Here is a 71,372-nt window from a genome sequence, read left to right as displayed (position 1 = left end):
GGAGAGGCACTTTTCGGGAGACAGCTGCTCAACTGTTTGACTGCTGGAACATACTGTCTCCTTCCTCTGCATTTTCAGGAGTGTCTCTAGCCTCCCAATCCTCCCCAGTAATGCGTTGTACTGCTCCCGCTGCTGCCGAAAAGTCTCCACACAGGTGCTGCTTCTACAGGTTGGCACCCTGGCCAGTGGCCGAGAGCAGAGACCCACGGCCTTTGGCAAAATAACATAATTCATGTAAGAAATAGTCACACAGTAGTATTCATCAGTCGCGGAACAGACATCAAAATAAACTTTTCTTTTTTTCCGTCTTACCGCTTTCTTTTTTACTGTCCTGGTGGTAGATTTCGAAGATCGTTTCGCCCGTGCGGTGTTTTCTTGAAGAACAGGCTACGAAGAAATAATTATAATTGAATTTAAAATTCAAAACGGCAATAATACCTTGTAATATGCACTGTAATCGCGTATTTCAGATGAAGTCTGCTGTATTTGCTTACCCTTCATTCTTTGGAAGCAGGGGCGGCAGAAGCACCCTGTCTCTTCCCGTAAAAGGTCTTGGTCTCCATACTGTACTGTGTTCGCTGTAGTGCAGGTTCGCAGTTTTTTTTGTGATGGGAGCTCACCCAATCCCTTGGTGTATTTATGCTATATTCACATGTACGGCTAGAATGTTCATTGTCTTCCAATGAAAGGCGGGTGCCTTTTGCCGAAGTCGGGAGACATTAGAGGCTTGCCACACCCGGACTGTTAAACCAACGCATTAGCACGTCAAAGCCCATTGAGGACCCGGAGGCAATAGTTGTTTTGTCCCTTGATTTACTGATCTGCATTAATTATGGAAATCGAGTTCCTGCTCTGTGCGGACGACCTGGTCCTGCTGTCGCCCACAGAACAGAGGCTGCGCCAGAACCTGGCACTGCTGGAGCAGCACTGTCAGACCTGGGCGCCGACAGTCAAACTGAACAAAACCAGAGTTATGGTTTTCCAGAAAAAAAGCCAGACCTCAGGGACACAGGTACAAATTCACACTTAACAACACATTAACACCTAACAACGGGAGCAGGGATGAATTAGGCCAGTACCCACTATTGTTAAACATACAGAAAAGGATATTAAAGTATTGAATATTAGTATTGGCTTTAGTATTAGCCATACAGAACATTAAAGTGCCCCTTTTCCATTCAGCGGGTGCCTGAGCCGCTGTGTCCTATCTTCTGACAGTCGCCGTTGTGAATGTCTGTAGAGTGTATCTTATTTTTAGTACTATATTTTTGTATTATATTCCCTATTAATCAAACTCTAAGAGTATGTATCGGCTTGTCAGTCGGGTCTTTTTTCTCTATTTGTATTGTCGTTTACACCTCGCACGACTTTAAAAGCTAGCAAGACAGGTTTCGATTCACATTAGCTGGCGAGCCTTGTTAACAAAAAAACTAATAATAGTGTAACATGCCACTGTTTGTTCATGAACAACATTATACTGAGATTTCCTTAGATACGCGATTAAAAAATAAATAAATAAAACTTTGAATCCCCGGCGGAACACATTCCATAAGAATCAGCGCTTTTACAGTATATATCGCCTTTAAAGGTGGCTTCTCGAAACGCTTTACAGGATAAAGACAACAAGAACAGCAACAACAACAATATTGTATTTCATTGCACTTTGAAAACCAAGTAATAACTTAACTATATGTGCAAACGTTTCATATGTTGCTGTTGTGAATGCCTGTGGAGTGTACAGTATCTTATTTGCCTTGTGTCCTGGTTATCTCGCGCGCCCCCCCTCAATTCAATTCAATTCAAGGTGTTTTATTAGCATGACAGATGGGTTCGATCAGTGTCGGGTATTTACTTTGCTTTGAGATTCCACCTTTAGAGGTGATATATAAATTTTTGACTAAAATAAATTGATATCTTTGTCTTCTAAGCTCTCTGTGTACAGTAGAGCCTCCTGTCCAGCCAGCACATGTCCACAGACATTCACAACAGCGACATATCATAAAACGTTTGCACATATAGTTAAATTATTAGTTGTTTTTCAGGAAGTTAAAAAAAACACTTGAACAACTTATCCAGTCTCTCGAAATAAAAAAACTAATAATAATGTAACATGCCACTGTTTGTTCATGAACAAAGTTATACTGAGATTTCCTTAGATACGCGATTAAAAAATAAATAAATAAAAATTTGAATCCCCGGCGGAACACATTCCATAAGAATCAGCGCTTTTACAGTATATATCGCCTTTAAAGGTGGCTTCTCAAAACGCTTTACAGGATAAAGACAACAAGAACAGCAACAACAACAATATTGTATTTCATTGCACTTTGAAAACCAAGTAATAATTAACTATATGTGCAAACGTTTCATATGTTGCTGTTCACAACTCTCCCCTCTCTCCCTCAATTCAATTCAATTCAAGGTGTTTTATTTGCATGACAGATGGGCACAATTAGTGTTGGGAATGTATATTTCGATATTTACACCCGGCGCGGCACCGAGGGAGCGTCTGCATTTATAACTTAGTTTTTAAAATTAGTCAAGCAATATGAAGCATCTCCTTTTACTTTTAAGTCCCTTAAATACATTGAGCACAGCTTTCTCACCACTTAAGATTACTTTTTTGGTATCATCCTTACACAAAGCAGAAACTTTCCGATGACATACGGTACAAGTGGAAAGATTACAGATTTTAATCGTCTTTAATTTTGTTACGTTATACGTTTTAGGAACGTTTCATCTAAACAAACACCACAAAACTATTCTCTATTGTATTTCTGAATGTTATGTTACACCTGCAGTAGTTCACTGTTTTAAATACATCGAATTAAGAAAGTTATGTGTAGCACTTTAGATCTTTTTTTCTGAACCAGGGAAAATCTGATCATGTTTCTCTATAACAATAATAAAAACCTTTATTTTACATATCACCTTTAAAAGTGGTAGTACCTTTTTTAGTACTATATTTTTGTATTATATTCCCTATTAATCAAACTCTAAGAGTATGTATCGGCTTGTCAGTCAGGTCTTTTTTCTCTATTTGAAATACTGAGATTTCCTTAGATACGCGATTAAAAAATAAACGTTTCATATGTTGCTGTTGTGAATGCCTGTGGAGTGTCTCCTATTAAGCTCTAAATTGCATTTTGAGCGCGGTTTTTGACTTTTTTTAAATTGCATTTTGGGCGCGGACAGCACATACAAGGGTTAATGAACTGCGCCAAGAAATTTAAAATAGTATTCTTTAGGTGTGAGGGTAGGAGTGGACCGCAGCAGGCATAATCAGCAAACCAGGAAAACAAAGAACAGGACAGGTGAGATGTGTATCCAGAAAGCGAGTGATCAGAAAAAGGAAATGGTGTTACGCCCAGGTTTTCGACCCAATTGTTTTAACTTGCTAATGCATCAGACACATTTCCTGGCGTATTGTGTTTTAAATAAAATAGGAGTGTCTTTCCCTGGCATTAGCTCATCGGTATGGTGTAAGGTTTATCTGTACCATACCATACAGTATATAGGTACAGAATTCAAGCTGCACCACTGTATCGCTTTGGTAAGGAGACGGACAATGGCCAAAATCACGAAGACTCTCTCACACCAAATAATGAAGATGAAAAGAAATGGGAAGTCAACACGGGACATTGTACAGCAGTTGGCTTCGATGGACATCTTCGTTTCTGAAAGCACAGTGAGACAGCATTATAAAGGGGAGAGGAGGCAAAGAGAATCTAAACCGAGGACGATTCAAAGGTAAATAAATTTCTAAAAATACCTTTCTTGCATGTAAATACAACTACGCAAATTATTTTTAAAACTAACTGTTGATCTCTTTTTTTCAAGTCCTATTGTGCGAGCTATCGACAAACTGACTGATGAAAATGATGAGCTACCGGCGATGCAAGTCCAAAGACGGCTATGGGCTGACCTCGGTGCGAATATTAGCCCGACATCGATAAGAAGAGTACACAGGAGGCTTGGATGGAGATACAGAAAAACCAACACATGCCCCATGATAAGGCTAAAAAACAAAGAGGAAAGACTCAAGCAAGCTCTCCAATGGATTGAACAGGGGGAGGCATTTCAGGATGTACTTTTTACCGACGAAACAACAGTGGCTCTGGAACAGTTTTCAACAATGGCATTTTGTAAAAAGGGGAGATATGTGGACAAGCCAAAGCCCAAACATCCACTGAAGGTTCACGTCTGGGGGGGTATATCTAGAAGAGGCCCGGGACCACTTCTTATTTTTGAAGGAATTATGGACCGTGTATTCTTCGAGGACGTCGTGGTCACACAGCATGCTGCACCATATATCAGGGAGCTGTTTGGATCTAGGCACCGTCTCTTTCAAGACAACGATCCGAAACACACAGCAGCAAGGGCGAGGCTTATAGCAGAAGGAGTGAACTGGGTGAAAACTCCAGCCGAATCCCCAGATCTAAATCCGATAGAGATGGTTTGGCATTCGTTGAAAGACTACGTTCGGAAAACCGCTAAGCCCACCACAAAGCAGGAACTGATTGATGCGATCTATGAATTCTGGGAGGAAGAACTGACCGAACAAAATTGTAACAATTTTATTAACAGGCTGTTTCGTGTTCTTCCTGGGATTGTTGACCGGGGCGGGGGACATTCGGGAATGTAAGTCTGAGAAAGACAGTCTCACATTTGTGGACAGTCTGTCCACAAACAAAACATGTAAAAAAAACAATTACTTTTTGTCAATGGAAACCGGTGTATGTGTCTCTCTCTGCTGGATGTCCCTCTCACTCCCTGCTGAATGAATAAAAGCATTTTATTAAAAACACGTTTGCGTTTGTCTGGTATTTACTTTGGTCCCTTTTAACTGTTTTTCGATCTACTGTATTGCTTTGAGATGCCACTTTTAAAGGTGATATGTAAAATAAAGGTTTTTATTATTGTTATAGAGGAACATGATCAGATTTTCACTGGTTCAGAAAAAAAGATCTAAAGTGCTACACCTAACATTCTTAATTCGATGTATTTAAAGCAGTGAACTACTGTAGGTGTAACATAACATTCAGAAATACAATAGAGAATAGTTTTGTGGTGTTTGTTTAGATGAAACGTTCCTAAAACGTATAACGTAACAAAATTAAAGACGATTAAAATCTGTAATCTTTCCACTTGTACCGTATGTCATCGGAAAGTTTCTGCTTTGTGTAAGGATGATACCAAAAAAGTAATCTTAAGTGGTGAGAAAGCTGTGCTCAATGTATTTAAGGGACTTAAAAGTAAAAGGAGATGCTTCATATTGCTTGACTAATTTTAAAAACTAAGTTATAAATGCAGACGCTCCCTCGGTGCCGCGCCGGGTGTAAATATCAAAATATACATTCGTCCCGGGCACAGGCCGAAGAGCGCCCGGCTGGGGTGTGCGGGGAAGGGCAGGACACTAGTTTAGGAAGGTGTACAGTCTGGGCAGGTATAGATTACACTTTTCTAAAACGTATTACAATCTAATCCTTCCACGTTTGATCCCAAAATCCCAAGAAATATAAATCTAAACGGGTAGAAGGCTATGCTGAAAGTTTATTAAGATACCTAGAAGACAAAGATACTGTATCAACTTATGTTGCATTAGCCTGATTATGATTAAAAAACACATATAATTAAACACGCGTTTGCGATTTAAATCAGAACACGATTTAAATCAATATAAATGTTTATATTGTAACGCATACTGTCCAGCCTCCATTTCTCCTATAAAAATTTACTCTGTTGCACACACACACACACAATAGAAGCAGGAAACAGAAGCAGGGACCGTTGTAAGAAGGGAAGAAGGTGACTATTCATTGTTATCAAAAATGACTTAGAATCGATCATGTTGCGATATTTTGAAATATAAAAGTCAGATGATTGTCCATGATATCGCTATTCTATTTTTTCGAAGAAATGTTTGTTAAAAGAAAAGTCTAGCACCAGCTGGATTTGAACACACAACCTGCGAGTTGTTAGTCAGGCACGTAGACCAGTAGGCTACAGGACAACTCGCATGAACAGGGAGGCGAAACAGCCCTACACAGCCCTGTCGCAGTACACGAATATAATCATATCGTTATTAAATTCTTTAGATACGCGATTCCATATTATATTAGCAGAAAAGCTTAAAACTACCACTTTTTCACACGCTATTTTACATGCTAGTTAAATTAAATGTATTTATATATTATATATTTATATCTCTGACCAAGGGAAACGTCTCATTTTTTCAAAGAAATGTTTGTTTGTTTGTTGACTGTTATCAAAAATGACTTAGAATCGATCATGTTGCGATATTTTGAAATATAAAAGTCAGTTGATTGTCCATGATATCGCTATTCTATTTTTTCGAAGAAATGTTTGTTAAAAGAAAAGTCCAGCACCAGCTGGATTTGAACACACAATCTACGAGTTGTTAGCCAGGTACGTAGACCAGTAGGCTACAAGACAACTCGCATGAACAGGGAGGCAAAACAGCCCTACACAGCCCTGTCGCAGTACACGAATATAATCATACCGTTATTAAATTCTTTAGATACGCGATTCCATATTCTATTCCCTATTAATCAAATTCTAAAAGTATGCTTGTTGACTCCGGTATCACGTTAGTTAAAGACTTCGAAGCTTAAAATGTTTAGGGAGAAATGGAATACTGGTGTGTATTTTTTTCTTTAAAGTACCAAGACCAGCTACTGTATATACTGTATGTTTATGTTCCAAAATTAATATCGTTTATGGCCTTCACACGCGTTACAGTATGCTCCTATTCTTTTTATGCTCAGCTACTAAGATTTCCCTTCAGTGGTAAAATTCAATATCTACAACGGGCACAGCAAAGACGTTTACTGTAAGTCTTTCTACGACAGACCAACGGACCACGAGTGCCCCTGTCGGTCAACCAATCACGTACTGCGGTGCCACGCGTCATCTTGCGTCACGCTGCGCGATGCCACCTGCGGTACGTGTCTGTAACGCGCACTTTGAATAGCTGCATCTGTATACACTCACAGACTCACAGATACACAAATAGACACTATATACGGACATAGGCACCGCATACACTCTTAGGTACAGATACACTATAACTAACACTAATGCAGGTACTGCTAATATTACAACAGTAACACTATCACCAAAACTTACACTATCATTGTTACTAACACTGACAAAAACTACTACTAGACTAATAATACTTATAATAACAGTAATACTCTCATGAAAACTAACATGATGATGAGTGTTAATACTCTGACCCTAACACTGTAAGTATCACTAATATTACATAAATACTAGCATTATGGTAATTGGTCGATACAGTCTTTATTAACTGTTTTCTAGATACTTAAACAGGGTCAAGAAATGAATCAGTACTCACCAATCGGTGAAGTTAATCGATTTTTCTACGGTTCTTCAGTTTAAATAATTGGTTGTCGATAGATAGCTCTTCTCTGTGCGCTCCGTGCGCCTCCCGCGGTCTCTCTCTCTGATCCCGGCGCTCTGGCTGGTGTCTGTGACGTCACAGCGCTTATTCTGACAGAGCAGAGCGCGTCTCTGCCGCTTTTGAGTGTCTTTTTCATGAATGCCAGAGGTACTCGAAATGTTGCAAAAAGAAAAGTGTTTACTTCACAGATTAATGTGTTACAAAGTGTACCCGTGTGGAGCAATAGAGAACGAGCACGAGTCCCTGAAAGAAGCGTTTTCAAGGGTTTTACACGAATCATCAGAGTATAGAAGCCAGGAGGATTAGACTCATGTTCCTGGAGGTTAAAACGTGTATCCTGGTTTTATTTCAACCCAGCTCTCAGCTCTATAGGTAGTCTGATGATTTAAATTAACTGTATAACTGTTACAAGACTTCATCTAATTGTACATTTATAAGACTGTCTGTGAGACACTTGTGAGAGCAGCTGAATCCCAGGGCTGGTGTAGAATCACACACAGACAGGTCTTCTTCTGTGTGATCTGAGTCCCACTGCTCAGAGCTACAGACTGGTCAACTGGTCACTATTTTAGTCACGACCATCGGCCTTTGGCTACTAATAATCAATATACTGATCAGAGTGTCCATACTGGTGTTTATTACATAAATACAAAGATAATTCCACACTCACTTGTGTTATAAAACACTTAAAAAACATGTTTGGAGCCTGATATACAGTAAAGAAAGTAATACTGAAGGGCTGGAAGACCTGGAAAGGGTTAATAGAACCTTCTTGCTTCCGACCTGGAACAGAGCCCACAACTGCCAGATCAGTGACCCCTGAGCCCAGGAGAACCAGGAGCTCTTTTATGTCTCTAAGCGGCTGTGAGGAAGGAGAAAAGGGGGAGATGTGACCTGAGTCCAGGCTGTTCTGTCTGATATTATTTATGTAGCAGCACTGATTGCCTGAATGCCCTCTGGTTTAGGTTTTTCAGGATATAGATCACTATGGAGTTGAGCTTCAGTCTGAGTGTGAGTCTAAGCTGTGAATCTGACTGAGAAGAGAATAATGATTTTTTATTCTGCCTCTGAGAATTTTTCTTCTTTGCCAAGTGGTGTTACATCCCCTTCAGATACTCTGCACAGACTGCCAGAGTGAGAGAAGAGGAGAGAGAGATGGACAGATAAGAGCACACACAGCGAGAGAGACATACGTCTTGATTTACTTTGAAGCAAGTGTTCATTTCTTTTCTGTAACAAGTTGTTTCTGAACTTCAAGAAATTCATACAACTTCTGAAAGATAAAATACAAATCTTGCTTATCAGGACAGAAGAAATGCTGCAAAAAAATGCCAGTGATTTTTTCTCCTTTTAACGAAAAGTGGAGAAAAACAACAGCAGTGCATCTCCGTCGGCTTGATTTAGCTTAATACTGTACATGTATTCACTCCCTTTTCTGTAGATTACAGCCTGCGAAAGATTAAATGAAGTTCTTGGTTACTCTTGGTCAGTGCAGAAGAAATACTGCCAGCTGGCAGGAAAATGACAGTATTTTATTTTCTTTAACTACAAACATGTGAGTTGTGAAAAGCAACAGGAATGTGTCCCTGTGCAGCTGTTATACAAAGGGCTGGTGGGTCAAACGCACTCAGGGACGCGCTTCAGATTGTGATGATGTAAACATAATCTCTGGTAAAAATTGAAGGGATTTCTTTGCAAACCCTCTTGAATGTTGCAGGAAATCTTCGTGTTTTACTCGTGTGGAACTACAACAAGTAAACAATTAAGTACCTAAGTCAATGTCCAAGAAAACCATCTTCACGTGTGGAATTTTTCTTTAACTGCTGTTGGGAGAATTCATTTATACACCCGTTGTATCCTTAGCAAAAATATTTTAAAATTAGAACACAGATTTGTTGGAGAACTTGACAATCCTTGACAATCATTATTAAATGAGCATTATACAAATGTGCGTTGATATTTTTAAGATGTACCTTAATTGTAATATATATATGTACATAATTGCTTTGATATGGATGTTCATTTGAAGGAATTGAGGAAACTATGAAAGATCGCAGAACAACCAAAGATACATTTGGGCATCTGCTATTGGTAAAGATGAAAGAGTACCGTAAGTGTGAAGCTTGCATACGCACGAGAGAAAAAATCAGTTTTAATGCACTTCATTAAACTGATGGTGTGCTTATCAATCGTGCATAAAATGTACATAGCAGAGGATGGTTTCGATCCATCGACCTCTGGGTTATGGGCCCAGCACGCTTCTGCTGCGCCACTCTGCTGACAGCGGCTGCAGAGTGATTCAACAAAACTGCTCTATCTTTGCTTTCTAAAAGTGCGCCCGAGATGAAAAGTCTGAACGGTAATCGCAGACGTCACTTTGAGCACTTGGTCTTTTATAGTACAAATCATCACACGCTGCTCTACATGGGCGTGTCTTCAATATCGTTGAGAAGCAAACCTTTTGCTTTCCGAGGCAACTGATTCTTTCGTCGTTAATTCCCAAATCTTCAATGAGAATCAGTGAAACGAAAATCAAACACATGTACACACTCGCGTCCTAGCGTGAAAGAATAATCTACACCCACTTTTTAACACTGAAAATGATTCAGGAAGTACAGCAAAGTTCTAAAATCAGCGAATGCATCTGCATAAATAAAATGTCAATTTTTCAAAAGTAAAATCTTCAGCTTTGAAAGATTGTCATCCATATATTTTCGTTTTTCTCTTTTTTTACATAACACTCTTTCGAGAAACAAACTGTCTTGTAATTAAGGCTGCATTAGAAAATGTGTATCTTGGTTTGCTAAGTTAAAATCGGCACATCCCAGTGGGCAAAAGATGTAGAATATACGACTATCAAACGCATACCTTAGACGTGTAAATGTGCTCCGTAACTGGTCTAGAATGAAATTCTAATATACGTATATCGTTATACGTCAATTATAACTGGAAGTTTATACAGTAGAATCCTGGTTCGTGGCTTAAATTCAAGGTAAACAATACTAAGGAAACAAGTTGGAAACTTGATGTCGAAGTGGGATTTAAATCACCCGGAACATTTCACAACATTGGGCAGTATGTGCCAGAAAGCAATGTTTGACATTCCTTCGATAGCTCAGTTGGTAGAGCGGAGGACTGTAGAGAAATCAACGGGGAATCCTTAGGTCGCTGGTTCGATTCCGGCTCGAAGGAAGGTGCTTTTTGTGTACTTTAATCAAAGAGTTAAAAAAGCGAATCTGTTTCAATCAGACATTGATCAAAAGCTCAATAAACGACGAAGTAGAGGTTCCTGTTCCGAATTCAGCCCACGTCTGATTGTCTTGTTTTGGCCAAGATCTGATCTTTGAATTAAGGGACTACACTGTCTGCTTTGTAAGTCAAAAATACATACAAATGTCAAGTTTTTTTGTAGATATAAAGGTGTTCTCTGTTTTCAAAGGATAGGTACTTAATTGGCATAATGATTTGGTATTGATTTTGTATCGTTGTATTATAAAGTTTGCGCTTTCTGTGTTTTTATCGTATTGTGAACTTATTTTTTAAACAAATGCTTACAAAGGCAAACACGGCACACATCTGTTTATACCAGTGGTGAATTGTACATTTTTATTAAGTACAAGCTACTGTGCACTTCTGGGAGTATAACAGGTTCGATATAAAGTGGCAAAAATATAAAAGGGGAAAATACCCCACACTGCGTGTAAAGCCCTCGTTGTGACTGTTTTAGATTAAAATGGCGTACTGTGCACGAAATGTTGCAGAAACACAGTCTGATATTTTGATAATTATCATTTTAATAATTTGATCAAATTGAGGCCCAGGATCCAAATCTTCAGTTCTGATTTTTTTAAGTGATACCTTTCCTTCCTGTCGTGGAAGTCACACGATGTGAGCAATTGTTTTTTTTTACGTTACGATCCAAAGAGCCTCAGACGCACTTTAACCAAACCAGGATGGATTGTGCTGGGAGCTGGACTGAGCTCATTCTCACTCCCTGTGCTAAAAACAGAATTAGCTCTTCCCCGAACATCGTCTTCAGCTGCTGGATGGTGCTCTGCGTCTTACTGCTCCGGCAAGTACTCTGATGAAAGACAGATCACTTGGGCGCTTTTAACCTTCTCGCAGCTACGGGCGAGACTGACGCTCGCGATATGAAGGCACCCGCTGGGACACATTCTCTAACTTTCACAATCGCGACAGACTTCGCTTTTTAAAACAAAAGTGGATATAGCCCTGAAAAAAGCATTAGCTTTATCAGTTTTTACATTGATCTATTTTGAATCAAAGTTTGATATATTTTTTTTATTTTTTATTGCATTTTACATTATAATAATAATAATCATTATTGCTTACACTTATATAGCGCTGTTCTGGATATTCCACTCAATGCGCTTTACAGGTAATGGGGACTCCCCTCCACCACCACCATTCTCCTGAATGATCACAGAGAGTCAGGACCTCGGTTTTACGTCTCAGCCGAAGGACGGCACCTGTTTACAGTTTAATGTTCCGTCATTGTACTGGGGTATTAGGACCCACATGGACCGCAGGGTGTGCGCCTAGCGACAAAAACCAGACGTGTGTCGGGCTCGGCTGCGAGCAGGACAATGACGTCACGGGGACAAAGTAGAGGAAATCAAAACGGTTCTATAAAAGACCTGTGTCAGCTGTTGGTTTGCAGTCTGGACTCTAAATCCTCCGATCCGATTTTAAATCTCTCTAATACCTGAGCTGCGGCTTCTTCCGAGTATTTATTCGTATACTTATTATGTGTAAGTGTATAGATGAAACCTTTCATATATTGTTCAGTTTAAACCAAAATGCTTTACTAATACAAGAGAGAAGTATAGTATGAAGGATGTGACAAATTTATGATTTCTTGGAACAAAACGGTTTTTATTTGCATTCGAAATGAAGCGGAATTTTAGCGCGACACACAAACCCTTTGTCTTTTTTAGAGAGTGATTTTTAAACAGACATAAATGTAGAAAACGTGTTTTTTTAGCACTACAATAGCAGGGTCAGTGGCGTAATGAATAACGCGTCAGGCCTCGCGTCAGAAAATTATCAGAACTGTCCTTGTTGTAATTAGCACGAACTGCACAGGCTCTGAATCAGACCATTTCAATTAGTCTGATCATTGTAGGACACGTTAATGTAGAATTATTAATAGGTTTATTAGTTAGTTAGTTCAGGTTTACCCACCTGAACTAATGTAAAATTATTACTTGGTCTGTCTCGTTTGTATATAAATGAATGTCTCTGACAACTTAATGTTAGTTTTATGATGTAGGTCAGGCGTTGACATATGCACGAGTATACAAAATGTCTCACTCCTGATTCAACTCATGTTCTATAGGAGATTGGCGATTCCTCCTGTTTCTCATACAACCATATCAGAACAGAAGCCCGTGTCACCTAGCTGTGATTCAAGATCGACTCGCATCTTTATCCCTTTTTTGTTCGTGATCATTATTTTCTTTAGTTATGATCAATATTGAACTTTTTCTAAATGAAATGACAATAATCAAACATGCAGGCAGATTTTTGAAAAGTATTCGGAATTGACAGGGTGCCCCTTTGGAACAGTCGTCAGAAAATGTGAGAAAATGAAAGTTATGTAAGCTCTCACACAAAGCATTGAAGATTGGAATCTGAGTGTAAAAAAGCTACCCGTCTCCCAATGATAGGCAAGGATACACACCATGACTCGAATAGACTCAGCGAACATTAACACCTATGATATTAAGAGTGCTTTGCACGTGTCGAACTTCAAGAAGGAACTACTACAACAGTTGTGGACATAATTCAATACCACCAGCAAAGTCCAATGCCGGCAACGTCTGAGAAAATAATGTTCACTCATGGAATTTGGTCTTTGAATGGCTGGCGAGAAAATTCATTTATACTCCTGTTGCACCCTCAGCTGAAACATGTTAAAATAACAACGCAGATTTGTTGGAGAACCTGACAAGAATTATTGGGTTAGCACTGTATGTTATTTGGTATCTTTACTTTATTTTATTTATATATTTTTAATATAAATGTTAACATGCATGCTGTATAATCTATTGTCATTTTAAAATATGTTAGCTGTGGATGCGAGGGGGGCTATTATACCTTGTGAAACACGCAAGGAACTGTAAAAAAGGCTGGTATTTGAATAAGATTGGCGATCACAAGAAAACCACAATTTATGTGGTATTATCATCAATATCCTTCAAAATCGACGTTCAAATGAAGGATTTGAAGAAACTATGAAAAAAGCAACAGTAGTAGCAGAGGATTTTGATTTTTGCTCTTCAAGTCAGTAGATCGCCATAGAGTTGCACCCCTACAAATAGCACAAAGGATGAATCCCACCATCTTCATTATTGCTATGTTTGTGCCGGTGAAAGTAGCGTTTGTGCTATTGAAAGCATCTCGGAAGATGAAGGTGCAGTCACTTCCACATGTCATGATATCATTAGATCCAACGACAAGAGCTGAAGCCCCCCAGTCCAAGCCAGCAATGTGAGGAAGAGGGGTATGGAGGAAGGTAGTGTGGCCGAGCAGTCTAAGGTGCTGGATTTAGGCTCCAGTTTCTCTGGGGGTGTGGGTTCAAGTCCCACTGCTGCCAAATGTTAGTATTTTAAGACCTGCAATACGATCAGTAAAAGCGCTTTTTGTTAGGCTGCGGGAAGTGTTTAGAGATAGACTTTCTAAAAGACAGGCTGTCAGCTTAACATCAAGGCAGAAAAAATATTTTGTTTTCTCAACAGAAATTCTCTTTGGCACGTTCAGCTTTATGTAGGGAACAACATCTGCCGAGATCACTTTTGAGGCAGTGCACATGATAGTGTTCCGGCAAGTACATTTAATATTGGCTGTGGTGGTGAGCTGCTTTTGTCTGTGAAACTTTTAATTCTTCACGCCGAATCGTTGGCAGGGGTAAAGCTTATTAAATCTTTGAACATAGCGCTCCATCAGAAATACTTTGTTCGTGATCAAAAGAGATCAGAGGATTAACTTCATGAATTCACATAGCATACCTTACAGGAAAGATTTAAAAGGGGAATTGATTGTGCTTCCTGATGTTGTTCCTGTGGTTTCTTTGGATACAAAGGTGAATGTTCTTTGACGTTCTGCTAGAGTATCCACTGGGTGGGCTTTATCAATTAGCTCGGATAGGTCATCAGTGCTCCGTCTCCGGAAAATAATCAGCACTGTCGTTTTTTCCTGTGCTGTCTTTTAAAACATATAAGATCACGAGTTTACAGATTTCTCAAAATAACAACTATACATTTTAACCCAGCGGTTAGCATTCCTTCAATCCAATAGTTTTACTCTGGGTAAAAAGCAGCGCAATATACAGAGAGATGATATTCAAATATTTCAACGTTCTTATTGGATTACCTGTATGGAGATATCGCTCAGAATTCCTAATATGATTTTGAGTTCAGTTTTGCTTTACTACTTTCAGAGTCTTTCATTGACCTTGCTGAAGCAGAGAAGTGACATAATCACAAATGCGACCTACCTGTGCTGCTGTTTCTGGTTAATAATGATTATTGCGAGGAAAAAAAAACAGCTCCTTGCATTAAGAGCAAGAGCAACCAACGCGCTCTCTTGTTGAGTTGGTTTTTTTCCGTGGTACTCTTCCTCAGATGCAAAGTTATTTGGCGAGCAAGGACCTCTGAGAAGGAGCCTGAATCCGTCAAGAACTCTGAAATTCTAATATCACATTACCGTCTTGTGTAGCTCAGTGGTAGAGTGCATGCTTTTCATGTATGAAATCCCTGGCATCTTGAGATATCTTATATTGTTGTGCTCACATCGCAATCTTCTGTTGAGTGAGAACTCTTTGCTCGTGTTCATAGAGAGCCAGGTTTACACAATTAAATTCAGTCACACACAAAGTGCTACAGTGTTGCTCTGCTGTTTTAAATGTACCTCCAAAGCATTTCGTTCTGTTAACTACCAAATGATTTGAACTAATTTTACGTCATATTCAGGAAATCCAGAGAAGGTCATCAGACTTTTAGTGGCTGTTGAAGAAAACACCTGTTGAATCTCACCAGGGATTTCTTGAGAGATCATTCAGCGAGCGAGTCCTCCCTCTGGACTCCAAACATTTTGGGTTAAACTGTTATCCACATACTCTAACGAAGAGAAATGTTAGTGTCTTCCGGTGTGTGAGCCCATTTCTAAAAAAAAAGTTATATAAATTGAATTGTTCTACTTTTTAGGCTTGCATAGTCTTATTAATATTTCAGTTAAATCTTTTTTTTCTGTAGTAACATCAGTTGATATTAATATTAGTCCTGATTTATAATTTTTTGTCATGGTTGATCTTAAGTAATTTTGTAATTAGTTTCAGTTTTGAAAAATGGTGCAGAGAAGCTACCAAAACTGGTAATGTTCATATAATGTGTAATGCAATAGCAGCATTTTGGGTTGAAAACAAAAAGTATATCTTGGTATGAATCCTAACACTTCATAGGCAGCGTTCTAGGACTTCTCGCTTCAGATAAAGTTGTCAATACATCATAGATTTCTACTCAATCAATATCAGCAGTGTTATCGCTACCGAACGCTAAATATAGATCCTGGCAATACTTCGTGAGATCTTCGTAAGAAAATCCAAAATACTACGGAAGGAATCAAATTTATATGTTTCTTTGGATCGAGAATATGATCATTATGAGATTCAAAACATGCCTGTCTTTTCTTTTTTCGAGGACAAATGGATTATTGAGGTGTAAAGATGGGTTCAAAACCAAAATCACCTGCTATGGCTGCTGTTTCTTCAAATCCTTCAACTGATCATCGATATCGAGGAATAATATATAGTTTCTTCAAATCCTTCAACTGATCATCGACATAGAGAAATAAAATTATACAAATTGTGGTTTTCTGTTAATTGCCAATTTGACTGTAATTACATCTTCGTTTACAGATGTCTTGCATGTATCACAAGGTATAATAGTCGCCGTGCGTCCTCAGTTAAAATGTACGACAAAAGTACAACATTTATGGTTACATCCATATTAAAATGAAGGTAAATATACCAAGATATTAAAATACAATTGTACAGTCCTAACTTAATAATGCCTGTGAAGTTTTCCAACAAATCCGAACTGTAATTTTGAAATATTATAGCTGAGAATGAAAAGAGAGTACAAAGATCAAATTCAATGAGTGAAAATGCACCAGTAGTTCTCTAAACTCAGTTTCTTCCCTGAAATGACTTGCTTGTGAAGCACCAAGCAGCCTTGAACGGATCGCAGAAATCAAATATACAGTACAGATGGATTCAGAGTGTGCTTTCCAACTTTTGTGCAACATTTTCCTTTGATAGGGCGGAGTTGTCTTCACAATCTGGGTTAAATAAAAAGGAGTGATGTCAGTGTTAAACAGCTTTCCTTCTTGGGGAACAACGGTTGTGTTCCATATTTCTAATTATTTTGGTTTCAAGATCGCAATTTAGTGTGAAACATAAAAGCCAGCTGGATAAGCTTTATTAATTTCCCTCACGGGATCAATAAAGTATCTACAGTATCTATAAATCTCTTACACGTCATTTACAATGGCCTTTCAACTAATAGCCCGTGCAGGGATCAAACCCTAGCTGTTGGTACAGTACGAGTTGCGTAAGGCTCTGTAACGCGCAGATGAGAAACTAACCTCTGCTTCTTCATTATATACACAGTGAGCTATATATGCAATATATATGCCTAAAGAACTGGACAATCAACTGAAGGACCTCAACTGGATGGCCGTACACAAGAGACTGGCCACCAGAGAGGTCCTCTACAGACACTCGCTTACCAGGAACCCGCATTGCCCCCGGGACACGTGTTTCATCGAGGAGACTCAGAAGCACGTGTTCTGGATCTGCCCCTTCGCCAAGGCGGTGTGGGGCAGAATGGACAACACCATGCAACTCCTGGGGACGGGTGCGGTGCTCAGTTACCAGTACATTCTGCTGGGGCTGGCACCTACCGGATTGGACAAGGGGACGCAGTTCCTGATGTGGCTGCTGCTGTCCCTCACTAAAAAAGGCCTGTGGGACTCCGTAAAATTTCCAGAGATTCATTTATTTTTAAAGGAAAATCACCAACAGCGGCCGAGATCTACTGGAGTTTTTTCATTCTATACTGCGATTTCTGAAGGGTACCCTGTGAAAATACAAGTTTTGACGAGAAGGGATGGACATATAATGTCAAAAGGCTTGGGGAATTGAACTTTAAGGTGAAGACTGCAGGTTCAGTAGCAGCAGAACCTGATCAGTATCAGTTGACTCCGATATACTTTGAAAATGAACTTGGGGATTTAGAGACAGACGTGCTACCGTTGCACTATGGGGTACTTAATTTAAAAAAAATAGGAAAAAAAATCAGTGTTCCTGGATCTGTAATTGAGAACAACATCTACACAAGAGCTGCGCAGGAAGAATAAAATGTGGTCTGGGATGAAGAGACTCTCTTCGGAAGAGCGGCGCTCTTCACAGGAGATTTTTTTTTTGTGAAGCTGATTTGTGTCCTTTGGGGAATTCAAAGGCGCTGATTGTTGTGACCTCGTGGCGCAACGGTAGCGCGTCTGACTCCAGATCAGAAGGCTGCGTGTTCAAATCACGTCGAGGTCAGCTGTTAATTTTTCAGGTTCTGCTGGTCCTGAACACGGAATTCACACCATGCAGTTGAGTTCTATCTGTACACCACATAGATAATCTAAACAAAACAGAGCAGTACAGGACACGCAGTGTGGAGCTCACACAGGCTTACAGTCTCCAGCATTGGAGTGGAGGGGAAAAAAAGAACTTTGTTTTTTTTTTGAAGAGAAAAGGCACAGTTCACATCTGCTTAACATCACGTCCAACTTTAGAGACAGCTACATCAGAAAATGGAATCCCGGAAGTTTCAGATAACTTTTTTTAGTACAGGTTCAAGCAAACCTGAAAGTTAATGAGTTTCCGGACACTTTTGTTTTATTAAAAAGTGTCTGAAGCCTGAAAATGTAATTTGGAAAAAAAACCCGCTATTGGACATTAGCAGGTGCTTTTTGTAACGATTTGCTACTTCATGCTGGAAAACAAAGGAAACAGACCCAACGTTTACTTTCAGGTGCGGTTCATCACATAATATAGATGTATTACTGAGGAGTTTGAATAAAATTTACACGAGCCAGGTAGAAGTCGAACCTACAATCTTATGATCCGAAATCAGACGCGTTGTTTATTAAACCGCTGGCATTTCACATGACCTGAATTCCCCCATAGTGTGCTCAGCGCCGCTACTAGTAACGCACCGCTCCGTCTCAAATTTCAAAGTGAGAAACGTGTTTTCTGATTTTTTATGAGTTTTAAAATATAACCTCTTTAAATCAGACAAGGGGTTTATATTTCGCATTGAAATTCCGATTGATTGAGAATTCAAAGAAAGACTGTTTTCTTCCACAGCACCGTATAATTATCACATCCAACAGACTCTCCAACCTCAGTGGGTGAGCAATTGCTCCGATTAATTAGGTCACGTATCATGTTAAATCACTTCTTCTCAACACAACATTTCCTGGTGCACGTTTTCTCTATGAAAAAAAGACATTTTTCCCTTGCACGATTTCTCGTTTTTTATCAAAGCGTACAGAAATAAAAAAAGAAGAAATAGTGTCGCAAAAGAACTCTGTCGCCCTTGGGAGATGTCAAACGCATTGGACATGAAAAATGCCAGATAAAAGCCAGTTCTCTTCGTTTCTCAGTGTCGGGGCTGCTATGTAAAAGAGGCAATTTGCTCTGAGCGCAGGTTCAGCGCTTACTGAACGCAGATGTCTTAGAGCGGTGTGTCCAAGTGGCTGTAAAAGGTGACGGCTGTCCTGTCACCGTCGCTTAGTTGGTTAAAGCGCTTCTCTGTTAAACAAAAGAACCGAGATTCAAATCCCAGCCGTGTCTTTCTTCCTATCTTGTAGTACAGAACGTACCATTTTGGGCACTCACAAAGGGCTTGATTTCGTTAAATGCATGTGTTCATCTCCTTTCTGGAAAACTTGTTTTTGATGAAATTCACACAGCTTGCGAAAAATGAAATTCAATTCTTGGTTATCAGTGCAGAAGAAATATTACCGGTTGGCAAAATAAACGGTAAGAGATTTTTTTTAACCAAAAACGTGTGATTCGAGAGAAGAACCTGTCAGTCAGTCTCTGTGGCGCAATCGGTTAGCGCGTTCGGCTGTTAACTGAAAGGTTGGTGGTTCGAGTCCACCCAGGGACGGGATTCTTTTGCGATGTAAACGTTGTCTTCAGTCGATTGGATTTCTCAGCGAAGCCATAACCATTTTAATATTTGCAGGAACTGCGAGTGTTTAACACGTGTCAGGGTAACCGGGAAATGTCCAATAATGCCCAACATCGCAACTCCCCAGAAAACCATATTCACCCAAGAAAAATTATCGTCGAATCGTCATTTATACTCCAGTTGAATCCTCTGCTGAAATATTTTAAAAATACAATGCAGGTTTGTTTGAGAACTTGACAAGCATTGTTACGATAGCACTGTGCAGTTGGATTTTGATATTTTGACATATTTACCTTAATTTTAAACATAAATACTATACAGTCTATTGTAATTTTAAAATATGTTAGCTGAGGATGCAAAGGGGTGAAAGGGAAAGGTCAGAGGGTATAGTAACAACAAGGTTAGGATTGGTGGAGGTGGTAGGGGTGTTGATGGTTTTTCTCTGTAGAGGATGATTGAGTTTTTTATCCTTCTCTGAAGTGAGAAATTGGAAGAGTTAGGAGTTGAGGGATCTGATGAGGTTAATTATAAAAGGAAGTTGATGTGGAGCTGTTAGCCGTAAAACTTCCTAACGTCTTTGGTTGTCATCAAAGATAAACTGCAGTAAGTAAAGATAAAGAAAATTATCTTTGCTTACTGCCCTGTCTTTCTCACACCTGAAGAAGGCTCCACGGCCAACACGTTATGTTTCCTTTCTTCTCTTTTCAGCATGGAATAATCCTTTAATTTTTCCTTTGCAGCCTACGCATGCTGACGCAGCTACTCACCTGATATTTAACATTCCTATAATCACAACTATGAATGTCCACTGTGGGTATTTTTTCCATTATTATTTATTTTGGCATTGAAGCATATTTGATGTAATACCGAAGTGTCATAATCACTGAAAAACATATTTTATCATTTAGAAAGGATTAAAAAAATATAAATCACTTTGAATTGCATTTAGCCTGTTCTGATCTAGGTTTTCTATATACTTTAACATGCCATGTTCAGAATGTCACAACGCAGAAATGCAACAGTGAAGTGTCGTAATTACAAATGTTCATGATGAGTGATTTTGTCTCTCTTACCTTAGTGTCGGAATACTAAGATGTTTTGGTAACGAGGAAGGAGGGAAAAAGTAAATCAGCAGAAGGGGTGCTATTTTGTTGACTATAAATCCTCACATGCCATGTTCAGAGGGTCATATTTTAAAAAATGGTACAGTAAATTTTCTTATACTTCATGATTTTCATAATTTGTTACATTGTGTCTCAGACCTTTTGTCAGAATTCTGAGATTTTTTTTTCTAAACTGGGGCCATCGCAATACAACAGAAAGAGCAATTAGCTTTTCACAATGAATTCTCTCATGCCATGTTCAGAGGGTCATATTTTAAAAATGGTACAGCAACATTTCCTGAAGTTCAGGATTTTGACAGTCTGTTACATTGTGTCTCACACCTCAGTGGCAGAATTGTGAGACGATTTTATAATCAGGAGGGAGGGTCATAGCAATAAGCAGAAAGTGTCATCACCCTTTGCTCATCCTCAGTTAACCATATATTCTCATATGCCATGTTCTAAATGTCCAATTGAAAACTGCTATAATAACATTTCTTGCAAAATGCAAGATTTTGCGACTTTGAGAATTCACGTTTTGCCTTTGTGTTATTTACTTGTTGTCTAACATGCCAGTTTGTGTTATTGTGAGTTTTGAAAATTGGTTTTCGATTTTCTGAAATGTGTTTCATACAAAAATGCAATTTGGATAATCATTACTTACATATTCCCCTTTACTGAGGATATGTGCAGTAATCCACTCGGATTAGTATTTTTAAAAATGACTATAGAGAGCCATCTACAGGCGAAAGGCGGCATAACATCACAGCAGCAGCATTTAAGGTGGAACAAAAAACGCGAATAAGAAGCTGGCGAATAAGCAGCCAACTTCAGCCTCGTTAATGCAATAGGATTGGGTGAGGTAGAAAAATATTTCTTCCTCTGAATCCTAACATTTATGTAGGTGTTCTAGGACTTCTCGCCTCAGATAAAGCTGCCAATACATCACTTATTTCTACTCCATCAATATCAGCAGTGTTATCGGTACTGAGCCCTAAGTGTAGGTCCTGTCATCATATAAAAACTTGAACTTATGGACTGCATTCACCTGATAAAATCTGATAAAATTAAAAAAAATAGGAAACAAATTTGCATGTTTTTCTCAGATCCAGAATAGCATCATCATGAGACTCAAAACAGACCTGTTTTTAATTCTTTCCAGGAGGAAAGATTATTCAGATGCAAGCATGGGTCCAAAATCAATGTACTCACCTATCGCTGTTGCTTCTTCAAATCCATCAACTGAACGTCGATATTGAGGGATGATATCATACAACTTTTGGTTTTCTTTTAAAGCAAATTTTATTAAAATATGAGCCTCTATTATAGTTGTCTTGGATGTTTCGCAAGGTATAATAAACCCCCTTGTGCCCTCCGCTAAAATATTATTAAATACAACAATCTTTATATATATATAGAACAGCATTTATGGTTACATGTATATTAAAATTAATATAAATATACAAAAGTATTAAAATAGAAATGTACAGTCCTAACATAATCATGCTGTCCAACTGTCTTTTTTGCTTTTTAAGTTCTCCAACAAATCTGTGTTGTAATTTTAAATATTTTAACTAAGGGTGCAACGAGAGTATAAATGAATTCTCCCGCCAGCCATTTGAAGGTCAAAGTCCATGGCTGAATACGATTCCCTTGAATGTTGGCCATGACTGGTCATTCCCAGTGATAATGACTAATGTACTCAATTGTTTACTTGTTGTAGTTCGCCACACAAAACAACTGCATTTCCTGCAAATATCAAGTGGGTTAAGGTTTTACTAAGAAATCCAATTATCTCCAATAATGAGAAATGGGCTCGAACCACTAACCTTTCAATTAACAGCTCCCAGAGACTCACGTGCATCCCTTTTCTCTATTTGCAAGCTTTTGGTAAAAAAAAAGACTTTATTCTTGCCAGCCTGTGATATTTGTTTTGCACTGCTAAGCAAGATCTGTGTTTCATCTTTCGCAAGCTGTATGAATTTCTTGAAAAGCAAGTTGTTCTAGAAAGAAAATGAAAACTTGCATTTAACAAAATCAAGCCACACGTGATCATCCATAGTGATACATTCTATAAGACAAGACGGGAAGAAAGGCAACACTGGGATTTGAACTCAAGATCTCCTGTTTAATAGGAAAACGCATTAAACAAATCAGCCAAAGTGCTGTCAGAGTATTAACATCATGTCTGATGTCAGTGATTGCAACTGACGAGGAGGATCGCTGGAGGACAGTTCACTGTGAACAAGTCAGCCTGCATAATGAGGGGAAGAGACCAGCCTCTGTGATGCACTATAGAGTTACACTAACCTTCTGCCCTACTGTTCTCTGCTGCATTCTACCCTAGCAGATAAATATTGGTTTCCATGCGTGTAAGGTTTCTTTTTTTTGTCAAATATTTTCAAGCATATTTTTGCTGTTGAAAATAAGTGGTTTGTGGTTTTGAGTGTTGTGTTCCTCTTCCCTTAGTGTCACCCAAAATGATACATTGTGCTTTGGCAATTCTTCAGGCTATAGTGTTTAGAGGAGCTCAGTTGAATTAGTTTGTATAGATAAAGTATTTATTTTCCTTTTAATCCTTTAAAGCATATTACATTGTCAATACATTGTATCTTTCTTCCTACTAATTGTCATCATTTTTTTTCTGGCTTGATCTCGTAATCAGATATTTCAGAATCTTCCTTAAAAACTAGTAAAAGAAGTGGGACACATTCATGCACACTAAAAAATACGAAAGGGTAGCAGGACACAGTAACCACCAAACATCTTGTAGATTGAATGAATGTGCCTAAAATATTTCAGTACTTTAGAGGGTTCTGCCATTTTAGATGTTGTACTGTGCCTGTCTGATTTATCAAACGTGTCATTTAAATCTCACATCATTTCTATATCAGTCTGAAGGCCTTGCAGTAAAGATTGCAATTCATCCCAAAATGCCAAGTTTCCCACTGATGATACGTACAAAGAAATTAATGTACATTTTCCCCCAAAATCAACCAATTTAAAAATCAAATGCATCCCTCCTCATCTGCAGTTGGAGAGAATAATGTCAGAATAAATACAGGTTTAAAAGTCAGGAGCATTGATAGTCCTATTTAAAAATTTTGCTAAAATGCTCACAATATATTAAAAAAGTTCTATAAAATGCAAATATAATTAAAACATATTAAAACAAGGTAAAAAGAAATGATACACAGTTATAAAGATCAGGAATTATCAATTTGAAGTTACAATCCACTTACAATATGCCAAAAATGGCAAGAATATGTAAAACAGGTGTATAATTTTCTTTTTAAATAAAACAAGTTAAAAATAAATACTAAATACTTTTAAAATTCAGGAATGTGATTGGTCAGATGCTTACGATGAGTGTTGTTGGTGTTTCGTGTGATTTAGCGAATTGAAAAAATATTAAATTTAAAAACGGCAATAGCTCGTATGAAAAAATAGTTCGTAAGTATCTTTGTTGTAACAGCTGCGCCAGAACTAGTGTATTCATATTCAGCAGAAAATTACCTGAACTTGACTGGTTTATATTCAGTTATGTGCATTGGGAACAAAAGGGAGACTTACTGTACGTGGATTTTATTAGGTTTTATGAATCAGAAAATGCATTTTTACACGTTTATGCCTACGAGCAGAAATAACTTCCTGCTTTCAGCGCTTTTATTGTTTCTGCTTGTAACCTCGAACAGAGAAACCCAGTACTGACTCACAGAAACGCCCCGGAGTTTCTGTGTTTCTGGGATTTAAGAGGGATGTATGAAGACAGTAGAGGGGAGTTTGTTTGTTTTTTTTCCCCGCTGTAGAAGGCGGTGTGACGAGTCTGGAGGGAGGAGACGCACATTCCGCACTGGGAGTGCAGAGCAATGAGTTTCACCTGCAGCTCGCCGAGTCCTGTTCTATATAACCGCTGAGCCCGGATACACAGAGTCTCCAGCCAGTGTTGGAGACGCACAATGTCAATAGTTTTTTTTTAAGCAAAAGCCGGGGTTCTTTCGCTATTATTATTAGTGGATTATTTGAGTTAGTGGTTACTGAGCTAGACCGGCGCGAATAGCGCTTCTATTTCTTTTCTCTGCTCAAACACTGCTGGGCAAAGCTTAAATTAAAACCCTTTTTCTGAAACATTGAGTGTGAGGGGTAACAGGTGGAGGTAGTCCGTATCAAGGTCACCGGGGGGGTACTCCTGTCTCCCCAGATGACACTTTTTATTTTTAAGATAAACGCGAGATAAACAACGTTTGTTTGAAACCGCTCCACAAATTTTCTCACATGCACGTATTCTCCAATATCACCACAACAAAACCATAAAGTTTGTTTCCACAGACATGACACTATTATGCAATAAACCAATAAATTAATGAACTAGCAGAATCCCAATAAAAACACCCGGCCACCTGGCCAGCCCAGCATGTCAATATCATACATTTTACCAACAAAACCGCAAAAGCAAAAAACAGCAAATATATATATATATATCCCATGTTTTTACCTTATTCTGGAGCATGATATATATCCAAAATAACCCAGACTAGTTTATCTCAAGAGCTAGAGACTAGTAAACGTTATTGATTACTAATAAATGTTTGAAGAACGAGCGCCAGAAATAAGGCGATTTGATTGGTAAAAACCGCTGTAATTCATTGTATTTTAAGCCATTCAGAGGCCTTAGGGGGTGAGACTTCCTCTGGAAGCTTCAGGCTGCATTTTTAGCTGTCAATCATTGACTCAGAAGGGATAATCAATCAGTTTTTTATCAGTTTCTTATCAGTGCTCCTTTTTTTCCACACCAGAAGGCAACTCTGAGGTTTTGTTTTCATTGCATAACAGCAGATAAAGGCTCTCTAGCAGTGTCTAAAGGTTTTTATAGCAATTGCAATGGTTTTTATTCTTATTTTCAATATTTTATTAATTTATTAATGTCATTCCAGGTCCAGTCTTCACAAAACATGATGTAGAATTTTTTCTAATTGATCAATTTGTCCCAGATTTTTATCCAAGCTAGTAGTTACCTAGAGGTTTTCAAATCATTCCCAGGCCCTTGACATGCATATAGTTGATAAATCTGACCTCTGAAGACCAAAAATACATGTTCGCCAGCTGTTTTTTTGGGTTTTTTTCATATGTTTGTCTGCTGAGTGGACACATTAAGAAATATAAGAAATTAAACTATTCACACTCAAAGCCAAGAGGGCTAGCTTCAATTTAAGACCTGAACCAGGCTCCTGCTATGTTCTGCTGCAGAGATATAACATATGTTTAAGGGGGAGGAAATTCCAGGCAGACATTGTCTAAATATGTCAATGTTGTTAAGTGGTTAAAGCCCAAATGAAGGGCTGTTTTGGATGAAAGCAGTAGATTTGGGTCTGATCAAGCTCGTTACTGACCTCACTCATGCAAACTCCATACGCAGTATTCGGGACTACGTGCGATAAAGAGAAGAGTGCCCCCTTCTGATATATCAAGAATACACATAACTATGGAAGCCCATCTCGCCAGGGAGTGAAAAAAACCGCGCTATGGTATCTCATATTTGCAACTTCGAAATTATCCCCATTTAACTGTCTGTTCAAGTTCAAGTTCAAGTTTATTGTCATTACACTCATATACATGGTATATGGTATAACGAAATGCTATTTAGCTAGCTCTCGGACATAAGTAGTACAAAGAGAAAAAAACAACAACAACAACAGTACAATTGTGTAGCAAAAGAAAGACAGAGACAACAGGCAGTGTGCAAAAAACAACAACAGACGATGTGCAAAACAACAAAAACTAACAGGTTACGTGCAAAAATATGCATCAACAGAATAAAATAAAGGGATAGAAATTATGGGGAGTGAGCTTTTGACATGTATGGTAGAGGTAGATTTTCAATGTGTGTCTGGGTTTTTGGTAAGAAAGAAAGGAATCAGGCACTGTGAGGTTCAGATCATAGGTGAGAGGTGAGGTGAGAGTGAGAGTGAGAGAGGCTGGGAATTTAACAGTTTGATAGTGCAGGGGTAAAAACTGTCTCTGTCTGGTAGTCCGGGCCCGAATGCTCCGGTACCGTTTTCCAGATGGTAGCAGATCATAAAGTCTGTAGCTGGGGTGTGTGGGGTCTTTGATAATGCTTAGAGCTTTCCTCAAGCACCGTCTGTCATAAATGTCCTGGATAGATGGGAGGGTAACCCCAGTGATGGACTGGGCAGTTTTCACCACCCGCTGTAGGGCTTTGCAGTCAGCAGCACTGCAGTTGCCATACCACACTGTGATGCAGCCTGTCAGTGTGCTTTCTGTAGTGCATCTGTAAAAGGTAGTGAGGATCTGGGGACATGTCTTAACCTTCTTCAACCGTCTTAGGAAGTACAGGCGCTGTTGTGCTTTCTTGATCAGACAGGTGGCATTGAGAGACCATGTGAGGTCCTCGGTGATATGGACGCCAAGGAATTTAAAGTTACTGATCCTTTCCACTTCAGTCCCATTGATGTGGATAGGGGCATGTCTGGTTTGCAGTTTCCTGAAATCAACGATCAGCTCCTTGGTTTTGCTGACGTTGAGGGTGAGGTTGTTGTCATCACACCACGTTGTGATATTGGTGGAGATTGACCTCCTCCCTGTAGGCCCTCTCATCATTGTCTGTGATCAGACCTACAACTGTGGTGTCATCGGCAATTTTGATGATGAAGTTGGTGTTATGTTTGGCCTTACAGTCGTGGGTGTAGAGGGAGTAGAGCAATGGACTAAGCACACACCCCTGGGGGACCCCAGTGTTCAGAGTTAGTGTGCCGGAGGTGTGGTTTCCAAGCCTGCCAGCCTGAGGTCTGCCTGTCAGAAAGTCCTGAATCCAGTTGCAGAGGGTGGTGTTGAGACCCAGTGCACTGAGTTTCTTGACTAGTTTCTCTGGGATGATAGTGTTAAAAGCTGAGCTGAAGTCGATGAATAGTAGTCTTGTGTATGTGTTCTTTTTGTCCAGATGGGATAGGGCAGTGTGTATGGCAATGGAGATTGTGTCATCTGTGGATCTGTTGGACCGGTAGGAAAACTGGTACGGGTCCACTGTGTTTGGAATGGTGTCCTTAATGTGCTTCATGACCAACCTCTCGAAGCACTTCATGATGACAGGTGTTAGTGCCACTGGTCGGTAGTCATTAAGACATGTCACTGTGGTTTTCTTTGGTATTGGGATGATGGTGGTTGTCTTGAAGCAGGTGGGGACTACGGCTTGGGCCAGAGACATGTTGAAAATGTCTGTGAATAGACATTTGATTGGCGCAGGCTTTGAGAAAGCGACTGGGTATGCCGTCGGGTCCTGCAGCCTTGCTTGTGTTCACTTTTAGCAGAGATCTCCTCACTTCATCTGCAGACAGTGAGAGCAGCTGGTCAGCTGTGGAGGGTGCAGTTCTGATGACTGGTTCTGTGTTGTTGGCTTCAGACTGAGCATAGAAGGTGTTGGAGATGAGACTAGATGGGTCTTGTATCGGCCGAGAGATAACCCGGAGCCCACACATCCATCGTGACTTCCAGAGCACATCCGACCCAACCCTGAAGTTGAGAAGAGCTGGGGAAGGAATGATGAATCTTCAGGACAGCCCCCAGGTCTGGCTTTTGACACCCAAATCTTTCAAATAAACAATCCAGGAGATTTCAGCTCCTTCAACTGCTTTCCTGTCTTATAGTTACCTTATCTTATCTTCTGGCTCTGTCCTCCTGTATTTAAATGGGCCGGGTGTTTGCTCAGTCTTGAACTGTATCTAACTGGTTTTCGAACTTCTTGATACCGTTTATGGGCCAGTGGGAGTGTCGGTTGCAGTGTGCATATTGATTTCACTCTGTGCTCAGGACCTCGCTCCAAAATCCGAGAACAATGAGCAGTTGTTTGACACCGGGGTTACACCCCTACTCTTTCCGAGAAACGCCCTGGGATTGTTAATGAGCACAGAGAGTCAGGACCTCGGTTTTACGTCTCATCCGAAGGACAGCACCTGTTTACAGTCCAGTGTCCCCCGTCACTATACTGGGGCATCAGGACCCACACAGACCACAGGGTGAGCGCACCCTGCTGGCCCCACTAACACCAGTCCATCACAATCAGACTCACACAAGAGCCCAGTTTTCCCAGAAGTCAATTAACTCCACCAGCCTGGCTTTGGACTGTGGGAGGAAACCGAACCGCCTGGAGGAAACTCATGCCAACACAGGGAGAACATGCAAACTCCACACAGACAGCCCTCTGAGTCAGGACCTCGGTTTTAAGTCTCAGCCGAAGGATGGCACCTGTTTAGTGTCCCCCGTCACTATACTGGGGCATTAGGACCCACACAGACCGCAGGGTGAGCACCCCCTGCTGGCCCCACTAACACCTCTCTCAGCAGCAGCCTCAGCCTTCCCAGGCAGGAACAGAGGCAGGAAGAGGAAACAAAAGGCTGGAAAGGCGAATCGTTACACCTGAATGAGGCAACAGGCCGAAACCAGAAACATTTGCTTTGGGGAGTGGAGAGACAGAGTATCTGTGAGGTTTTTTAGGTTGGACATGCTTAATTTTCTGGATTTAGCTGGGATCTTTGTTGGGCAAGATGACGAGCCAAAAGGAATTCAGGGTTACAAGCACAGCGGGTCATCTGTCTGGCTCTTGGTCGGATGAGAGGGACAGCGATAGAAAGCACTCCCGCTTCTGACTGGGGAGAAATATCAAGGTTAGCTGCGAAAAGAGATCATTGCAGGACACGTATGCAAAATCCACTAACAGCGGATAACAAGCCTTGACGTTCTAAATGCATGAAACAGGCACTAATGCGGGCAGTATTTCTAAGGTGGGGGGAAAAAAGCTGTCTTAATCAAATCTTTCACATGGGGCTCAAAAGACAGGAGAGGATCGAGTGCGAGACTGGCTACAGATATTGTCTGGGGGCCTTTTACTTCTTAACGATCAACTTCGCTGCGCTTCAAGTGATATTAAACATCTTGGAGATGTTTTAAACCTTGCTCCTGATCTGTGGCTTTAGAAAACTAGCTCCTTCATTTTCATTATTGAATCTTTGCTTGAAATTCACTACTACAATTTATTCTGAAATCATGAGAACCCCTAGTATTGCACCCAGACCAGAGGCCACTTCCATTGTGTGGCTCGTGAAGATAGTTTTGTGCACATAACTGAGGTATGCCAAAACAAAGAGTTAGAATCATGTTTCTTTCATACAGTATGCTCAATTTATTTTTTGGGTTTTTACTTTGAATGCATGGAGTGGGTTGTGGCCACTACCTAAATATGAATTGCCGGTTCAAAGGCTTGTGGCTACAAGTAATGAAATGTGAAGAGTACTGTACGCATTGTTGTAACAGAAGGAATAAGGTTCTTGATCCCGAGATGAAGTAAAACAGATTAGTTTATTGCATGCAAGGAACAATAAAGCCAAAGTCTTGTTTCCCGCAAGAAACAACAAAACCAAAGTATTGTTCCCCGTACTGGTACAAACTTTTGGGTTATATAGTGTCTTCTTCTCCGTTTCTGATGTCACTCGGTCTGATGGTAAAGAGGGGGGTTCATGGTATTTGGCCAGTTTACGATGTCCTGGCCAAATGGTCAGTTTAAGATTACACCCAGGGGGGTTCCTTGCTCGCATCTGCAATCCTTATCAGTTAACCCCCTTTCCTGCCATAAACCCCAGCTTGTGACTTAGAAGTCTAAACCACATACAGAAAGGATTAAATTCAAACCCCCGTCTTCACATCTTTCTTCATTCCCCACTTATAAAATACAGCATACGTCAGTGTAGCCTATTTTATACATACAATGTCAGGGCAGATCTTTCCTTTCTAGGTGAACAGGTATGTATTGCCATGACATTTTACGTTCCACGGTTATAGCAAGATGTGATACATGTTTTTGTGCACGTGATGATTACAATTACACATATAAGCAAAACTATTCCTACAAATAAACACTGTAAAAAGGTTCCACCCCAGGCCCCAAACACAGACTTTACCCAAGACCCAATTCCCCAATTTTCAGTATAATAGTCCTGATATTTCTGTCCCTCATTGTAAATGTGTTGGGCCAGATCTGAGATGTGCTCAGAATTATCAGGAATATATGTGCAGCATTCAGTGCCAATTACTGCACAAGTTCCTCCTTGGGCCGCCAGTACATAATCTTAAGCTAGTCGGTTCTGCATGGCCACTGTTCTGAGGGCTACCATCTCATCATTAACAGCCTTCAGACTAGATGAGGTAGAATTTGCTAATTCCTCTAAAGTCGAGGCCATTTGAATTAACTCTTGACTCAGAAAGTTCATGCCAGCTTGTGGAAATATTATACCTAAATAATATTCCCAATCAGCCAATTTTCTTTGTGGTCTGTGGTTAGGTCCGAAGGGGCTGTGGGTTTGAACACGGATATGAGGAACCACATATCCTAAATAACATGAGCCAGACCACTGGGCTGGCAACCATGGGTAGGCTCGTTTTCCACAAATGAAATATGTTCCGTTTGGCGTTCCCCATGCCTCTGAAAATAAGAAGCTTATACCGAATTGTGGGGTGTGCCGATCCCATCCTGGAATTTGGAAGGTAGAGGTGGATATATCTGCAGCGATGGTAAGGTTGCAACGACTCCATCCAACCAAGTGCAGACCATTAGTGTGCTGAAAACATATGTTTCCCTCACCTTCCTTATTTAGAGTCAGGTATGGTGGTGTATGGCTTCTGTTATACTTAGGAGCGTAAGAGCCTGTGAAACTCGTGGGCTCTAAGCCTCGCTCCTGTAGATATTGTAATGTTGTGCAGGTTAAAGTCGTGTTATGGCAACCCCCATAGTTTGTCATATTAAAATCTCCTATATTATCTCTCCAAATGATCATTCCTATGACTTCCTCGAGACGCCAAGGAATGGCCCTCATAGGAAGTCCTCCCTGTACATATTTGGGTAATGCGGCACACACCCAGCAGGCACTTTGGTTGGTTTTCTTAGCTGTCAGATAGGAGAGGCCTAAAAAGGAATTAATTCCATGTTCTCCTTTGTGGGAGAGATGATCATTAATCCCTGTGGAACATAGTCCTACAGCAACAATTATCGTTATTAACAGAAATGATTTCATTCTGAGTCTGTAACTGGGGATGAGGCTCGTCGGCAGTGTGACGCGTGGATCCAGCGATCTTTTCCTTCCACTCGAACCGCAGACTCGGTTGTCAACAGGATCTGGTAGGGTCCGTCCCACCTGGGCTGGAGAATCTTTGAGGGAAATTTCCTGATCCACACCCACTCTCCTGGGATGAGGTCGTGCCCTCCTTCAGGTGGTGGTCCCCACGCCTCCAGGACCTGCTCGCGGGCTCCTTGGGTGGCCTCTGTCAGCAACTTGCAATACTGTAACAGAGAATCAGTTAGTATACTCAAGCCTACTCTGTCATGTCCTGGAGAGTCACTCAGTCTCATGGGACGCCCCGTGATCACCTCAAACGGGCTCAGCCCCACTATTCGATTTGTCCCAGCCCGGATGCTGCACAGTACGGCGGGCAATGCATCCACCCAGGGGATCCCTCCCAGGTGGTACTTTGTCAATTTAGCTTTCAAAGTTCGGTTCACCCGTTCCACCATGCCGGACGACTGCGGGTGATGAGGGCAATGCAGGTCCCATTTGATCCCTAGTAGGTCTGCCACCACCTGACACACTTTTCCAGTAAAATGTGTGCCCTGGTCTGAGTCTATGCGACACGGGAGTCCCCATCGGGGAATTACTTCTGTCACAAGATATTTGGCAGTTGTCTGCGCAGTCTCTCGTTTGACAGGGACAGGCTCCACCCATCTAGAAAACTGGTCCACCATCACTAGGAGGCCTGTTTTCCCTTTACAGGGTGGCAGTGAACAATAGTCTATTTGCCAGTGTCTAAAGGGCCCCTCGGGTGCAGGACGTCGAAGATTAGGAGCCCGAACCGGCGGTGCTCCAGAGGCTTTTTGGCACTCTCCACAGCGTTGTACCACATCAGCTGTGAAGGGTGTGAAGCCTGTGCCCACCCAGCTCTGAGCAAAGCGTCGAGTCATTTGGCTAACACCTGGGTGCCCTGTGGAGTGTATTTGCTGTGCCAGGTAGGGCATTAGTTGCTTGGGGCAGGCGGGTCTGCCTGTACGCTGGCACCTCCAGGTCCCATCCTTCTGCAGCCCCACATTGCGTTCCATCCAGGTCCATTTCTCAATCCTTGGGGCCTGGGCCTGGAGCTCGCTGAGCTGTTACGTCCGGAGTGCCTGTATGTTCACTGTGCAAACTGAAATAATCTGAAGAGGTTTTTCTATAGACCACTCTTCCCATTGCCCCAGGGCAGCTTGACGTGCTGTCCAGTCTGCCAGCTTATTGCCCCTGGCCTCGGGAGTGTCCTCTCTGCTGTGGCCCTTACATTTGACTACAGCTACCTGCTTTGGGAGTTGGAGAGCCGCAAGCAGCTCAGACACCAGATCCGCATTCTTTACCGGAGTGCCAGCAGAGGTTAAAAAATCCCTATTACTCCATAATCTTCCAAAGTCATGGCATACTCCAAATGCGTATCGTGAGTCTGTGTATATTGTGGTGGTCTTGCCTTTTGCTAATTTACAGGCTTCCACCAAAGCTTTCAGTTCAGCTCGCTGTGCTGATGTGGGTACCTCAAATCTTCCCCCACATTGGATATCATGTTCTGTAGTCACAGCCCAACCCGCTTTCCTCTCCCCACTAGAATTTATGAATGAAGTTCCATCAGTGAAGAGGATGAGGTCTTCATTCCTTAGTGGTTGCTCGGCTATTTTGATGCCCTCATCTTCTCCCATTGCCCAAACATCACAGCTGTGTTCTAACATATAGGCTTCTGATGGGTCAGGTAACAATGTGGCTGGATTTAGAGCTCCTTCACATTCAATGGTAATATTTGGAGCCTCTAACAAGACCTGCCACTTGCTCCATCGTATCGCATTAACCTGACTGACCCGATTCAGGGACATGAGGGTGTGTACCGCATGTGGGCATCGAACAATCAGTTGTTGATCTAGCACTATGTTATTGACTGCCTGTACTGCTAGACAGACGGCCTGAACGGCTCGTAGACATGGTCCCCAGCCCCTGGCTACCTCGTCCAAGGATCCAGAGTAATACCCTACCGGGCGGTACCTACCCCCATGTTCCTGTGTTAGTACAGCTGTCCAAAATCCATTCTTTTCACTTACATAGAGGTAGAATGGTTGATCTGTCTGAGGAAACCCCAATGCAGGAGCCTGTAACAGAGCTTGTTTTAAATCATTAAAAGCGTGTTCAGCTTCAGGACTCCAAGCAATAGGATCAAGGGACCTCCCTCCCCCCTTTAATAGGTCTGTAAGTGGTTTGGCCCTTTCAGAAAAAGCATCAACCCAATTTCTATTGAAATTGCACAGACCCAGAAATGATCGGAGCTCTCTCACCGTATTGGGACTAGGGTGTGTTCAGATTGCCTGGGCCCAATCTTCTGTCAATTCCCTTTTTCCCTGACTAATCTTCTGTCCCAAGTAAATTACGGTGTCTAGGCATAACTGTGCTTTGCTATAACTAGCCTTGTGTCCTTTTTTAACCAAATGGTCGAGAATAATTTGGAGGTCCTTCTTGTGGGTTTCCTCGTCAGGAGACGCGATTAAAATATCATCCACATATTGGATAACGACGGAGGACACTTGAGGCAACTTCCGGAGATGCCTCCGAAGTGCCATGTGATACACGGTGGGGCTGTTATGAAACCCCTGTGGTAACCTGGTCCAAGTATATTGTTCTCCATCTACAACAAAAGCGAACCAATCTTGTACCTCTGGATGTAGAGGAACAGACCAGAACCCATTAGCCATGTCAATTACTGAAAACACCTGGTGCTCAGGGGTCAGTAGTTGAAAAATAGCAGAGGGGTCTGCTACCAAGGGGGTGAGACGGTTGAGTTTTGAGTAATCAACTGTGAATCGCCATGCTCCGCTGGCTTTCTTTACAGGCCATATTGGACTGTTGCTTGTACTATGTGTTTTTCGTACAATGCCTTGAGCCAATAGTTTTTGTATTACTGGTCGAACCCCTTCCTCCGCCTCTTTGTTGATTTTATATGGCTTTGTGTATGGCGGGGATTTCCCAGTAAATGTGGCGGGTTCCATATCCAGAAGCCCGCATTTGTCCTTATCCATAGTCCAGATTGAATGCCCTTCAGGCAGAATCAGGGCGATTCTCGGGTCTCAACGTCCTTTAAATCCTGCTACTTAATGCTTTGCTCTTTTATTATGAGGTGTGTTTATGTTAGTGTCGTGCGTGTGTATATGTATTTCACAAACAAGGAAAACACCAAAAAACATATATATATATATCTCTTCTACTTCTGTTTCCTTTAAAACAAAAAACCACGCCACGCCAATATGGCACGATCAAGGCGTAGCTAATCTCAGGACCCCGGGCGCAATTAAGGCCCACACCAATCCTGGATTATACGTGCATTTAATGCACCACTCAGCTCCAGAACCCCGGGCGCAACTAAGGCCCACACCGATCCTGAGCCTCAGAACTCCGGGCGCAATTAAGGCCCACACCAGTCCTGACCTTCAGAACTCCGGGCGCAATTAAGGCCCACACCAGTCCTGAACTATGTGCATTTAATGCACCACTTGCTCCAGAACCCCGGGCGCAATTAAGGCCCACACCGATCCTGAGCCTCAGAACTCCGGGCGCAATTAAGGCCCACACCAGTCCTGAACTTCGTGGTAAAGGTCCAAAACCCGTTCGAAAACTCCACGCGCAATTAAGGCATACACCAGCTTCGAACGCCTGTACACAATACCGTGGACCGCCTGCCAGACCAAATTCTGGGCTTACAGCAAACAACCCATTACATACACCGGTGTCTTCCCCGGGCCAGAGGAATTCAGGAACTCACGTGTACTCTGTCATCTCGGGCAATTCTTGCAGGGAGCTGAGACTTCCCAATCGGTCAGAGAGAGTCGGGACTTTTAAATAAAAGAGCAGTCCTTACCTCTTAGTAATGTGCGCGCTGACCGTCTCTCCTGTCGATGGGAAGTTCTGCGCCTTCTGGAGCATCCGCCGACTACGCCAAATTTGTTGTAACAGAAGAAATAAGGTTTTTGATCCCGAGATGAAGTAAAACAGATGAGTTTATTGCATGCAAGGAACAATAAAGCCAAAGTCTTGTTTCCCGCAAGAAACAACAAAACCGAAGTATTGTTCCCCGTACTGGTACAAACTTTTGGGTTATATAGTGTCTTCTTCTCCGTTTCTGACGTCACTCGGTCTGATGGTAAAGAGGGGGGTTCATGGTATTTGGCCAGTTTACGATGTCTGGCCAAATGGTCAGTTTAAGATTACACCCAGGGGGGTTCCTAGCTTGCATCTGCAATCCTTATTAGTTAACCCCCTTTCCTGCCATAAACCCCAGCTTGTGACTTAGAAGTCTAAACCGTATACAGAAAGGATTAAATTCAAACACCCGTCTTCACATCTTTCTTCAGTATTAACATGGATTTTAATTGGCTTCTATGAAAATTGGCCATGGTGTGAGTGAGTCCTGTGATGGACTGGTGTCACATTATGGGTGATACAGTACTTTGCATCCACTGCTTGCCAGGATGGTTCCAGTTCTACCACAACCCTGAATTGAGTGGATGGGTATATCAATGTAGCCATCAACTTGCATGTTCCTCTTCTTCACTCAATGCAAAGGAAGCCAGCTGTTGTTTGAGGTTTTGTGCTCTTTAACAGGAATTATGACCATTTTCATGCCCACTTGTTGAAACAACACTTTCTTTGCACCCATTCCTCAACCTGTAATAGCGAGAAAATAAAAATGAATACACCAAACTGTAAAAATCCTATATATGTAATTTCTTACTTTTGTTGTATGAAAGTATTCTTACTGTCATGTTCTTTACCACCCCTGGGTGCTACAGGTGCTTCAGCTGGAGAAAGGCCTGCAGGAAATACAGTACAAGAAGCTGCTCAGGCAAGGTGATGTCTTGCCCAGTCTGTGCAACACATCTCTCTTTGCTACCATCAACACCTTCCAGCATTCCTTCGTACTTGGTTCTGGACTCTGCAACTGTCTATATCTGTGGGAGAAATTAATACTCATCAACTTTTTTTTGTATTCAAATTAAAAGTACAACTGAAAGAAGTTTTAAAATGAAAATGACCTATTTTAAGTAATCTCTTGGCAACATTCTTACTGTTCTTCTTCTGAATATCCTTTAGGATACTTTGGAAGATGATGATGAGGTTAGCCAGGCTGGGATCCTCTACTTTCACACTGATATCATTTAGGATGTAGCCCGGAAAATGGTTTATGTTCTTAATATAATTAGCAATGATTTGGTGAGACAGTCCAGTGGTCTTCATTTGGTTACAATAATTGTTGTTTTGGATAGGCCCTTTACAAAGTTTAAGGAAGATGCAGATGGATCCATAAAAAGAGGAATCTGGAAATATTTTCTACCTGACAAATGTAGAGTCACTATGTTTATGGCTGAGATTTCACATGGGTGAATTTTAAGCTAAGGAGAAAAACATGTGCTATGGAAATATCACTGCTCAATTTTAAATGCCTTTAAAAATAAATACCTCCTGAGAGCAATCTGCCACTCCAAGATCCTTGGTAAGGTCCTGTTTAAACCCAGCCAGGTGAGGAGCATCCAGGGAGTGAATTCTGTCCAGTCCAGCCTGGGTCACCGTCTTCCTGAGAGCCTGCTGATGGCTTTATAAGAACTGGGGGGACAGTAGGAATACAAAATACACATTTAAACATTTTTACTTCTAAGACAAACTACAAGTATAAAACAAAAGATACATTTGGAAAAAATAGAAAGTTCTCCAGAACTCACATCTTCCCCTTCCTCTTCCACTTCAGTCTCTGGCATCTCTTCCTCCTCGACAGCAGCCTCTTGCTCAGGGCATCTGGACCACTGGTATATCATTTTAACATACCCTTACATAAAGGTAAAGGTTAGAAATGAAACAGAAGAACCCTTATAAATTATAAATATCTTACCTTGCTGATGTGTCCTCAGGATTCCACATAAAACAGTCCATGGACTCCGCCAGTCTCACATTCTCACCACACATGAGCCCTATGCTCTTGCAATCCCCGACCTGCCCATTCCTCAGGTGATTCAACAAGTCCTTCCTGGCCTGGAGAAGGACCTTGCTGATGTCCTCTGCTGAGGCTCATTTCATAAACACCCTCTTTAGGTGAAAAGGAAACTGGTCAAATGTCTTCAGGCAGGTCTTGCACACCAGAGGAATCCTCATGGGTCTCTTTTGAAAATAAATAACTTTTGTGTAAAGGAACAAGTCAAGACTGTTTCAGTTTCTTAACCGAGCCTTAATTTTCTCTCCAATAGCTTCACCATATTGTTTATTGTATTTTTATCAGAATTATACCTTGCTCTAAAATAATGACTTTATAAAACAACTTAACTCTTACTTGGTCTTGTTCGCAGTCTTTCCAGTAGAAGTCGTTGTAGAATTTAAAAACTGCTGTGATAATTTGGTCTGCCCGAGTGTCCTTCCCTAACCCAGTATTGATAGCTTGTGTACTGTAGGGTCCAAAGGTGGTGTTCTGCAATTTCCTCCCATAATGTTTCTTTGATCAGTTGGAAGCAAGTGTGAAAGCTTCCTCCCAGTGGGGAAGCTCAAGATCCTCTAGTTGTATGACAGATTTTGCTCTTCGAGGATCTGCAGTGTGGTGTGAAGCCAATTTTTGGCATTGCTTACCAGCTTCAAATATGTGAGTTTGGGTGGCTTGGCAGGTTTTATGAGTTCCTCGGTCTTCCGTCGTAGGCTGGCGGGTGCTCGGTTCTCCCGTCCAATAAAACTGCTGTGTTTTGTAAATGGTGGACTGTTTGGATCATTTTATAGATGATCCTGGTTCCTTGTTGGAAGGTATCCTGTCTGTTTGACATGTTTGTTGTGTAGGCAGTGTGGAGGGTGACCGTACGGTTGCGTGCGTTGTCAACTCTGGATTGATCCATACTTACCATTTAAATGCCTAAAGCTTCGTTGACACCATTAGGTTTCCACTGTTAGGCAGCTTTACCTCTGTAGAATCTGTGGCTCCATAGGAAGACAATCTTGCCTTTCTGTGTGTCGCTATGTTTCTGCCTGGGTCTTCTTCAGGCATTGTTCTGGAACACTGTGTCCATGCTGGCCTGTTTTTATCCTGTTTTGTAAGGGGCAGTGTGTTGTAGTTCCTCCTAGGGGGCTAGTTTGTATCCTATGGTCTGTGTTCCTTCTGTACGTTTCTGTATGAGTAGGTGCAGTTTCAGTTGGTGAATGGGTTTCTGCTTTCCCTGGTGGGGATTATGCATGGACCATTAACATCTCAATAGGCAATCAGGGTCTTTTGTTTTCCTCCCTAGTAGGACTGTGCAAGCTGTGCGAGTTTCCATAGCTGATTGGTTTCAGTTATTCTTCTGTTTGTTGCGTGTTAGTATGGTGAAGAGTTCCAGTCCCTGTAGGATCTGGCTAGTTAGGAGAGGGGAACAAAGCTCCTTCTCCCAGATTTTATCCGAGAGGGGACCATCTGGGACAAGGAGAGCACTCTCCTTCCAACGACTAAAACCCTCCCGGTTTTTCTGATGTTCAGGTCTTGTGTAAAGATAGTAATAAGTCTTTTGATCCACTCCCTTTCCTTTTTCTTTCTTTCAATCTCTGTCCAGTTGGGGTTGCTTTCCAGTCCCGTGGTTCCTGATGTACCTGTGTTGTGTCAGCTGGGTTCGGATGGAGTTACCCGTTCCCCCCACATAGGTCACCCCGCACTTTTTGCACTGGATGCTGTAGATGGCGTTATTGATGTTTTCTGAGAGTGCCCTTTGCAACTGGAAGATTTCTTTAGTTTCTTTGTTTTGGATCATTGTTTTCTGTTATGAAATGTTTGGCTCTTGGTGTATATGATCTGTTTTGTACAGGTTTTAGCTTGCTTTGGACTAATTAATGCTGAAGGTTTTTGTTTTTTTCTGTGTGCAGATATGATTTTGTGCTCCCTTAGTATGTTTGTGTTTTCTAATATCATGGTTTTTGGTTGTTTTTTATGCTGAGTTGAGAATATGATGTGTTGAGGGGTATTTTTCTGTCATCTGGAGTTTTTCTATTTAGAAATGTTTGTACCACATTTTTGAGGAAACTTTGTGTGTATCTTCTCTGGCATAAAGCTTGGAAGAGTGTGTATTTGGCTTCCTCAAAGTCTTGTTGTGTACAGATTTTGTGGAAGTGTAGGAGTTGTGATTTTACCAGTCCTTTTAAAGTATGTTTTGGGTGGAAGCTATCCTTGTGCAGTAAGCCGTGTGAATGTGTCTTTGAAAAATACCTTGATGTCCAGTTTGTCTGTGTTGTTGAAGGAAGAAACCTTGTATGTGGTGGTGTCTAGGAAGTCTATCAGGCTACCATGCTTGGTGTATTTGAGTTTAATGGACCTGTGGTGTGTGTTGAGGGTGTTAATGATTTCTTGTAAGGCTTGATATGTGCTGCCTATATGTTTATTTTTTATATCTTTGCCCTGGGATGGACTGGTGTCCTTTCCAGAGTGTAGCCTGCCATGTGTCTATTTCTTGCCACGTTTTAAAGTGGAGTTACAATCTTACTATTTTTACAGTTTTAAATTGACATTTACAAATGTATATTGAAGCAGCTACCCACCTGAACTAAACTATGTCAGCATGTGTAGTCTGCAAAGGAACAAGTAATAGGTTTATTCCATACTGAAAAGAGAAGAGAGAAAACTCAATGTTTCGGCTGTGAAGCCTTCTTCAGGTGTGAGAAAGACAAGGCAGATTACAAAGATTAAATAGCACAGAAGAACAAAAGCTGGGAGAGGGGAGGAGGCAGGAGCAGCAGAGGGCCACACAGGAAGTGCAAAATGGAGAGAGGTGAAGAAAGGTGTGAAGTCAAAACCTGCAAGAGAATAGAGAAGATTACATTAAAATAAGTCAGTCATTGAGAGATCCTGGCTATTTGAGGTGAAAAGAAAAACTATGGGCTTGGAGAAATCTTTAACCTTCCCAGCCCTAATATGTTCTCTGAAGCATTCCCCTAGTCTCCTTTCGGTTTCCCAAATGTAGATAGCTGGGCATTTTTTGCAAGAGATACAGTAAATGAGATACAGGATGTTGTCAGGGTTATCTGGAATTGTCCTGTGATGCCCTGAATGTCGTTAGATATGTATTTGCCAGTGATGCAGCGAGTGCTATTGCAGGGGAAGGTGCTGAGTGTGAGGGAGCTGTGAACAAGAAGCTTATGTGGTGGTCAGCGATAAGAGATGATTGGGCGGTCGGAAAAAAGAGTACCAATGGAGGGATCGTCCTGTAAAATGTAGTCATTGTTAATGATGGTCCTGGGGATAGAAATTGGGTTAGGGTGGTAGGGAAGCACCGAGGGAATGCAGTTGTGAGACTGGGAGTTCCTGATTGAGTTGATGATCCGAGGGCTGTTTTTGGCCCGGGAGTAGAATAAAGCGACACCTTTCATCAAACATTTTGACAGGTACCACGCCCCCTTTTTCAGCAAATGGGAGGCCGCCATGGGCAGATGTCCTGCCCCCTTATCGGCCAATGGTGCAATGTTATGGGCGGATGTCCCGCTCCCTCGAGAGCCAATGGTGTGTCATAATGAGTGTTGTTGTCCCGCCTTCCACCCCTAGCAGCCCCAGGCCTCAGGGTCCAAATGCCCACCACCGCATCCCCTTCGATTTATAAATAAGTGTGTGAAAGTGCGTATTAGCGATGAGGGATGGAAGGTGATAATGTCTGCTGCAGGTTTGAATGCAATCTATTATAACCCTAGGGAATCGGCGGTGTGGGAAGTCTGGTGAGGGCCGCGAGTTTCCGGGATGTGAGCACACACGCACACACGCACACACTGACTGAGTGACTGACTGAGTAAAGTGTCACAGAAAGAACTCGCAGGACAAATAGCATGTGAAATGTGAACCACTCAACCATTTCATCAGTAGGTTTTAAATTACAGAAACATCCCAGTATACACTTTTAAACTTTTCACACACATTACAGACTACTGCTTGCAATCGCCAATTAAATGTTGGTGCAGAAAATTAGTTGTAGCTATCGCCCCAACATTGTTCAGAAACTCAGCAGCATCTGAAAAAGCATTCATAACGCCCTTTCTCTCGCCATTTCTATAGCCGTGAACACCGAACTGGGCGACCCTAACAGAGAAAATAAATTAGCCTGAGTGATCAGAGGGACGGTGTTACCACAGGTTCTATGTAAAATACGTTGTATTTTGGAATACACACCGCTGAATCCGCCAGGCTTCAGTTTCTGATCTGAAAACATCAGAATCGCAGTAATTTCACTCATGTTCTTTACATGCACATCTATCTCTTTAACAAATTCAAGGACATTAGTATTCAGTTAATTGATTTTCATTTCAAGCTTTGCAGAAAGAAGAGTGTAAAGCACTTTTTGTAAGAATTCTTACGTATACATTCGAAATTTTTCATTCTTCTCACGATGGCACACCTGTGTCTGTAAAACAGAGTGAAAGCTCTATTCACATTGCGAGTATTTCACAGCCCTGGTTTTACATAGATCTTTTTTCTTTTCTGTAAAAATATGTATAAATAAGTATAAAATAAGTTTTGCAACGCACCAAAAGTCACGTGTAGTATTTTTCCATCTACCTTTACAAGTAAGGACCGTACATACTCATATGGCGAGCGGTCGTCAATTATTTTTCTCAGCAAGTGCTTTATACTCCGCTCAGTATCATCTGTAAAAGTATAGGCACCCAGGCCACTGGCGATGTACAGAACAGCCGATAAAATTCGGGCTAAACTGAGACACTTATAAATTTCTAATGCGGCAAACAACACATCTTTGTACTGTAACATGACCAGGGGAAGGGTCATTCATAACAGGTATTTTCGGAATGACCTACTTAAAATACTAGATATGGACCTTAGCAAAATGGCTGCCAAAAAGAATCAGCTGACCGGTACATGGAAAGGGTCTACCCTGAGAAACAATGAGACACAGCTGAGCCGCATCAGGAACCAAAATATAAGTGCCCCGGAGGCAGTGAACAGGGCGGAAGCCGATAAGGTGAATGCGGTTTGGAGGAAAAGAGAGGAAAGAGGTGTATGTTAAAGATCGGGCTAAAGAATAACGGACTACTGAAAGGAGAAAAGGTTTATGGTTTTTGGATTACGGACACTGGATAAGGATACATCGCAGATTGGCTTTATTACGGACTTTTGGAACTCGGATCGGATCAGGATTAAGGGAACGGATTACGGACTGTATTTGGAAGATAGTTGGAGGAAGAAAAGCCACGAAACTCAGGAAAGAAAAGTGTGGTGTGAGTACTACTTTCATTTACATAAACTTTCCCCCGGAGACACCACAGTACCCATCCGCGCACCCGACAACTAGGCATGTGTGACCCTGTTGACCTGGATGATTAATCAAACGGGCCGCGCATTCATCAACCACAACCCCCTTTAAACAATGGTTGAAGGTGCAACATACCACCGACTTTACAATCTGATCCATAGCATCGGGCTCATTAGAGCCATCGTTAGCTAAACTAGGTTGAACATCATCATTAATCACATTTTGGCGAACACACATGAACAGACACGAAACATTCAAGCTTGATGGTAGTTTGAAGATTGATGCGTCGACCTCTTCGTTATTCTATTAAAGGAAAAAAGAAAAGGAAGGCTTAACAAAATAAATAGGCATGCTTTTTACCTAAAATATTTACAATTGTAATGCCTCTTTTGTGTTAGAGTTTTTCGTTTGCTTCGAACTTGCTGTGGTTTAATATTTACCATTTGTAGCAACTCTTCATCAGTCGTTGACGGACCCCCAACACCTGAATCACCGTCAGAGTTCACATGACAGCCACTGTCACACACCACTGAGTGCTGGGTCAGCTTTTGCTAAAAAGAAGACAAAGTGTTGAAAACGAAATACGCTAAACGCAGATTGAAAATACAATTCCACTATCAGAAAAAATATTTTAGCAACCTACTTCTTCAGTTTGCATAGCAGAGGAATCCGATGATTCACTACTCAAAGAAGCCATCTTCACAGCAGTCAATATCGGGGCCTGACAGCTCAGGTGTCACACTTCAAAACCGGCAAGTCGGCTAATTTAAGCATAAACTTCAAATTTGTAACCATGCCTACATAGCTCAAGACATTTTTCAAATGGTTGTGATGTTTTAGAACGCCCCACAATATCCCCCACCCCAAAATCACACGTGTTTTATCGAAAGTGAAAAGTAATCACGTTGAATTAAAATATGTAAGCTTATTTCAATGACAAATTCTCAACAACTTTTCAAAAGTTTGAAATGATTTTCCACGTACCGTGAACGTAAAGTCTTTAAACCTTAAAAATATTAACATGCAACCCAAGCCTCAAATGATGTGTGTTTCTCTAGAAAAGAAATTACATTGAATCAAAAAATGTAAAACTTATTTTATCTTTTGAGAAGAGCGTTGTAGGGCAGGTCTTTATATTTTAGTGGATAGGTCATAAAAGTGTTAAAATAATTGAATAAGACACATTTAGCAGCGATAAATTATACGCACGAGCAAAAATTGATATTTATAACGCTTATAGATTTTAACAATATAACAGACTTTACTAAAATGTTTACTTTTAAATTAAATATTACATCACAACATGTCCACACCCAGGCACCTGCCGTTAAAGGTTATGGGATGTAGAGATACAGTATATAAGGTTCATGATGAGAATAAAAAACGCTCATGCTAATACACAAGCACATGTGTCTCACCAAAGCTGACAAATAAAAAGCCAAAAAGCCACACTGCACGTGTTAACAGGAGAATGAGCGAAGATAGGGTGCCTCCTGCAATTAAAGGCTTACAACACCTGGTATTCCCAGGCGGTCTCCCATCCAAGTACTAACCAGGCCCATCCCTGTTTAGCTTCCAAGATCAGACGAGATCAGGCGTGCTCAAGGGGGTGTGGCCGTAAGCAAGAACAAGGCTCGCTGGCACCCTTCTTATAGAGAGGACAGCTCCGTCACCTCTTTTACGACGCTGCTTTTTTTCCCTTGCGTTTTTCTCTTCTTCCCACATTCTCTCTCTTCACTGCCTTCGTCCCCGCTCTATTTCACTTCAGCCTTTCACTCTTGCTTCTTTCCAATGAGGATGGAGCTGCGGGAGAAAGGGCGCTATAGAGGATCGCTGTGGAGAGCTGCTGCTGTGCTTTGACATCTGAGCTCTGTGGAAAACGATCTCAATACAATTCTGAAAAACGCGACTCCCCGAACGCCAGCCGAACAAGTCTCCACAGCCGAAGCGCTGTGTCTCTTTTCAGCTGGCGATAAACCTTTCCTCGATCCTTTGAGGACTTGTAAAACTGTTCATGATCAGAATAAAAAACGCTCACGCTAATACACAAGCACCCGTGTCTCGCCAAAGCTGACAAATAAACAGACGGACAAGCCGCACTGCACGTGTGAACAGGGGAATGAGCGAGCGAGCGGGGATAGGGCGCCTCCTGCGCTTAAAAGCTTACAGCACCTGGTATTCCCAGGCGGTCTCCCATCCAAGTACTAACCAGGCCCATTCCTGTTTAGCTTCCGAGATCAGACGAGATCAGGCGTGCTCAAGGGGGTGTGGCCGTAAGCAAGAGCAAGGCTCGCTGGCACCCTTCTTATAGAGAGGACAGCTCCGTCACCTCTTTTACGACACTGCTTTTTTTCCCTTGCATTTTTCTCTTCTTCCCACGTTCTCTCTCTTCACTGCCTTCGTCCCCGCTCTATTTCACTTCAGCCTTTCACTCTTGCTTCCTTCCAATGAGGACGGAGCTGCGGGAGAAAGGGCGCTATAGAGGATCGCTGTGGAGAGCTGCTGCTGTGCTTTGACATCTGAGCTCTGTGGAAAACGATCTCGATACAATTCTGAAAAACGCGACTCCCCGAACGCCAGCCGAACAAGTCTCCACAGCCGAAGCGCTGTGTCTCTTTTCAGCTGGCGATAAACCTTTCCTCGATCCTTTGCGGACTTGTAAAACTGTTCATGATCAGAATAAAAAACGCTCACGCTAATACACAAGCACCCGTGTCTCGCCAAAGCTGACAAGTAAACAGACGGACAAGCCGCACTGCACGTGTGAACAGGGGAATGAGCGAGCGAGCGGGGATAGGGCGCCTCCTGCGCTTAGAAGCTTACAGCACCTGGTATTCCCAGGCGGTCTCCCATCCAAGTACTAACCAGACCCATCCCTGTTTAGTTTCCGAGATCAGACGAGATCAGGCGTGCTCAAGGGGATGTGGTCATAAGCGAGAGCAAGCTTCGCTGGCACCCTTCTAATAGAGAGGACAGCTCCATCACCTCTTTTACGACGCTGCTTTTTTTCCCTTGCGTTTTCCTCTTCTTCCCACGTTCTCTCTCTTCACTGCCTTCGTCCCCGCTCTGTTTCACTTCAGCCTTTCACTCTTGCTTCCTTCCAATGAGGACGGAGCTGTGGGAGAAAGGGCGCTATAGAGGATCGCTGTGGAGAGCTGCTGCTGTGCTTTGACATCTGAGCTCTGTGGAAAACGATCTCAATACAATTCTGAAAAACGCGACTCCCCGAACGCCAGCCGAACAAGTCTCCACAGCCGAAGCGCTGTGTCTCTTTTCAGCTGGCGATAAACCTTTCCTCGATCCTTTGCGGACTTGTAAAACTGTTCATGATCAAAATAAAAAAAGCTCACGCTAATACACAAGCACCCGTGTCTCGCCAAAGCTGACAAATAAACAGATGGACAAGCCGCACTGCACGTGTGAACAGGGGAATGAGCGAGCGAGCGGGGATAGGGCGCCTCCTGCGCTTAAAAGCTTACAGCACCTGGTATTCCCAGGCGGTCTCCCACCCAAGTACTAACCAGGCCCATCCCTGTTTAGCTTCCGAAATCAGACGAGATCAGGCGTGCTCAAGGGGGTGTGGCCGTAAGCAAGAGCAAAGCTCGCTGGCACCCTTCTTATACAGAGGACAGCTCCGTCACCTCTTTTACGACGCTGCTTTTTTTCCCTTGCGTTTTTCTCTTCTTCCCACGTTCTCTCTCTTCACTGCCTTCGTCCCCGCCCTATTTCACTTCAGCCTTTCACTCTTGCTTCCTTCCAATGAGGACGGACATGCGGGAGAAAGGGCGCTATAGAGGATCGCTGTGGAGAGCTGCTGCTGTGCTTTGACATCTGAGCTCTGTGGAAAACGATCTCAATACAATTCTGAAAAACGCGACTCCCCGAACGCCAGCCGAACAAGTCTCCACAGCCGAAGCGCTGTGTCTCTTTTCAGCTGTTGATAAACCTTTCCTCGATCCTTTGCGGACTTGTAAAACTGTTCATGATCAGAATAAAAAACGCTCACGCTAATACACAAGCACCCGTGTCTCGCCAAAGCTGACAAATAAACAGACGGACAAGCCGCACTGCACGTGTGAACAGGGGAATGAGCGAGCGAGCGGGGATAGGGCGCCTCCTGCGCTTAAAAGCTTACAGCACCTGGTATTCCCAGGCGGTCTCCCATCCAAGTACTAACCAGGCCCATCCCTGTTTAGCTTCCAAGATCAGGCATGCTCAAAGGGGTGTGGCCATAAGCGATAGCAAGGCTCGCTGGCACCCTTCTTATAGAGAGGACAGCTCCGTCACCTCTTTTACGACGCTGCTTTTTTTCCCTTGCATTTTTCTCTTCTTCCCACGTTCTCTCTCTTCACTGCCTTCGTCCCCGCTCTATTTCACTTCAGCCTTTCACTCTTGCTTCCTTCCAATGAGGACGGAGCTGTGGGAGAAAGGGCGCTGTAGAGGATCGCTGTGGAGAACTGCTGCTGTGCTTTGACATCTGAGCTCTGTGGAAAACGATCTCAATACAATTCTGAAAAACGCGACTCCCCGAACGCCAGCCGAACAAGTCTCCACAGCCGAAGGGCTGTGTCTCTTTTCAGCTGGCGATAAACCTTTCCTCGATCCTTTGCGGACTTGTAAAACTGTTCATGACAGAATAGAAAACGCTAACGCTAATACACAAGCACCCGTGTCTCGCCAAAGCTGACAAATAAACAGACGGACAAGCCACACTGCAAGTGTGAACAGGGGAATGAGCGAGCGAGCGGGGATAGGGCGCCTCCTGCGCTTAAAAGCTTACAGCACCTGGTATTCCCTGGCGGTCTCCCATCCAAGTACTAACCAGGCCCATCCCTGTTTAGCTTCCGAGATCAGACGAGATCAGGCGTTCTCAAGGGGGTGTGGCCGTAAGCAAGAGCAAGGCTCACTGGCACCCTTATTACTGAGAGGACAGCTCCGTCACCTCTTTTACGACGCTGCTTTTTTTCCCTTGCGTTTTTCTCTTCTTCCCACGTTCTCTCTCTTCACTGCCTTCGTCCCCGCTCTATTTCACTTCAGCCTTTCACTCTTGCTTCCTTCCAATGAGGACGGAGCTGCGGGAGAAAGGGCGCTATAGAGGATCGCTGTGGAGAGCTGCTGCTGTGCTTTGACATCTGAGCTCTGTGGAAAACGATCTCAATACAATTCTGAAAAACGCGACTCCCCGAACGCCAGCCGAACAAGTCTCCACAGCCGAAGCGCTGTGTCTCTTTTCAGCTGGCGATAAACCTTTCCTCGATCCTTTGCGGACTTGTAAAACTGTTCATGATCAGAATAAAAAACGCTCACGCTAATACACAAGCACCTGTGTCTCGCCAAAGCTGACAAATAAACAGATGGACAAGCCGCACTGCACCTGTGAACAGGGGAATGAGCGAGCGAGCGGGGATAGGGCGCCTCCTGCGCTTAAAAGCTTACAGCACCTGGTATTCCCAGGCGGTCTCCCATCCAAGTACTAACCAGGCCCATCCCTGTTTAGCTTCCGAGATCAGACGAGATCAGGCATGCTCAAGGGGGTGTGGCCGTAAGCAAGAGCAAGGTTCGCTGGCACCCTTCTTATAGAGAGGACAGCTCCGTCACCTCTTTTACGACACTGCTTTTTTTCCCTTGCGTTTTTGTCTTCTTCCCACGTTCTCTCTCTTCACTGCCTTCGTCCCCGCTCTATTTCACTTCAGCCTTTCACTCTTGCTTCCTTCCAATGAGGACGGAGCTGCGGGAGAAAGGGCGCTGTAGAGGATCGCTGTGGAGAACTGCTGCTGTGCTTTGACATCTGAGCTCTGTGGAAAACGATCTCAATACAATTCTGAACAACGCGACTCCCCGAACGCCAGCCGAACAAGTCTCCACAGCCGAAGCGCTGTGTCTCTTTTCAGCTGGCGATAAACCTTTCCTCGATCCTTTGCGGACTTGTAAAACTGTTCATGATCAGAATAAAAAACGCTCACGCTAATACACAAGCACCCGTGTCTCGCCAAAGCTCACAAATAAACAGACGGACAGGCCGCACTGCACGTGTGAACAGGGGAATGAGCGAGCGAGCGGGGATAGGGCGCCTCCTGCGCTTAAAAGCTTACAGCACCTGGTATTCCCAGGCGGTCTCCCATCCAAGTACTAACCAGGCCCATCCCTGTTTAGCTTCCGAGATCAGACGAGATCAGGCGTTCTCAAGGGGGTGTGGCCGTAAGCAAGAGCAAGGTTCGCTGGCACCCTTCTTATAGAGAGGACAGCTCCGTCACCTCTTTTACGACGCTGCTTTTTTTCCCTTGCGTTTTTGTCTTCTTCCCACGTTCTCTGTCTTCACTGCCTTCGTCCCCACTCTATTTCACTTCAGCCTTTCACTCTTGCTTCCTTCCAATGAGGACGGAGCTGCGGGAGAAAGGGCGCTATAGAGGATCGCTGTAGAGAGCTGCTGCTGTGCTTTGACATCTGAGCTCTGTGGAAAACGATCTCAATACAATTCTGAAAAACGCGACTCCCCGAACGCCAGCCGAACAAGTCTCCACAGCCGAAGCGCTGTGTCTCTTTTCAGCTGGCGATAAACCTTTCCTCGATCCTTTGCGGACTTGTAAAACTGTTCATGATCAAAATAAAAAAAGCTCACGCTAATACACAAGCACCCGTGTCTCGCCAAAGCTGACAAATAAACAGATGGACAAGCCGCACTGCACGTGTGAACAGGGGAATGAGCGAGCGAGCGGGGATAGGGCGCCTCCTGCGCTTAAAAGCTTACAGCACCTGGTATTCCCAGGCGGTCTCCCACCCAAGTACTAACCAGGCCCATCCCTGTTTAGCTTCCGAAATCAGACGAGATCAGGCGTGCTCAAGGGGGTGTGGCCGTAAGCAAGAGCAAAGCTCGCTGGCACCCTTCTTATACAGAGGACAGCTCCGTCACCTCTTTTACGACGCTGCTTTTTTTCCCTTGCGTTTTTCTCTTCTTCCCACGTTCTCTCTCTTCACTGCCTTCGTCCCCGCCCTATTTCACTTCAGCCTTTCACTCTTGCTTCCTTCCAATGAGGACGGACATGCGGGAGAAAGGGCGCTATAGAGGATCGCTGTGGAGAGCTGCTGCTGTGCTTTGACATCTGAGCTCTGTGGAAAACGATCTCAATACAATTCTGAAAAACGCGACTCCCCGAACGCCAGCCGAACAAGTCTCCACAGCCGAAGCGCTGTGTCTCTTTTCAGCTGTTGATAAACCTTTCCTCGATCCTTTGCGGACTTGTAAAACTGTTCATGATCAGAATAAAAAACGCTCACGCTAATACACAAGCACCCGTGTCTCGCCAAAGCTGACAAATAAACAGACGGACAAGCCGCACTGCACGTGTGAACAGGGGAATGAGCGAGCGAGCGGGGATAGGGCGCCTCCTGCGCTTAAAAGCTTACAGCACCTGGTATTCCCAGGCGGTCTCCCATCCAAGTACTAACCAGGCCCATCCCTGTTTAGCTTCCAAGATCAGGCATGCTCAAAGGGGTGTGGCCATAAGCGATAGCAAGGCTCGCTGGCACCCTTCTTATAGAGAGGACAGCTCCGTCACCTCTTTTACGACGCTGCTTTTTTTCCCTTGCATTTTTCTCTTCTTCCCACGTTCTCTCTCTTCACTGCCTTCGTCCCCGCTCTATTTCACTTCAGCCTTTCACTCTTGCTTCCTTCCAATGAGGACGGAGCTGTGGGAGAAAGGGCGCTGTAGAGGATCGCTGTGGAGAACTGCTGCTGTGCTTTGACATCTGAGCTCTGTGGAAAACGATCTCAATACAATTCTGAAAAACGCGACTCCCCGAACGCCAGCCGAACAAGTCTCCACAGCCGAAGGGCTGTGTCTCTTTTCAGCTGGCGATAAACCTTTCCTCGATCCTTTGCGGACTTGTAAAACTGTTCATGACAGAATAGAAAACGCTAACGCTAATACACAAGCACCCGTGTCTCGCCAAAGCTGACAAATAAACAGACGGACAAGCCACACTGCAAGTGTGAACAGGGGAATGAGCGAGCGAGCGGGGATAGGGCGCCTCCTGCGCTTAAAAGCTTACAGCACCTGGTATTCCCTGGCGGTCTCCCATCCAAGTACTAACCAGGCCCATCCCTGTTTAGCTTCCGAGATCAGACGAGATCAGGCGTTCTCAAGGGGGTGTGGCCGTAAGCAAGAGCAAGGCTCACTGGCACCCTTATTACTGAGAGGACAGCTCCGTCACCTCTTTTACGACGCTGCTTTTTTTCCCTTGCGTTTTTCTCTTCTTCCCACGTTCTCTCTCTTCACTGCCTTCGTCCCCGCTCTATTTCACTTCAGCCTTTCACTCTTGCTTCCTTCCAATGAGGACGGAGCTGCGGGAGAAAGGGCGCTATAGAGGATCGCTGTGGAGAGCTGCTGCTGTGCTTTGACATCTGAGCTCTGTGGAAAACGATCTCAATACAATTCTGAAAAACGCGACTCCCCGAACGCCAGCCGAACAAGTCTCCACAGCCGAAGCGCTGTGTCTCTTTTCAGCTGGCGATAAACCTTTCCTCGATCCTTTGCGGACTTGTAAAACTGTTCATGATCAGAATAAAAAACGCTCACGCTAATACACAAGCACCCGTGTCTCGCCAAAGCTGACAAATAAACAGACGGACAAGCCGCACTGCACCTGTGAACAGGGGAATGAGCGAGCGAGCGGGGATAGGGCGCCTCCTGCGCTTAAAAGCTTACAGCACCTGGTATTCCCAGGCGGTCTCCCATCCAAGTACTAACCAGGCCCATCCCTGTTTAGCTTCCGAGATCAGACGAGATCAGGCATGCTCAAGGGGGTGTGGCCGTAAGCAAGAGCAAGGTTCGCTGGCACCCTTCTTATAGAGAGGACAGCTCCGTCACCTCTTTTACGACACTGCTTTTTTTCCCTTGCGTTTTTGTCTTCTTCCCACGTTCTCTCTCTTCACTGCCTTCGTCCCCGCTCTATTTCACTTCAGCCTTTCACTCTTGCTTCCTTCCAATGAGGACGGAGCTGCGGGAGAAAGGGCGCTGTAGAGGATCGCTGTGGAGAACTGCTGCTGTGCTTTGACATCTGAGCTCTGTGGAAAACGATCTCAATACAATTCTGAACAACGCGACTCCCCGAACGCCAGCCGAACAAGTCTCCACAGCCGAAGCGCTGTGTCTCTTTTCAGCTGGCGATAAACCTTTCCTCGATCCTTTGCGGACTTGTAAAACTGTTCATGATCAGAATAAAAAACGCTCACGCTAATACACAAGCACCCGTGTCTCGCCAAAGCTCACAAATAAACAGACGGACAGGCCGCACTGCACGTGTGAACAGGGGAATGAGCGAGCGAGCGGGGATAGGGCGCCTCCTGCGCTTAAAAGCTTACAGCACCTGGTATTCCCAGGCGGTCTCCCATCCAAGTACTAACCAGGCCCATCCCTGTTTAGCTTCCGAGATCAGACGAGATCAGGCGTTCTCAAGGGGGTGTGGCCGTAAGCAAGAGCAAGGTTCGCTGGCACCCTTCTTATAGAGAGGACAGCTCCGTCACCTCTTTTACGACGCTGCTTTTTTTCCCTTGCGTTTTTGTCTTCTTCCCACGTTCTCTGTCTTCACTGCCTTCGTCCCCACTCTATTTCACTTCAGCCTTTCACTCTTGCTTCCTTCCAATGAGGACGGAGCTGCGGGAGAAAGGGCGCTATAGAGGATCGCTGTAGAGAGCTGCTGCTGTGCTTTGACATCTGAGCTCTGTGGAAAACGATCTCAATACAATTCTGAAAAACGCGACTCCCCGAACGCCAGCCGAACAAGTCTCCACAGCCGAAGCGCTGTGTCTCTTTTCAGCTGGCGATAAACCTTTCCTCGATCCTTTGCAGACTTGTAAAACTGTTCATGATCAGAATAAAAAACGCTCACGCTAATACACAAGCACCCGTGTCTCGCCAAAGCTGACAAATAAACAGACCGACAAGCCGCACTGCACGTGTGAACAGGGGAATGAGCGAGCGAGCGGGGATAGGGCGCCTCCTGCGCTTAAAAGCTTACAGCACCTGGTATTCCCAGGCGGTCTCCCATCCAAGTACTAATCAGGCCCATCCCTGTTTAGCTTCCGAGATCAGACGAGATCAGGCGTGCTCAAGGGGGTGTGGCCGTAAGCGAGAGCAAGGCTCGCTGGCACCGTTCTTATAGAGAGGACAGCTCCGTCACCTCTTTTACGACGCTGCTTTTTTTCCCTTGCGTTTTTCTCTTCTTCCCACGTTCTCTCTCTTCACTGCCTTCGTCCCCGCTCTATTTCACTTCAGCCTTTCACTTGTAGCGGCAATGGTTGTTAATAAGACAGAATTAAGTGTTGCTGTGCTTTTTCTAATGAGGCCCCATCTCTCTGTTCATCTCTGTGGTGCAGCCACAGAGAAACTATTCATGCAGGCTGATTTAAAGATGTTTTCTTTTGATAATGGACAGCTCCCAAATGGGGATGTACTTAGCTAAGCCTAGCTATCATGATCAATGGTCATCCATTGGCGCCTATCTGTCTAGGGTGTGCCAGATGGACATCTGGACTGCATTCCTAAGTGTCAGGAGTAAGTGACTCACATCTCACCTTGATCAACCAATCAGGGACTGGTAGGGCCGAGTAACCCACGTGGGACTCTGAAGCCCATGGAACTTTCAGCCAATGAACGAGCTGAAGTTCCTCCAGGTAAAAACAGGCAACACAGAGGGCCTGAGAGACTATTTCCTGGACTTTTCTAAAGGGAATTCAAAGGAGAATTCCAGGGCAGGATGGCCCAGTAGCAAAAGGCTCCCAAGGGCAGGACATTCTCGCAGCGCGCCTCCTGACCATCCTAAGACTCAGCCCGGACAACCACGGAACGGCCAGTGTGTCCGAGTGCCAGAACTTTCCTTTGTTCTAAGAGTCTAGAGCGGAGGTTGCCAGAGAGTAACCAGAGGATCCACCTGAGGTAAGCACCAGCAGCAAGCCTTGTGAACAGGTCGGAACTGTGGACAGCTGAATCACTATTCAGAACTAGCGCTTCATCAGGAATGAACCGGTCCTCTTCCTGACTTGCTGGGACCCACAGTCATCTTTTCTCCTGTGCACAAACTTTGCTAGTTAAAGCCAACACTAACTAGCCGGTCAGTGATCATCTGCAGCACAGCACAGCCTGGCACGGAGCCAGAGAGCCCGCAGGAGATCTGAATCCCCAGAGATTGGATGAGTATTCAACTTCAATGCATTACAGCTTGAGAATTCAATTGTTATCCCAACCAGTTGATATCAATTTAATTCCTAAGAGTTATGTACTTGTTTTCAGTATCTAATGTAGAAGTTGTAACCAAGTTCACTTTATGAAACGATCTAAATGAATGATATACTGAACGTATGTCCTCTTGATATATGTAACTCTTTGTAACTGATTGTATATATACCTTTTGTATTCTGATAACCCTCTCGATAAGATCTGTTAGGTTTATATGCATATTTTATGTATTAATAAATGTATCCTCGTGTATTAGTACCCGTGTGTGTGTGCGTTGTTTGAGTTATATCGCATGGTTGGATTCTAAGGCCATCAAAAGAATCATTTTGTGATTTACGGCTACAATTAATAAATGTCCCCGTACATGCCCAAACCCTACAGAACTGGTGCCTTCAGAGAGCACACTACATTTATTGGCGTCCCTGGACGGGCTATGGTAAGACTGAAATGAGTCAACCAAGCGGAATAATTCAATATAAAACACCGCAGGTTTCATACTCGACAATACAGTGTGCTGAAAGCCGAAAGGAAAAAAGTTCCCCTTGCTCTTTAAGCAGTGCTTGATTGTTTTGTGATCTTTTGCGATCTACTGGGTTGATTGCATACTTGATCTTGTGGTTTTCTGTGGTAGAACTGTGATTTCGTACTTAAAAGTAATACTCTTTAAGTTTAACGATGGTTGCTAAAAGGTCTGAATTCAAGTCGCTATTAAGCACTCTCTCTAGCAGCGACAGGTCTGACCACGATCTCCGTCATATCTCCGTCAGCGGAGAAGCTAGGAGAATAAACCTCCATTCTCTGAGAGAGCTAGCGAAGGACATGGAGAGATTTGACCCTGCAGTGTCAGAGAATAATATCGAGAGTTATATTCAAGACCTCAGGTATACCCTGCAGTACCTGCCAAACGCTACAGAACAGGAAAAAGTGTTTCTGGTCAGGAAAACTAGCAGCAGAGCTGTACATGAGTGGATGGCTAGGCAGATGAAGAAAGTCTGTGATGACTTTGAAGAGCTGTGTCAAGCACTTATCAGAATACAGTGCGTTTATTGACCCGACTGCCGCAATAGCTGCCGCCCTTAACATTAAGCACGAGAGAGCAGAGTCCCCTCGCGAATATTACGAGAGACTTAGATGAACTTATTTTGCAGGGCGAAATGATGAGGGTTGTGAAGAGAACACACATTTCAAGGGTTTATTCATTGCGAATCTCCACCCGTCAGTCAGAAAGATGATCTTAATGCATACAGATGCACAGACCATGAAAATGACTGATATTAAGAGATTCGTGCAGAAAGCCTGGGAGTATGATGACCAAAGTCGCTCTGAGCAAAAAGCTGTTAAAGCGACTGTGTTCGCCGTCAGAGCCAGCAGGGTTAATTCCCCCCTGCTTGAAGGAGCACAGGCTCCTGAGCTGGCTAAGCCCCGTTCCAAAGCAGGCACACAGGACCACACCCAGCGTCCTAAGTTCCATGAGAACACCGGGGAAGAGAAAGGGCTAGATAAAGCTGAACAAAAGGATTCAGTAGCTGCCCGCCTGGCCAGGCTTGAACAAGTTTTATTAGGACAGAGACAACCGCTCCCCAAGGCTGCCGGAAGCGTGAATGAGCTGATACTCTCCACTGGAGGAGGCGGAGACCCGCCCCCTGTCCCTCCCTCAGTCTATCTGATTGAATGGAAGGGTTCCTGCCTGGATGAGGTCAGCCACTCCCAAGCGAGTGCTGACTCCACCCCTGAAGTCACAGAGCAGGCAGTAAAACAGAGAGGAAAAGCAGGAAGCTTTTACCTCAAGGCTGCCATGGGAGATGTCTTACACAGTGAGACATTGATTGACACTGAGGTTGAAAGGTGTTTGATGTCATACAGCAAGCTCAAACGGGTAGAAAAAGAAAAGGGCATGCGACTCAGAGAGGAACCTTTGGTGGATCACCAGAAAGGCAAGGTGTGGAAACAGGTCAAGGCTCCTAACCCTTCTGTACAGAAGGAAGGGGGGCCAAGAGGCAGACTGTGCTCACACAGTGCCCACCGAACACAGAAGCCTATGTGGAGATTCCTTCTGTTCCCTCTGGACAAGAAATAAAAATATTTTCTTGTTCCTCGGATATACAGGGAAGTCATGTCCCGGCTGAGGTCACAACAGCCTCCATGCCACAGAAGCGGTGCTCCAAGCAGCCGCCTGATCCACCAGGTAAAGCACACCCCTTTTACATCCCTAAAGAGGAGCAGATCTCCTCACCTGGCGATGAAAAGGAGCTTTCCCTGTGCACCCTGGCACCCAAGAGGGGTCAGGACCACCACCCTGCAGTGGTGGAAGGGATCCAGATGGCAGGAGAGCAGGTTGGTGATGTAGCCCTCACCCTTAGCCCTGAGAGGTCCTCTATTAGTGAGGATCTGCTTGAGCAGCTGTCACGGGGCCACTGCCAGGTGCCCCTGGTGCAACATTCACAGGTTAGAGAGGAGGTCCAGCTGGACGCTGAGACTAATGCGCTGTGGACACACCTGATCCCAGATGCCGATTCCCTCTGCTGTGACCCAGGGAACCTGCAGTCAGGTAACATTATTTCTCACAACTACCAGATAGTGAGTGAGACTGACCTGATTGTTCCTGCCTCAACGGCAGGGTTTCCAACACACCCAGTCCCCCGGAAGGGACAGGGAATGAAAGCCGAGCCGGTTTTCTTACAGCCACCAGCTCAGTCTGTCAGTCTGAGTCTGACCAACAGTGGTTCAGCCAGACTGGAGCTGGATGGTCAAGCCACCCGCCTGTTAGTGCAGAACACGGCAAAGGGGGGTGTCAGAATCCCCGCCCGCACTGACATGGGCCTGGTGGGTGATAGTGAGTTCAAAGACAGTGAACTAGCTATCCCACTGCTGGGGCAGCTCCCTGAACCCCTAGCGAGGGAAGGGGGGAGCGAGCAGGTGCCCTACACCCACGCCCAGCGAACGATTGTAAACATGCCGATAGAGGGATTCCTCAATCAGGAAGTTTGCAGGGTAGACCTGAACAGTGAGACTGGGGTAACAATTCCAGATCACTCAGGTGCTCCAGATGATCACTCAGCCGAGGGTCAGGCATGCTCCACCGCTGCACCACCCCCTGCAGGGTTCCTAGAGCACAGGCATGAACAAATCGAAAAAGCAGATGCCCTGGAAATGGAGGAGGAGCATCAACAGCTGCGTCAGATCTCCCCAGATTTCCAGGATGTTAGTGCCCAAGATGCCACATGGCATACTGAGAAAGACACCATGTACATGCTGCGCCAGCTTAGAAAGGCGACAGTCACTCAGAAGGAGATGACTGAGATCAGCCACCCTAAAAGACTTTTAGGAGGACTGATCGCTGCTGCCACTGTTGTGCGTTTGCTATTTTTGGTAGGTTTGTTTGCTACTGGCACTCTCACCCTGACTGCCCCAAGAAGGCAGGTGTCAGAGATGCCAGAGGGTAGTGACAGACTGTATCAACAGCAGCAAAAGTTGGAAAGCTTAGGGAAAACCCTACAGGCAACTTCCTATGCAACAGGGTTAAACCTTATCCCCCAACCAGTGGACATGATTGCCGGTGTTATACAGTGGGTTTATGCTTGTGTGCAACAGGCCAGAATGTTGACACAAGACCTGTTAAGGGAGTTCAGTGCCACTGTAGCCAGTCTAGCCATGGCACAATTCCCAACCCACTTGATTCCACTCTTCTCAGTAGAGGAGTATGTGACATTAACCACCCCATCGCTCATAGCTCACCCAGAAGGCAATCCAAGATTGAATTTGGTTCCAAATCTTGAGATGGGTATGGCTACCAAAGCTATCCATTGGCTGTGTCTAAATGATTCACCAATGAAGGGTGTAAAGCTACTAACGAACAGAGGGAGGTTAATGAACCCCATGAAGAGCAGGTGGGAAGTAAATGGCTGGTCAGCACACCACACTTAACTGTCACTATGACTTGTGACAGGCATGATACAGCTACCACAATGCAGCTACCTAACCAACAGTCTCCTGCAAGTTCCCAAGGAGGCCATAGTACAGCATGGTAACTTAACACTGTACGGTCTGGAACCAGACAACATAAGACCAAACTGGAGGTCGTGGATGCCTTCAGGTGCCACATTATTGAATTGGATAGAAATCCAAGAAACACTACGCCCTGAAGAGGTACAGGTAGTTAGTTTGCTTTAATGGAACAAACCTCCAACCCACCCTGGCAGGTGCCCAACACAGGTGTCGTGGTTTATCAGGGGGGCTGGGAACAGGAACTGTTGTTATTGTAACACTACTGTCAGGTAGCTGGATCATAACTGGATGTACTCTGAATGCTGTACTCTTACATCAAGATGTACTCCGGGTAGCATGAATGAGTCAAAGGTAGCATGTCAAAAGAAAGGAAGTTACTTCTTCCCAAATATCTGCCTACAGAGGTATCAGATATTGACAGTGAACTTCCTGATGTGTAATGCCTAGACTGAGATGATGTCTCCTACCGTGTTTATACATACTCCAGATTTTATTCATCCTGTTTGTTCCCAATGCTGGTTCCGGTATGAATTCTCGAGGAGTAATGTGGACATTTAAGGTTAATGTTCTAATGACAAGGGACATCACTTAACTCTGTTTTGTTTTGAAGGCAACAACGCCTCAGGACCTCGTGACCTTCAAAAAGGGGGGATATGTAGCGGCAATGCTTATTAATAAGACAGAATTAAGTGTTGCTGTGCTTTCCCAAATGAGGCCCCATCTCTCTGTTCATCTCTGTGGTGCAGCCACAGAGAAGCTATTCATGCAGGCTGATTTAAAGATGTTTTCTTTTGATAAGGGACAGCTCCCAAACGGAGATGCACTTAGCTAAGCCTGGCTATCATGATCAATGGTCATCCATTGGCGTCTATCTGTCTAGGGAGTGCCAGATGGACATCTGGACTACATTCCTAAGTGTCAGGAGTAAGTGACTCATATCTCACCTTGATCAACCAATCAGGGACTGGTAGGGCCGAGTAACCCACATGGGATTCTGATGCCCATGGAACTTTCAGCCAATGAATAAGCTGAAGTTCCTCCAGGTAAAAACAGGCAACACAGAGCTCCAAGACTATTCTAAAGACTTTTCTAAGGAGAATTCTAAAGGAGAATTCCAGGGCAGGACGCCCAGGAGCAGAAGGCTCCCAAGGGCAGGACATTCTCGCAGCGCGCCTCCTGACCATCCTGAGCCTGGACAACCATGGAACGGCCAGTGTGTCCAAGTGCCAGAACTTTCCTTTGTTCTAAGAGTCGAGAGCGGAGGTTGACAGAGAGTAACCAAAGGATCCACCCGAGGTTAGCATCAGCAGCAAGCCTCGTGAACAGGTCGGAACTGTGGACAGCTGAATCACTATTCAGAACTAGCGCTTCATGACTTGCTGGGACCCACATTCATCTTTTCTCCTCTGCACAAACTCTGCTAGTTAAAGCCAACACTAACTAGCCGGTCAGTGAGCATCAGCAGTGCATCGTCGCAAGCCGCACAGCACAGCCTGGCACGGAGCCAGAGATCCCGCAGGAGATCTGAATCCCCAGAGATTGGATGAGTATTCAACTTCAATGCATTGCTGCTTGAGAATTCAATTGTTATCCCAACCAGTTGATATCAATTTAATTCCTAAGAGTTATGTACTTGTTTTGAGTATCTAATGTAGAAGTTATAACCAAGTTCATTTACGAAACGGTCTCAATGAATGATATACTGAACGTATGTCCTCTTGATATATGTAACTCTTCGTAACTGACTGAATATATACCTTTTGTATTCTGATAACCCTCTCGATAAGATCTGTTAGGTTTACATGCATATTCTATGTATTAATAAATGTATCCTCGTGTATTAGTACCTGTGTGTGTGCGTTGTTTGAGTTATATCGCATGGTTGGATTCTAAAGCCATCAAAAGAATCAACTTTGTAATTTATGGCTACAATTAATAATTGTCCCCGTAAATGCCCAAAACCTACAGAACTGGTGCCTCGTGAGAGCACACTACACTGTGAAGGGGAAGAAGTTTGTGACTTCCAGGTGTTTCCAGAAGGGAGAGGTGGTGTGTGATTACAATGGCAAGGTCATCACAAAGACAACTGCTGAAGCTCACAGATGACAGAGAGAGACATGAGATGTCTTTTCTTTTCAGATGAACCTGCACAAAAACTGTGCATTGATGCTCGTGAAAAACACTGAGCCTGCCTCCTTATCCGGAAGATGGATAAATCAATCAAAGAGAAAAGACAATGTAAGGGCTGTAAGAAAGTCATTTATAATCAACGAACAGCCTGTCATAATTCTGTCTGTGACAAAAAGGGACATTGTTGAGGGGAGAAGAGCTCCTCTGTGATTACAGCATTTCCAGGAAATAATTTCAAGGTGAAGGACAAGCTCTGGAGTGGTTGGTTCACTGACCATTTCCAAAAAAGAAACTAAGTAAGTATATTAAAGTGCATATTTTGAAGATATTCATTTTCTTGTACCTTGGAATTAATGTAAAAATTATATTCGTGTTAATGTCTTGAAAATAGCATTTCTCATTCTCATCAGCAAGGATATAAGAAAAGATGGAAAGATGGCGACGGTTTACAGAAAGCTCTCTCGTTGTGTGTCTGTTTTAATGTTTATTTATACGTTAATACTCTTGTTTTGTGTTGGACGCTCAATGTCTGTCATTACTTATGATAGACAAACGCTTTTAAACCTGAGGACAGACTCCTTAATGTCATCAAACAACTTTTTTCACGTACCGGACCCCACCTGCTGGATCGGACAAAGATGCGGCAAACAACAACAACAGGTGGGCAGACGCCGGGGGAGACGAGGCGGCGTACTAGCGCGACCACGAAGGCGTCCGCACAGACCACCGCTGCCGTCTATTTTGTTAGCTAATGTTCAGTCACTGGACAAAAAGATAGATGAGCTACATTGTCGGATCAATGCGGAAAGGGACCTGAGGGACTGCTGTGTTTATGCCTTCACTGAAACCTGGCTGAATGCATGCGTCCCGGACACCGCCATCCAGCCAAAGGGGTTCACCGTTTACCGCATGGACAGAAACCACCAAGCAACCGGCAAACACAAAGGAGGAGGCGTCTGCTTCCTGGTCAACAGCAAGTGGTGCACCGACGTGAAGGTAATCTCTAAATCCTGCTCGCCGAATCTAGAACACCTGACCATAAAATGTCGACCCTTTTATTTGCCGAGGGAGTTTTCCGCCACTATCATCACAACCGTTTACATTCAACCTCAAGCCTGCGTGGAAGCAGCACATAGCGAACTCCACGACATTATCAACAAGCACGAAAACTCCCACCCAGAAGCCGTCTCAATTGTAGTTGGCGACTTCAACCACTGCACTCTGAGGAAAGTACTGCAAAAATACATTCAGCATGTCACAGTACCGACAAGAGGAGACAATATTTTGGATCACTGCTACACAACAATAAAAGGAGCATACAAAGCGCTTCCCAAACCGAGTTTCGGTAAGTCGGACCACATCGCTCTCCTGTTGCTTCCTGAGTACAAACAGAAGCTGAAGACCTCCCCCATTGCGAACAGGTCAGTGCGTTGTTGGTCTGAGGAGGCAGAAAGCAAGTTAATAGACTGCTTTGATAGTACAGACTGGGACGCATTCAGAGCTCCCGACACAGATTTAAATGAGTATACGGACGCGGTCACCAGCTATATTAAATACTGCACCGACATTTGTGTACCAGAAATGAAAATTAGGTCATTTCCCAATCAGAAACCGTGGTTCAACAACGACATTCGCAATAAAATAAAAGATAGATCCATCGCGTTCAAATCGGGGGACAAAGAGCTGTACAAGAAATCACGGTATGCATTAGAGGAAGCCATAAAACGCGCCAAACGGAGCTACAGAGTGCGGCTTGAAACGCAGTGCGCTGACACCCGGAGGCTGTGGCAGGGATTACAGTCAATCGCAGGCTACAAGGGCTGCAGCCAGGAGATTGACACGAACAAGGCATCCCTGCCTGACGAGCTGAACCATTTCTATGCCCGCTTTGATGCTCTGAACATGGGCAATGCTGAGAAGACCCCAAGTGTGCAGGGTGAGTTTGTTCTGAAACTCTCAGAGCAGGACGTGCAGAAGACTCTGAGCAGGGTGAAAATCCGTAAGGCTGCAGGGCCTGATGGGATACCACCTCGAGTCCTAAGGACATGTGCAGCCCAGCTGACCACAGTGCTTACGGACATCTTTAACTCCTCCCTGTCACAGTCCATGGTCCCCACCTGCTTCAAAAAAACCACTATTGTTCCAACCCCCAAAAAGGCAAAAGTGACATGCCTGAATGATTACCGCCCAGTAGCATTAACATCTGTGGTGATGAAATGCCTGGAGAAGCTGGTGTTGTCACACATCAACTCCTCCATCACAGAGTCCCTGGACCCCTTGCAGTTCGCCTACCAGAACAACAGATCAGTGGATGATGCTGTCTCCCTGGCTCTGCATACAGCCTTGGAACACCTGGACACTAAGAACTCGTATGTGAGAATGCTGTTTGTGGACTACAGTTCAGCATTCAATTCCATCATACCCAGTCAACTGGTGACAAAGCTCAGGGGATTAGGTCTGTGCAACTCTGTCTGCAACTGGCTGCTGGACTTTCTTATCGAGAGACCACAGGTGGTGCGGATAGGCAATAAAACATCAACACCACTCACCCTGAGCACTGGAACCCCACAAGGCTGCTGTCTGAGTCCAAGGTTGTACTCCCTATTTACTCACGACTGCACAGCAAGACACAGCAACAACCGCATCATTAAGTTTGCCGATGACACCACTATAATAGGACTGATCAGTGATGATGACGAGTCCACTTACATGGATGAAGTTGTACAGCTGCTTAGGTGGTGTCATAGCAATAACCTGGACTTGAACATAAAGAAAACGAAAGAGCTAATAGTGGACTTTCGGAGACACAGGCCATACACTCACAGCCCACTCAGTATTGATGGAATGGAAGTGGAAACAGTCACCAGCTTTAGGTTTTTAGGAATTCACATCTCTAAAGATCTAACCTGGACTGTGAACACTGACTCTATCATGAAGAAGGCTCAGCAGCGCCTTTATTTCTTGAGGTGCCTCAAGCGATGGGGGATGCCAATACATGTGTTGGTGAACTTCTACCGCTGCACCATCGAGAGCGTCCTCACCAACGGGATCACCGTGTGGTATGGCAACACCTCTTCGAGAAAGAAAGGCACTGCAGAGAATGGTCAATATGGCCCAGAAGATCATCGGCTGCGGTCTCACCGAGATTAAACAGCTCTATGAGGACCGCTGCCGTGGTAGAATTCTGGCCATCACAGAGGACAGTCACCACCCCGGGCATGAGCTCTTCACCCCACTGCCCTCAGGCAAGAGATATAAGAGCATACGGACACTTACCACTAGATTCTTCAATAGCTTCTATCCACAAGCAGTGAGACTGGCGAACACATTTAGCCATCCCCCTCGGACCTCACCTACACCATCACCATCTACCTCTTTATGATTTCTTATCTATTGCACATCTCCAGTCATTGTTTACACGTCTGTATTGTTTACATTCAAACTGTCTACATGTTTACTTGCACATTGTCTATTGTTTGTTTGTACATTGTCTTGATGCACTGTTTGCACTTTGTCTTGTTTTTTACACTTGTTTTACAATCGAGAGACTTTCTGTGAGTAAGAATTCCATTGTACCAGTACCGGTTACATATGGCAATAAAGTTCAAGTTCATAAGGAAGGGATATGGATCTTGCAACTTCTTAAAAGTTGTAAAAGTGATTACCATATTGCCAGTGGTTTATATTTAAAACCTAAAGATTTTAAATTGAATCTTTCTTAAACAAAGGACATTTTTCACAGGAACAGCAGCCTAAATCAGTCGATGACTGTAAATATGACAAGCTTGTGATAAATTTTAAAGTGCAAAACAAAGTTGTATTGTTTTGGTTTTGTCTTCAACATCATATTAATAGGCATGTTATTTTTAGAGCAGCTGCCTGCCATTCACCACCAGCCAAGATGCCACGAGGTACATGAAATGACCCAGAAGTACTTAATGATACAGAGAAGAGCATATGGGGGGAAAAAAAAGAAGACAAGAAATATCCATTAACACGTGCATCTAGAAGCCAGAAGACGGGTGATGATCAGCATTTCAAAAGCAGACACTGGAGGTTGAATTCAAGTTTTAACAGTGATTGTCTATGTTTGGCTTCAACACATTATTAATTTCACATTATTAATTTGTACAAAGTCCCCAATATTCATTACAGGCGATGTTCCCAGGAGTACACATGACCCAGCCAGAAAGTGGCTAGCTGACGTGCAGTGGACCTCAGGGAAAGAACTCTTGCCCACACGGATGTCTCTGCTCTGAAAACCACTGGATAAAGGTATATGGTGGTCTGTTCTCAGCTGTTGATTTTGTGAAAAATATTGAATATGAAAGATTGAAGTGTCACTATTCAATGAAGTTCAGACATAAGTATTATGTTGAGAAGCTAGATCTGTTCTACTAATAGCTTTAGTACCTTAATATTGTACTGTTTGCTCTGGTTTTCAGACATCAGTCCAAGATCATTGGTGGGTTAATTGATTTCTGGTAAGATTGGCCCCACGTGTGAGTGTGTGTTTACATTTCTATCTGGCATCCTCAAAAGATGGTTTTGTTTCCTTTTCTTAATTGCTCTTGATTACTAGAGTTTATTTAGCATGATACATTTGTGATAAATGCTTTTTCTTTGTGAATAGTCTTATTTTAATCTACATAATGTCAATGAGTTAGTACCTTAAAGAACAAGCAGTAAAAGAAATGACATTTCAGGTTTATTAGCTAAAGTTTTTATAAGTGAACTGAGATTCCTTTACAGTGCAGAGACCCATCTTTAATATGCTGTGTGTGCTCATAATGGACTTGAAATTTGTTTTTGTCACAATGTAAAGGTATAATAAATAGATAATATACTCTATTTATCAAGACTTGACTATTTTAATTCCATACTTCCATTGACTGCTTTGGAATGCATTCCTTACAATTTTCCTAAATAATCATTGTCTCACAGTGTAGACCTGGGTGACATAACAGGGGTCAGGGCTGTGTTGACTGGAGGTTTGTGTAGACTGGCCATTGTCTATGTGAGACTGTGGGATCACTAGGGGTCCCCCCCCCCAACACCTGTAACATTGTCAAGTGGTATAATTACCTACAAAAGCTAAAGTTTCCTCCATTAAGGGGTCACTATTTGTTACATTCTGGCGGAACAAGAGACAAGATAAACCTCTCACTGTCACTGACGGAGCAGTCCGGGACACTCTATGCTAGATTGGACTATTGTCTTTGGAAGATGGGGTCACAGGTGATGAAATAGACCACAGTGGCAGTCCTGCCTAGCTGTTATATCACTGAGAGACTCACCCACACATTGAGAAGAGAGCACTGGTTTCTGTGCAGAAAGCAGAACAACTCACTTTAACTGGTCAATTAGGTCTAATGAGTTTTATTGCCCTTGACATCTAACTTACTCCAGCCACCCTTGTGGAAACAACCCCTAATTACTGTTCATGAGCTCCTGGCCACACTTGTTCCCAGTGGAACCAACCTGGAGCAGCAGAACAGAGGTTTTTGTTTCTTTAAGTTGTCTGCTGTTGTAAAACAAGTCATCCCTTAGGAATAAAAACTCTCCCTCTAGTCTGGTTGCTATCTCCTTTATTTGCCCCATATTCCCAGGGCAAAGCAGCTGAGTGATCAAAAGCTGAACTGCAAGGAGCTGAATTTCACACTGGGTTACAACAGACCCTGGTGGGAGAATGGGCAGGAGAGGGCCGGTTGTGCTCCTGAACTAGTCCCCTCCTCTCCTACTCTCGTATTTGCATCACAGTCTATAAACTCCAGCCCTATAGCTTTTCTTCCAGTTCATTTTTTTTAATACAGCTCGTAAATTATGTATACTCTTGTGAAGTATCAAGAAAGCACTCTTATCTTTATTTCACGTACAGTATACAGGAGACTGCTTGATAAAAAATAAATAAAAGCGCTATTCCCGACGGTCTAGCACAGTAACCACAACTCCAATAACTTTAACTAGAGGAAGAAATCCATCTTCTGCTCAAAAGGAAAAAAAAACATTGAAATCATAAATCTCCAACACTGGCTGAAGACTGTGTGTCCGTGCTCAGCGGTTATATAGGACAGGACTCAGCGCGCAGCAGGTGCGGCTCATTGCTCTACGCTCCCCGTGCGGAATGCGCGTCTCCTCCTTCCAGACTAGTAACACCGCTGCATACATCCCTCTTAAATCCCAGAAACACAGAAACTCCGGGGTGTTTCTGTGAGTCAGTACTGGGTTTCTCTGTTCGAGGTTACAAGCAGAAACAATAAAAGCGCTGAAAGCAGGAAGTTATTTCTGCTCGTAGGCATAAACGTGTAAAAATAAATTTTCTGATTCCTAAAACCCTAATAAAATCCATCTAAGTCTCCCTTTCGTTCCCAATGCACATAACTGAATATAAACCAGTCAAGTTCAGGTACTTTTCTGATGTACAGTATCTGAATAGTTCTGGCGCGGCTGTTGTAACAAAGATACTTACGAACTTTTTTTTTTCCATACGAGCTCTTGCCGTTTTTAAAATTAATATTTTTTTTAATTCGCTAAATCACACGAAACACCAGCATCACTTATCGTAAGCATCTGACCAATTACATTCCTGAATGTTAAACCCATTTAGTATTTATTTTTAACTTGTTTTATTTTTTTAAAATTACACACCTGTTAACTTAGCCCGGATCGCGGTCACCGAGGACCACTCCTGTCTCCCCAGATGTCACTTTTTATTTTTAAGATAAACGCGAGATAAACAACGTTTGTTTGAAACCGCTCCACAAATTTTCTCACATGCACGTATTCTCAAATATCACCACAACAAAACCATAAAGTTTCTTTCCACAGACATGACACTATTATGCAATAAACCAATAAATTAATGAACTAGCAGAATCCCAATAAAAACACACGGCAACCCGGCAAGCACAGCATGTCAATATCATACATTTTTACCAACAAAACCGCAAAAGCAAAAACCAGCAAATATATATATATCCCATGTTTTTACCTTATTCTGGAGCATGATATATATCCAAAATAACCCAGACTAGTTTATCTCAAGAGCTAGAGACTAGTAAACGTTACTGATTACGTAGTAAATGTTTGAAGAACGAGCGCCAGAAATAAGGCGATTTGATTGGTAAAAACCGCTGTCATTCTTTGTATTTTCAGCCATTCAGAGCCCTATGGGGGTGAGACTTCCTCTAGAAGCTTCAGGCTGCATTTTTAGCTGTCAATCATTGACTCAGAAGGGATAATCAATCAGTTTTTTTATCAGTTTCTTATCAGTGCTCCTTTTTTTCACACCAGAAGGCAACTCTGAGGTTTTTTTTCATTGCATAACAGCAGATAAAGGCTCTCTAGCAGTGTCTTAAGGTTTTTATAGCAATTGCAATGGTTTTTATTCTTATTATTTTCTATATTTTATGATTTTTTATTATAGGCGTGACATATCATTCCAGGTCCAGTCTTCACAAAACATGATGTAGAATTTTTTCTAATTGATCAATTTGTCCCAATTTTTTATCCAAGCTAGTAGCCACCTAGAACAAGGTTTTCAAATCATTCCCAGGCCCTTGACATGCATATAGTTGAAAAATCTGACCTCTGAAGACCAAAAAAAAATGTTCGCCAGCTGTTTTTTTTGTTTTTTTTTCATATGTTTGTCTGCTGAGTGAACACATTAAGCAATATAAGAAATTTGACTATTCACACTCAAAGCCAAGGGGGTTAGCTTCAATTTAAGACCTGAACCAGGCTCCTGCTATGTTCTGCTGCAGAGATATAACAAATGTTTAAGGGGGAGGAAATTCCAGGCGGACATTGGCTAAATATGTCACTGGTAGTAAAAGGTTAAGTATTCTTGCCATTTTTAGCATATTGTAAGTGGATTTTTTGCAAACATTTTATTTTTTAAATCACATGAAACACAATCAACCCATTGTAACTTCACATTGATAATCCCTGAGCTTTATAACTGTGTATTATTTCTTTTTACCTTGTTTTAATATTTTTTTTATTATTTTTGCATTTTACAGAGCTTTTTAATATATTGTGAGCATTTTAGTGTCATTTTAAAATAGGACTATCAATGCTCCTGACTTTTAAACCTGTATTTATTCTGACATTATTCTCTCCACCTGCAGATGAGGGAGGTATTTGATTTTAAATTTGTTGATTTGGGGGGGAAATATACATTCATTTCCTTGTATGTATCACCAGTGGGAAACTTGGCATTTTTGGATGAATTGCAATCTTTACTGCAAGGCCTTCAGACTGATATAGAAATGACTGGAGATTTAAATGACACATTTGATAAATCAGACAGGAACAGCATAACATCTAAAATGGCAGAACCCTCTAAAGTACTGAAAAATTTCTGGCACATTCATAATAAATACAATTTATTTAATTTAAAGCATAAAATTTGCTTTAAAAAGAAAACCACAATTTGTACGATATCATATTTCAATATCGACGTTCAGATGAAGAATTTGAGGATTTGAATATCAATGGAGAGTACATTGATTTTGGGACAATGTTTGCATCTGAATAATCCTTCCTCCTGGAAAGAAGGAAAAAAAAAGTTTTGAGTCTCAGTCTTCAGGATCCCCCCCAAAAAACGTGCAAATTTGTTTCCGATGTATTTTGGATAAAGATATAACTCTCATAGAAGATACATTTTATCAGTTGAATGCAGTCGATACTTTCGACTTTTTATATGATGATAGGACCTACATTTAGGGCTCAGTACTGATAACACTGCTGCTATTGATGGAGTAGAAATAAGTGATGTACTGGCAGTTTTTTTTTCTGAGGCAAGAAGTCCTAGAACACCTCCTATAAAAATGTTAAGATTCAGAGCAAGAAATATTTTTCCACCTCACCTAATGCTATTGCATTAACAAGGCTGAAGTTTGCTTCTTATTCGCCAGCTGCTGCTTTGCGTTTTTCGTTCCATCTTAAATGCTGCTGCTGTGATGTTATGTCGTCTTTCGCCTGTAGATGGCTCTCTACAGTCATTTTTAAAAATACTTATCCGGATGTATTACTGTACATTTCCTCAGTAAAGGGGAATATGTAAGTAGAGACTGTACAAATTGCATTTTTGTATGAAACACATTTCAGAAACACAACTCACAATAAAACAAACTGGCATGTTATACCACGAGTAAATAAGACAAAGGCAAAACGTAAATTCACTGGCACTTTCTGCACATTTTCCACGACCTTGCCTTCTGATCATAAAAAGTCTCAAACTCTTGCATTTTACAAGAAATTTTAATATAGCAGTTTTAAATGGGACATTTAGAACATGGCATATGAGACTATATGGTTAACTGAGGATGAGCAGAGGGTGATCGAACCTACCTTCTGGTTATAAAAATGTCTAAAAATGCTGACACAGATGTGTGAGAGACAATGGAAAAGACTATCAAAATCCTGAACTTCAGGACATTGTACTGTACCGTTTTTTAAATACGACCCTCTGAACATGGCATGAGAGAATACATTGTCAAATGGTAAATGCAATGTTTGCTATATTGCTAGGGCCCTCCCTCCTGATTTTAAAATTGTCTCATATTTCTGACATCAAGGTGTGAGACACAATATAACAGACTGTCAAAATCCTGAACTTCAGGACATTTTATGATACCATTTGAAAAATATGACCCTCTGAGCATGGCATGTGAGAAAATGGCATGTTAGAATGCATTGGGAAAAGGTGAATGCGATTTCTGCTGAATTGCTATGGCCCTCCCTCCTGATTACAAACTCGTCTCACAATTCTGACACTGAGGTGTGAGACACAATGTAACAGACACTATTAAATTGTGAAGTACAAGAGATTATACTGTTACGTTTTTTTTTAATATTGACCCTCTGGCATGTGAGGACTTGTAGTCAACAAAATAGCACACATTCTGCCAATTTGCTTTGTCCCTCCTTCCTCGTTACCAAAACATCTTAGTATACCGACACTAAGGTAAATGTCTCTAAATCCAGAAGTTCAGTTGTCAAAGTATATCGGAGTCAACCGATATTGATCAGGTTCTGCTGATGCCGAGCCCGCAGCCTTCACCATAAGGTCCAATTCCCCAAGCCTACTGACCTTATATGTCCATCCCTTCTCGTCAAAATTCGTATTTTCACAGGTTACCCTTCAGAAATTGCAGTATAGAATGAAAAAACTCCAATAGATCTCTGCCGCTGTTGGCGATTTTCCTTTAAAAACAAATGATTCTCCAGAAATTTTACGGAGTGTATCACTTACACCGAGACCGAGAAGTGTTAAGCTGTACATGAGTCTTTGTGGCTCGGTTGTTAACCAAAAGGGTGGTGGTTTGAGACCATCCAGGGATGCTATGAGCCTTTTAATGAACACACCCTCTTCACTTCATTTCTCCACGGCCAGTCTTGTACCGCAATCAAATACAGAGCCCGTAGGGGGCAGTAAGCCCGCATATATAGATCACTGTTTATATAATGAAGAAGCAGAGGTTAGTTTCTCATATGCATGTTGCAGAGCCTTACGCAACTCGTACCAACAGCTGGGGTTTGATCCCTGCACAGGCTATTAGTTGAAAGACCATTGTAAATGACGTGTAACAGCTTTATCCAGTTGGCTTTTATGTTACATACTAAATTGCTATCTTGAAACCAAAATAATTAGAAATATGGAACACAACCGTTGTTCCCCAAGAAGGAAAGCTGTTTTACACTGACGTCACTCATTTTTATTTAATCCAGATTTTAAAGACAACTCCACCCTCAAAGGAAATCAAAGGAAAATGTTGTATTAGCACGAGCTGCACAGGCTCTGAATCAGACCATTTCAAT

At 43.0% G+C, this 71,372-nt stretch overlaps 11 non-coding genes and 7 pseudogenes across 11 annotated transcripts; 4 read left to right on the top strand and 14 right to left on the bottom strand.

Annotated features, from left to right (window-relative positions):
* Nucleotides 1–10,551: 10,551 nt before the first annotated feature.
* trnay-gua (transfer RNA tyrosine (anticodon GUA)) lies at nt 10,552–10,639 on the top strand. The gene is given in 2 exon segments: nt 10,552–10,588; nt 10,604–10,639. It is a non-coding gene; the product is annotated as a tRNA-Tyr (tRNA).
* Nucleotides 10,640–13,984: 3,345 nt separating this feature from the next.
* Nucleotides 13,985–14,066, top strand: trnal-uag (transfer RNA leucine (anticodon UAG)). Its single transcript has one exon. It is a non-coding gene; the product is annotated as a tRNA-Leu (tRNA).
* A 3,936-nt stretch (nt 14,067–18,002) lies between these two features.
* trnaw-cca (transfer RNA tryptophan (anticodon CCA)) lies at nt 18,003–18,074 on the top strand. Its single transcript has one exon. It is a non-coding gene; the product is annotated as a tRNA-Trp (tRNA).
* A 1,547-nt stretch (nt 18,075–19,621) lies between these two features.
* On the top strand, nt 19,622–19,695 carry trnan-guu (transfer RNA asparagine (anticodon GUU)). The gene has a single exon. It is a non-coding gene; the product is annotated as a tRNA-Asn (tRNA).
* Nucleotides 19,696–44,683: 24,988 nt separating this feature from the next.
* LOC148824922 (5S ribosomal RNA) lies at nt 44,684–44,802 on the bottom strand (annotated as a pseudogene).
* A 537-nt stretch (nt 44,803–45,339) lies between these two features.
* LOC148824921 (5S ribosomal RNA) lies at nt 45,340–45,458 on the bottom strand (annotated as a pseudogene).
* A 537-nt stretch (nt 45,459–45,995) lies between these two features.
* LOC148824920 (5S ribosomal RNA) lies at nt 45,996–46,114 on the bottom strand (annotated as a pseudogene).
* Nucleotides 46,115–46,651: 537 nt separating this feature from the next.
* LOC148824919 (5S ribosomal RNA) lies at nt 46,652–46,770 on the bottom strand (annotated as a pseudogene).
* A 537-nt stretch (nt 46,771–47,307) lies between these two features.
* LOC148824918 (5S ribosomal RNA) lies at nt 47,308–47,416 on the bottom strand (annotated as a pseudogene).
* Nucleotides 47,417–47,952: 536 nt separating this feature from the next.
* Nucleotides 47,953–48,071, bottom strand: LOC148824917 (5S ribosomal RNA). Its single transcript, XR_016092838.1, has one exon. It is a non-coding gene; the product is annotated as a 5S ribosomal RNA (ribosomal RNA).
* Nucleotides 48,072–48,608: 537 nt separating this feature from the next.
* Nucleotides 48,609–48,727, bottom strand: LOC148824916 (5S ribosomal RNA). Its single transcript, XR_016092960.1, has one exon. It is a non-coding gene; the product is annotated as a 5S ribosomal RNA (ribosomal RNA).
* A 537-nt stretch (nt 48,728–49,264) lies between these two features.
* LOC148824915 (5S ribosomal RNA) lies at nt 49,265–49,383 on the bottom strand. Its single transcript, XR_016093167.1, has one exon. It is a non-coding gene; the product is annotated as a 5S ribosomal RNA (ribosomal RNA).
* Nucleotides 49,384–49,920: 537 nt separating this feature from the next.
* LOC148824914 (5S ribosomal RNA) lies at nt 49,921–50,039 on the bottom strand (annotated as a pseudogene).
* Nucleotides 50,040–50,576: 537 nt separating this feature from the next.
* On the bottom strand, nt 50,577–50,685 carry LOC148824913 (5S ribosomal RNA; annotated as a pseudogene).
* A 536-nt stretch (nt 50,686–51,221) lies between these two features.
* On the bottom strand, nt 51,222–51,340 carry LOC148824912 (5S ribosomal RNA). Its single transcript, XR_016092837.1, has one exon. It is a non-coding gene; the product is annotated as a 5S ribosomal RNA (ribosomal RNA).
* Nucleotides 51,341–51,877: 537 nt separating this feature from the next.
* LOC148824911 (5S ribosomal RNA) lies at nt 51,878–51,996 on the bottom strand. The gene has a single exon (XR_016092959.1). It is a non-coding gene; the product is annotated as a 5S ribosomal RNA (ribosomal RNA).
* Nucleotides 51,997–52,533: 537 nt separating this feature from the next.
* LOC148824910 (5S ribosomal RNA) lies at nt 52,534–52,652 on the bottom strand. Its single transcript, XR_016093155.1, has one exon. It is a non-coding gene; the product is annotated as a 5S ribosomal RNA (ribosomal RNA).
* A 537-nt stretch (nt 52,653–53,189) lies between these two features.
* LOC148824909 (5S ribosomal RNA) lies at nt 53,190–53,308 on the bottom strand. The gene has a single exon (XR_016092895.1). It is a non-coding gene; the product is annotated as a 5S ribosomal RNA (ribosomal RNA).
* Between the last annotated feature and the right edge of the window lie 18,064 nt (nt 53,309–71,372).

Source organism: Atractosteus spatula, chromosome 10, assembly GCF_055471065.1.
Source record: "Atractosteus spatula isolate fAtrSpa1 chromosome 10, fAtrSpa1.hap1, whole genome shotgun sequence".
In the NCBI taxonomy this organism is placed as follows: domain Eukaryota; kingdom Metazoa; phylum Chordata; class Actinopteri; order Semionotiformes; family Lepisosteidae; genus Atractosteus; species Atractosteus spatula.
This window is presented reverse-complemented; position numbering and strand designations above follow the sequence as displayed.